General features: G+C 43.0%; 1 protein-coding gene and 1 long non-coding RNA gene across 2 annotated transcripts; one reads left to right on the top strand and one right to left on the bottom strand.

The window, feature by feature from the left end:
* Positions 1-14,136: 14,136 nt before the first annotated feature.
* Positions 14,137-45,204, top strand: LOC132225635 (lysine-specific demethylase 5D-like). Its single transcript, XM_059680702.1, is given in 18 exon segments — positions 14,137-14,148; positions 15,214-15,333; positions 15,452-15,654; positions 16,241-16,365; positions 16,472-16,619; positions 40,293-40,389; positions 41,320-41,520; positions 41,522-41,682; positions 42,088-42,226; positions 42,649-42,825; positions 42,969-43,115; positions 43,268-43,400; positions 43,403-43,795; positions 43,798-43,865; positions 44,348-44,426; positions 44,547-44,746; positions 44,850-44,987; positions 44,989-45,204. Coding segments are annotated over 18 exon segments (2,757 nt in total).
* LOC132225545 (uncharacterized) lies at positions 32,595-33,660 on the bottom strand. The gene is made up of 2 exons (XR_009450966.1): positions 32,900-33,660; positions 32,595-32,717 (listed from the first exon to the last, which is right to left on the bottom strand). It is a non-coding gene; the product is annotated as an uncharacterized LOC132225545 (long non-coding RNA).
* Positions 45,205-72,089: the final 26,885 nt, after the last annotated feature.

Here is a 72,089-nt window from a genome sequence, read left to right as displayed (position 1 = left end):
ATCCTTGAGGTCTAAAACAGTATAGAACCGGTGTTCTGGCTTGAGGAGGCTGAGAAGAGAGTAAGGGTTCGGAACCATGTAATGGATAGTCTCAACCCTCTTGTTTACTTCCCTTAAGTCCCTGGTTTCTGTACTGGCAACAGGGGAGTGTTCCAAGCAGATTGGCAAGGAATCAAGATTCCAGCCTTTTTCAGTCTTTTAATGTGCTTGGCGATTCCCACTCTTGCTTTCTGGTTCATTGGATATTGCTGGACTCTGACTGGGGTGTTACTGCTGGTTAGCTGGACTACAATTGGAGGCCGGTGCTTAGCTAACCCTGGTGGATTGTCCTCTGCCCAAACTCCCAGGATAGCCTGTCTTAGTTGTTGGAGATAGGCATCTGTGGAGACTTCCCAGGCTCCTCATGTAGTAAATATTCCTCCTGTAAGGGCAATGTTAGAAGATAGATCCCCGCAGTCCCTGGGTCTTGCAACTTGACCTCTGGACCTGGCTTTTTAAAAGAGATTGTGGCCTGTAATTTACTCAGCAAGTCCCGGCCTAGCAGAGGGTAAGGGCACTCTGGCATTACTAGGAATGAGTGAGTCATTGAGCTGTTTCCTAGGTCGCTGATCCAACCTTTAGTCTATGGGTAGGATTTCATTTTTCCAGTTGTCTTTTTGATGGTGATTTTGGTCTTAGAGACCGGACCCACTGGCTGTTGCAGGACAGAGAAGGTGGCTCCCATGTCCACAAGGAAGTCCACCTTTTGGCCCCCCACTGTCAGAGTTATTCTGGGCTTTTGGGGGCCAGCTGAGCCCTGACAACTCTAATCTACCTCTTCCATCAGCACGGGAGTCGGTTACCTTGCATGTCTAGGGCATTCCTTTTTCTAGTGTTCTTTCTTTTTGTAAAGTGTGCATTGATTTTTTTCAAGTTTGTGTTGGATTTCTTTTTTTTTATGAGGTTTTTTTTATTTTTATTGTTATTTTGGCCCCTTGGGTCTTTTATTTTATTTAGGGCCAGGAGGACCTTGGCCATCCCGGTGTTTAAACCTGCTATACGGTCCTCCCAATTGTTAAAAATTTTGGGGGCCATTTTAATTAATTTAGAGATTGATTTTTTTAAGTTTTTTAATTTTTGCAATTTTTTTTAATATTTGGGGCCGATTGGGAAACAAATGCTACAATGATAGCCCTTTGACTTTCCGGGGCATTAGGGTCAGGATTGTCTCTGTCACCTTAGCGAGGTTTGTGGGTCTCCGAGCAACAGCTTGGATGCCCCCCAATAGAGTCTGGTGATATCGATCGAGAGTTTTTTTTCTCTTTTATTATTGGGATTTCATTTAGGTCGTTTGGAGGGAAACACAGGCTCTAATCTATCTTGGTCAGAGGTAGGCTGCCCATTCGGACCCAGTATAATTTTTTTTTCTTCTGTCTTGACTCTCTCTCTTTTCTGAAGTGAAAAGAGTTTGCATTGACTGTTGGTAATTATTCCAGGTACATTGATGGGTAAAAAAAAAACACAGACTCTAAAAGAGTGGGTTCTGGGAGAAAGAAGGATTCTGGTTCTTCCAATTGTACAGGTCATTGGTAGAAAAGGGGACATAGACCATGAAAGGTTACCCGTCAGGACCCAAATCTAAAGGGCCTGCCTGCCATAGTGGCAGCATAGGAACTGCAGGACTGGCAGATGCCGCTGGGTCCTGCAGGTTCTCCCCCTCTCCTTCTCTCTCTCCATACGCTATCCCTTTCCTAGTGTGAGGAGGGGAGAACGAAGCCAGGTCCTGGACTGGTGTTTTTGGAAGAAAAGAAACCGGCTGTGGAGGAGGCAGAGGTTCCAGGCCAGGGTTTTTAGCCACTGTCGGGCTGGAGGGTGGGGGAGCATATGGGGGAGGCCTGGCCCTGGGTAGTGCCTCCTCACTTGGACCCTGGAGAACAGGGGGAGTTTTGTCCTTCTGGGCCGAAGCCAAGAGGACTGTCCGTCTCTGTCCCAATTTTCCCCTCTGGAGGCAAGCCCTCATCCACCGGGGTTTCTTGGACAATATGTCAACCCAAACCTGAATATAAGGAATTTGATTAGGATGCCCTGGGCAGCCGTATATGACATAATGGACCAAGTAGGCAGTGGTCAGATCAAAAGACCCTGCATCTGGCCAACTTTCCTGGAAAGTGGGCCACTTTTGTTTATAGAATCGCTGTAAATTAAAAAGCATTAATATTATAATTTTTAAATTTATTTTAGAATTTTAGTTTTTTTAATTTTATATAGATTTTTATATTTATATTTATATATTAGACAGTTTGAGTTTTTATTTTATTAAATGTTTATTTAGAGTTTAAACAATTTAATTAATTCCTGACTAATTGTTTAAGGGAGCTCTATGGCTTCCCGGGAGGTGATTAAGCTCTCCTTCCACTCATTCGGAGTGGGCCTGATTGATAGGGGGTCGACAAAGATGATTGACCCTATCCCATTTGACAAAGACAAAGACAACAAAGAACAAAGACAAAATAAATCAGCCAAATGCAACCTAAGGTTGCCCGGAACCTACAGCTCGCTTCTTGAAGTTTTGAAAATTTTTCAAAAAACATTGTAGCAAGGTGTACACAGAGGTAAACAACTTTTTGACAATAAATATCAAGATAAATACATATCAGACAGACAAACCCAGTGCAGCCTACAGCCACACTAACCAGGGACCCCGGCCACCTTCGTGGCCTCAGGTCAGGACCAGGAGTACCGCTGCATCCAGCCCTCCATATAGGTCCTTCTATGGGATGTTCCAATTCCAGTTTAATGACCGGTCCTTACCTCTCTCAAGAGTTCAGGTGGCTCGGTTTCCGAATTGAAAATTTTGGGTAGACTGGAGGCCTCCTTGGTAATCATTTTCCACAGGTGTGGGGTATCTCACTGGAGCCTCCAAATGTTATGGATTGGCTCAGCAAGATAGACCACCGACTCAGAATTTAAATTTAAAAACCTTTATTAAGCTGGCCAGCTGTCTGCAGTCCCAGCACTCCGCCAAAGCAAAGGCTGAACTGCAGCCATGACTACAAGTGTTACAGCCTATTTATTTACAGAAACTAAAAAGTTACAAAGCCTTGTTTACACAATTTGTTCCCAACACAATATAGCATTATCGCCTTCCTATATATATTTTCCGGGAACAGAGAGCACAGTATATTAAGAAGAGACCACGAAACCATATCTCAAGGCCTGACCTGATGTCAGTACCTTCCTATCTGTCTGTTCCAGGAACAGACAGTAGAGCGGGCCCTGATATGCAGCCCAGTACACAGTGATGTCATTTTTCATTTTTTCTTGGTTTTTCTTCATTTCCTCTTGGTTCCTACACATATTGTTGAATTTGTCTTCCATTCTTTTCATCCACCTATGGCCATTTCTCTGAATTCTTTCTCTGACAGGTTGCTTGCCTCCATTGCCTCCATTTCGTTTACTTCCTTTTCTGATGATGCCTGTTTTTCTTTCATATGTGGGTTGGTTCTTTGTTTCACCATGATCGCTCTTCTCAAGGTGTTTGGTTTTGTAGTTCTCTCTCTGCTGTGTTGATTTAAAGGCACAAAATACAACACAACAAGACGCAATGTACAAGGCACTGAACATAAATGTATTCATGATATTAATAACCCCAAATAAAGGTGACCACCCAAGCGAAGAGAATTAGGGGATAAAGAAGAAAAAAGAGAAAAAGAAACATAAAGGAGTGCCGAAATGAGGTTGGGAAAAGGGAAAGAAGAAAAAAGAAAAAAAAGTAAGTGAGAAAATGAAATAGAGGTGGGGAAGAGGCTATTTGTATGGGGAGAAAACTCTAATGGAACCACAACTAGTCCCAAAGAATTCCAGCAGCAGATCCCTGGAGATTAATGCAAACTACAAACAACCACTAATATCAAGCGAGGCAAGGGGAAACAGAAGCACAAAAATAACCAGAGAAAGAAAAAATAAACAAAACAGAAAAATGAAAATGAAAAACAAAGCAATCTCCCAAATAAACATAAATAAAACCAATATACTCAAAATCAAGCAAACACTAGCAAAACGACAGTGAGAGAGAGAAAAAAAATTGGATAGTGAAGAAAGATAAGAGAGAGGTGTATATGGATTTAGAGCAAGGGATTGGAAATTAGATATATAAGTAGGGTGAAATTTAGACAGTGGGTAAAATGAAGGAATAGGGAAAATCTAAAGCAGGAATAGGGTAAGAGAAACAGGACAACAAAAGGGAAAAAGTGAGGAAGAGAGTTTTGGCTTAAGGGTAAAGGTGAGATAGAGAGAAATAATGCTAAAGGAACGATGGAAATAGAGTGTAGAACACTAATCCCAAAATAAAATAAAATAAGGAAAAATAAGAAAAAAATAAAATGACACTTGAAAAAATGGTAAAATGATAGCAATAATGCCGGTTAAAAAAATGTAGTAATTAAAAAGGTAAAATCAGGTGATAAAAAATAGAAATAATAAAATAGGTTCTTAAAGAAATGGTGAAAAATGAATTTTAAAAAAAGATAAAAATGTGCAGTAGTGAGGGTGCTTCGGATCTTCTACTCTTCTTTTTGTCACGCCTTAGTCCTGCCAGGCATTCAGGAGAGTGTTGAATTTCCCTGCGATACACTGTCCCTCCATGCTGTAAACCATAGTCCTGATTTTAAGGCAGGTTGTATTTGTTTACCAGACTGCCTTTGTGTTTACAGAAGAGACAGTTCGTGGCTCTGCCTCTGGGTGGCAGTGTGTCTGGATTGACCTCCGAGGCTATACGTCCTCTCTATCAGTAGGGGTTATTTTCTCTATGGTATTTGAACCTGGTTTGGGAAAATCCACTGCCCAGAGCCTGTTCTTTAATAGTTACTCCCCGCTCTGTTTCCCAGACTCCCCAAAAAGAACTTTCCCCTACAGGCTCTGCGAATAACCCCAACTGGGGAATCCCATGCACTGGGTTTAATAATCAAACGCATGGATCTAAGGGGAGCTGTAACAACAAGAGCCTGATACATTGTGCGAATTCGCAAGCCTCCACCTTCCAGGTCTGCAAGCCCACTTGCCCCTGGCACCAAGCAGCCGGCACACTGGCAAAATCCAAGTCCGCTTTTTTTACATCCAGTCCAGCTATGGGCTTATTTTTAGTGTTCCCTTCTGCCAGTAGCCCTGTTGGGCCCCTTCCCCACTCGTGGGTCACACTGGTCCCAACGGCTGCGGACTCTGTGGGGCGCAGGTTTCGCCCTGTGCATGCGCACGCGCACGCAGTCCGCTCTCCAACCTGAATTGCAAACCGCACCTTTAGGGGAAGTCTGACCTTTCTGTGAGAAGAAGCAGTGCCCGTCTGAGTTCACGCAGTCAAGCTGCTTGAGATCCCTTGTTTCTAGGATAGTAGCTGATCTCTGGATGCCTGTAACAGCCACTCAAGATGGCACAGGGAGACGTTTCAGCTGCAGTCTCCAACCGTCCTTTTTTTCCTGGGAGTTCTCTGTCTTTCCCAGCTGCAGACTGTCTCTCAGCTGAATATCCTCTGCCTATTCAGGCTGTATGTTACCCGTTTCAGCTGTTCACCCTTATCTGCTTCAGGACAAGGCACAGGACATGTCCGTTTATACCTCCGCCATTTTCCTTCTCCCTCCTCTTTCTTTTCCATTTAACCAGACTGAGCCACAGCAACGTGTGGCCGGGTACAGCTAGTTACAACATATAAATTCTAATTTCATAAAGCCATGGGAGTCTGCGAGTGGTTTCAGACTAGAGAATTTCCAGGATAGACTTATATCAGCCAGTTTTGCAAAAGAGAGCGAATAAGCCCTAATGTCTATAAGAAAACTAACATACACTATGCAACACACTCTACCTTTTCTTTTATGAACTTCTTTAAGGTCTGTGCTAATCTCTGCTCAACTTTTTATCACTTCTATGTCCACTTCCCTTAGATTTTCCATGTGTGCAAATTGGACTTGCATCTGTAAGGCTCCTTTTTGTTTATGAAATTTTATCAGTTTTTACTTGCAATTTTAACTTCTTTCCTTAACACCGTGGGGATATCGCCCTAGCCAGTTTTCTCAGTGGCTAGAGTGTTAGTCCTTGGACCAAAAGGGTTTGAGGTTTGATTCCTGGTGAAGGGCATGCACCTCCATTGTAAGTTCAATCACTGGCATTAGCGGGAGCCAACCAATTAATGTTTCTCTCTCGTGTTGATGTTTCTCTCTTTCCCCCTTGACTTTATTATCTCAATAAAACATAAACTTTTGAATATTGATGATAGTGAAATCATATAAGTACCAAGTTGTACCATTGGTCTTGCCTCATGATTTTTGTTCACAGTTTTTTTCCCCTCACAAATATACTCAACACACAAACATATTCAGGACTCGAATTTGTATATTTTGTCTAGACTACCTAATTTGGTGTTATTCACTGTTCTCTTTATTTATTTTACTACTATCTATATTGTAAAAATCCAGTGGACAGAATGCTGGAACGACCAAGAGACCGGTCACCAGGCAGTGCATGGATGGGTCCTGGGGCAGTGGCAGGACTCTGGGTCCTGTGGCAGTGGTGGTGGGACTCTGGGTCTCATGCAATGTTGTGCCCTGAGCCTCTAGTAAGGTTAATAATAGCCCCACATTTTTTTTGAATCTTCACCATACCAGAGAGGATATTTTTTACCATTGATTTTTTAGAGAGCAGGAGAAGGAGGAGCCAGGGGAATGGAGAGAATCATCAATGTGAGAGAGATAGCAATTGGTTGCCTCCTGCTCATGCTCCTATTGGGACTAAGAATTAAACCTGCAAATAAGGTGTGTGCCCTTAACCAGGTATCAAACCTCAGACCCCTTTGGTCCTCCGGCTGATGCTCTAGCCACTGAGCAAAACTGGCCAGGGCAATATTCCCATCCTATATAATAAAAGCCTAGGTGGCATCATGCCCTCATACTACATCATCACAAGATAGCTGCCACAAGATGGCTGCATCCACAACGGAGGCAGGGCCTGGCCTCTGCTCTGCATGGTAAGGCCTGGGAGTCCCATGGCTCTGTGAAGCATAGAGGAGGCCAGTCCTGGCATCTCTGCCACCTCACATGGAGGAAGTGGGTCACGGCAGGGGTGGGCAGATGTGAGCAATCAGGTCAGCAGTGGAGGGCAGTTGGGGGCGATCAGGCCAACAGGGAAGGGCAGTTGGGGGCAGTCAAGCCAGCAAGGCAGGACAGTTGGGAGCCATCAGGGCAGCAGGGGATCAGTTAGGTATCAATCAGGCCGGCAAAGGAGTGGTTAGGGGACGATCAGGCTGGAGAGCAGAGGAGATTAGGGACAATCAGGCAGGCAGGCCAGGCAAGCGGTTAGGAGCCAGCAGTCTCGGATTGTGAGAGGACTGCCAGTTTAGGCCTGATCCTGCAGTCAAACATCCCCCGAGGGGTCCCAGATTGGAGAGGGTGCAGACAGGGTTGAGGGATACCCCGCACCCCTTGAACAAATTTTGTGCACTGGGCCTCTAGTTTTTATATATTATCTTTATAATTTGAGTGTTTTGTCATTGTTTTACTTAAGTGTTCATCAATTTTTGTTCATTATTATAGGGAGCTAGATTTTGGTTTTTTGCTTGTCTGTTGTTTTACTTTTGTACTTTTCATTTGTCTTCTGCCTGAATTAACCATTTTATCAAAATGTAATACCCTTCTAAATTTCATAATAACTTAATTTAAAACTTAATAACTTAAGTTTTTACTCAAAATAATTGTCCCAGCTGGCTAACTCAGTTGGTTAGAGTATTTTCACGATATGCCTGTCAAGTCGCATGCAAGAATCAACCAATGAATCTATATACTGCATATAGAAGCCTAAGCGACTTGTCAACTGAATGATTGAACAACTGGTCAACTGGTCGCTATGATGCGCACTGAACACCAGGGGCAGACACTCAATGCAGGAGCTGTCCCCTGGTGGTTATTGCACTCCCAAAGCAGGAGCACTGCTCAGCTGACTGACAGGCGCCAGATACTGGGCTTACGGCTGGTGAGCACAGCTGTGGTGGCATGAGCCTCTCCCACCTCCAAGGCTGTGCACTACCAAGCTGCAGCAGGCACAGTGGGGCTGGGATGAGTGGGAGCAGTGCCTGGCCCAGGCTCGGGCTCCTCCCCGACTGCTTGCCATTTCACATACTACGACATCTCTCGGGCCAAAACCGGCAGTCAGACCTTCCCTGAATGGTCCCGGGTTGTGACAGGGAGCAGGATAGGCTGAGGATCCCCACCAGTGCATGTGCACCAGGCCTCAAGTATATAAATAAGCATTCCAACAAATCAAGTTTAATTTTGAAGTTATATAATTGTTAATAAGGAAGAACTTCTTTCATTGTTTTCTGCATGTCATATCTTTTTGTTCTTCAGTTCTTCCATTTTTTCTTTGAGATGAAGTGGGTTATTCTAGTGTTCTGGTTTAATGTTTATCTTTACTATATATTTCATTATTTTCCTAGTTATTCTCATGTTAGAATTACTCTTTTATTTTATAACAATTGAGTTTGAATTAATAACAATTTGCCTTTAATAGTAAGTTTAAAAAACACAAATGATCCTATTTAGCTCTGTACCTCTTCCTTTATATTATTACTAGAGGCTCCATACAAATTTGTGCACCCTGGGGCCCCTCGACCTAGCCTGCGGGATTGGGCCGAAACCGGCTTTCGGACATTCCTTGCGAAGTCCTGAATTGCGAGAGGGCACAAGCCAAGTCAAGGGACCAGTGCATGATCAGGGCCAGAGAGGGACATGGGAGGTTGACCAGCAAGGAGGGATCATGGGAGGACTCCAGGGCATGTCCGGCCTGTCTTGCTCAGTCCCAATCAGCTGGAACCCAGCAAGAGCAACAATCTATCCTATCAGTCAGAATGTCTGCCCCCTGGTGGTCAGTGCATGTCATAGCAAGCAGTTGAGCAGCCTTAGTATGTCATTAGCATATTATTCTTTCATTGGTTGAATGGACAACCACACACTTAGCATTTTAGCCTTTTATTATATAGGATAGGATGTCACAATTACATCTTTATACATTGTTTGCCCACTATCATAGTTTCATAATTACTGTTTGTTTCATGCACTTTTCAATTATGAAGAAAATAAGAAGGTCATAAAATATTCAATTTTGGCGTTTATATTTGGGCATCTTTACTAGTTACCCTCTAGTGTCATTTCAGTCTGAAGGACTTCCTACAGCACTTTTTTTTTGTAATTGACTTTAAAGAAAGAGAGGAAGGGTAAGAGAGAAAGAGAAACACTGATCTGTTGTTCCACTTATTTATGTATTCATTGATAGATTCTTGTATATGCCCTGACCAGAGATCAAACTTGCAACCTTGGAGTATTGGGACTATACTCTAACCAATTAAGCTCTACCTGTACAGTGCCTTTATATAGAACTACAGGCTCAGTGCACAAATTTATGCATAGGTGGGTTTGGGCCTGGATGCTAGTGGCCCTCTGGGCAGGTAGTGGAACACCCTTGCCAGCCCGGGATCCAGACCCATCCCATTGAGGTTCGTGCTGGTTGTCAGGAGCTACTTGGAAGCTGCTTTTATATCCTTTCTTCCTTGTGGAACATCTACGGAGAGGAAGCGGCCACAGTGCCCGAGGCCAACTTCCAGGGGGCCAGCAGCCCTATCAGGATCATGCCAGCAGTACAGGTCCATCAGTGCCTGGCCTGTTCTCCAGAGATTGGACTTACAGGACTACTGAGAGAGTGAGTGGCTGCTGCCAGGCTGATGGCCACGGGTCAGTCAGCTGAACGGCATTCCCACTGGGGGAGCCCATTGAACACCAGGGGCAGCTCCTGCATTGAGCATCTGACCCCTGTGGTCAGTGTGTGTCATAGTGACTGGTCATTCCTATCGTTTGTTCATAATAGTTGCTTAGGCTTTTATATATACAGACTAGAGGCCCGGTGCATGAAAATTGTGCACAAGGGGGTGTACCTCAGCCTGGCCTGCACCCTCTCGCAATCCAGGACAAATGGCTCCTAACCACTTGCCTGGCTGCGTAATGTCCCCAACTGCCCTTCCCTGCTGGCCTGATCTTGCCCCCAACTGCCCTCCCCTGCTGGCCTGATCTCACCCCCCACTGCCCTCCCCTGCAGGCCTGATCTCGCCCCAACTGCCCTCCCCTGATGGCCTGATCTCGCCCCCAACTGCCTCTGCCTTGGCCCCCACCACCATGGCTTTGTCTGGAAGGAAGTTGGACATTCAGAAGATGGCTCGTTGACCTGATCTAATTAGCATATTACTCTTTTAGTAGTATAGATAGATTATATAGGATAGGATTGCTTAAATAAGGGGGAAAGCCTTTTTCAGCAGGAGGAGATGCTCTTGGCAGACAAAAAAAAACACATAACCACTAGGCAGCCATTGGCTCCTCACTGTTGATCCAGATTTGGTTCTGGTTCTGATTGGTCAGTTTCTATGGCAGTCACTGTCCAAAGCTCTGCCTCCTAGGCAGCCATTGGACCCCCTGGGAAATCCAGAATGGCCCGCCATTATGTCAGCCCTTCAGGCACTTCCCCAATCCACTACCAGGTGTATCTCTGTCCTCTCTGAGAAGCAGCACCTCAGGTGTGTGCTGTTGGCAATTTTGAATTCTCATCCCTGACCTAACCTTCTTACAGTGTGAGCTCCATGAAGGCAAGCATTTGCCTTGTTCACTTATAGACTTTACCTGTGTCTATGCATCTATGCTAGCACCGCATGGTGACCGGTTGAACATTCATTTTGATCATCACGGTCACTGCCTCTTTATATATATAAACTAGAGGTCCGAAGTGTGAAATTCTGCAAGAGTATACCTGCCTTTCCCTGGCCACCGGCACTGGCTTCCCTTTGGCACCTGGACTGTAGGGCTTCGCACCAGCTGCAAGCAAATACCTCGGACCAGGGCTTCCTCTGGAAGGACATCTGGAATGAAGTCCAGTCTAATTAGCATATTACCCTTTTATTATTATTATAGACTAAAGTTCCAGTGCATTAATTCATGCACTTTGAAATGTGGGCCACGAGGCTACAGTGGGCACAAGGGCGGGTCTTGTCCCATTCTCCACGACCCCATCCAGGTCCTCCCATCGTGATTCCTAGTCCCCTCTCTGCTGGCAACCCCACTCCTGCTGCTGGCGCTAAAACATGCTGACAGCACTGTCCCTGTTCGCACCCACTGACAGCATGGAGTGATTGGGGCCGGCACCCACAGTGGGTGCAAGTGGGAGCAGATGATGCCCCAATCACTCTTCAGGAGCAGAGGGAGATGGAGAAGCCCTGAGGGGCAATAGGGACCAGCAACCACCGTTTGCACCAGCTGACTACATTGAGCGATCAGGGCAGCAGGTGTGAGTACCAAGCGGTGCACAGGAGCAAAGAATTATCAGTAACCGCCAGAGGCTTACCCCCAATGACAGTGGCCAGCACCCCACCTTGTTCTGGTGCCCCCACTCACCAGTCATTCTGATTGTTTGGTTTTAAAGGTCATTTAGGCATATATATATGTATATATATATATATATATATATATATATATATATATATACATATATATATATATATATATATATATATATATATATATATATACTAGTAGCCCAGTGCACAAAAATTTGTGTACTCAGGGGTGAGGGTGAGGAGTGGGGCCATACCCCTCAGCCTGACCTGCACCCTCTGTCATGTTCCAGGATCCCGGCCACTCCTGGCCTAGGCACAGGCCTACAGGCTTGGGCAGCCTGGCTACCAAGGCCCCATTTTATCAAGAGAACAAAGTTGGCATTAGTTACAGCCCTCACAGAACCCAGTACACTGCATCTGTGCATACAACTGCCTTGTTCATGTGCCTGGTTCGCCCTACTGAATTACTGACATCTTGAGGACATAGCTCTGTCTTATCCTGCTTCAACTTCAGTGCCTGGCCTGGGGCCATGGACCGAGTGGGTTTGCTGAGTGAGTGAATAATAGTGAGTGAATGAGAGAATGAATGAGGAGTAAGTGAATGAGCAAGCAGCTACCAGCGGGGATAGTTCACACTCTGCTCTGAGCTGCCTGACGCCAACCCCGGGAAGTTCCCACCCTGCTCCCAGTGGCCCCACTCCCCTCTCCCGGCTGCATAGTTCATGCAGGGCAAAGGCTGCCCAAGTGTGCATTTTGGCAAATCAGTGCATTAGAACCTGTAGGCTGGGGATCCCCGCTGGAGGGCCATTTGTGGACTTGGCCAGTGGCAGATCAGTGCATTAGCACCTGTCTGGGGATCCCCGCTGGAGGGCCGTTTGTGGGCATGGCCGGTGGCCGATCACTGGGGTTCCATGCCAGCCTGCGTCTGTTCCCATACAGGCCGCCTGCCACCCAGATCACAAATAGCAGGCCCAAATGGCAGTGGGCAGGCGGGATGGAGCTGTCATACCCTGTCTGCAGTATGCAAATTAACCGCCATCTTTGTTGGCGGTTAACCACCATCTTGGCTAGTGGTTAATTTGCATATCTTGCTGATTAGCCAATGGTAAGGGTAGCGAAATTACAGTTAATTGCCATGTTTCTCTATTATTAGATAGGATACAGATATTTACAGCAGACAAAATCCCTAAGGGTTTCTCCTTCCTTTTCACTACTTAAAATATGTTATCCCAATGCCTTCTGCCATCCCTGGTTGCTGAGAAATCTGTGGGTTATCTTATTAAGGACTTACTAATTTGATGAATTGCTTCTCTTTTGCTGTTCTCAATATTCTCTGTCTTTAGTTTTTGACAATTTGATTATACTATCTTTACCTGGATTTGAGGTTTTTAGATGTATAGATTCATTCTTTCCTAAAATTTGGTAATTGTTTAGCCTTTATTTATTTAGGTATTCTTCCTGCCCCTTTATCTCTCTCTTCTTCCTCTTTTAGTCCCATTTTGTATATATTGTTTACTTTATGGTACCCTATAGGTCTTTCAGGGCCTCTTTATTTTCCTATGTTCTCTTTTTGCTCTTCTTCTCAAACTGGATAATGTCAATTGACCTATTTTAAAGCCCACCAGTTCTTTTGTTTTTCCACCTTTATTAAAATTGGCTAGTGAATTTCACTTCAATTGTGGTAGTTTTTAGCTTTCAGAGTACTTTTCTTTGGCCTTTTTCTAATTGTTACATCTTTATTTGAGATTCTCTTCTTGTGGAGCATCATTCTGTTTTTTATTGTTGTTTTCAGGTTTTGAGCCTATTTAAGGGTTTATTTTCTGTTTTTGTTGAAAAAGTCCAATGCTTGGGCTATCAGGGATAGTTGTATTGAATATATCATACACTCTTGTTTCTTTGTATGTCTCCTAGTTTTTTTCTTAAAAACTGAATATTTGAGTATTATGTTATACAACTCATGTCTACCCACAATACCCAGTTCTGGTTGGTGCTGATTTTTGTGTAGTAGTCATAGTTTGTTTAGTTGAAAGATTACCAGAGTGGGGACTTAGGGTCTTCTCATGTCTTTTCCCAACCTTTTCAATTTCCACCAATAAGTGGGAGCTTTTGCAGAACACTTAATAACCCACCTCCAAATATTTCTGTACCCTTCCTTTTTATTCTGAGGCATTTCAGAATTTCTGTTGTTTGCCTAGTCTCTCCTCTTACCACAGGTAGTTGTACTGTGGCTAATACATTTGACTTTATATACTTTCAAAAAACAGAGCCTGTGAATCCACTTGAGTACTGAGGGAACTCTCAGGCAGGTGAAATAATACACATGTCCTCAGTTTTTTGAAACAAGGTCCACATTGTACTCTGACACTGATAAGCTGTATCAGGATCTTACACTGCTGTTGCCATTGTAGCTGCTGAGAATGCATTGGAGGGGTTGTAGACAGGCTGAAATAATTACAGCACAAGATTCTTTTACCAAAATTTAGAGGTTACTTTTTTGCTGTTTTGTTTTTTTATATTAAATGTTCTCCTGGTATTTATAGTTTGTGATTCTACTACACAGTATTGAAAATACTTTTGCTTCTGGTGGGGATAGATCCTCATCCCTACCTGTTGCTTGTTGGAGTGAAATTCTTGCAATATTACAAGAAAAAGAATTTTTTGGTGCAAGTAGGAGTGATTTTGTGTGGAATTAAACCCTGGATTTCAAAGGTCCCCCTTTCCTCAGTCCTGCCATAGGTGTAGCTATGGCTTTAATTGTAAGGCTAGAATTGGAGACAGTGTCCAAAGTCTCTGTTCCATGTCGGAGTATAGTCCAGTCCAACATTGGGCTTGTTTAGTTTGTTTTTTCTGCTGCAGTTCATCAGTCCATTGCATGTTGCATCTGCCTGGCCCTCAGCCACACAGGCAAATACAAGAGAGCCAAGAGTCACAAGAACAACAGAGAGAACTCCTTTGTTTATGGGACTATGTATTCCCAAATTTTCATGGGTTTACAGTGGCTACATCCACTCTGGCCAGTGATATCTGTCCCCAGATATAGCTGTCTAATACTTTCCATATGTCACCACAGCTTTCCTGGGTATGCAACTATCTCCTTTTTGTTGGACCCTTTCCCCTGTGATCTGTAGGGCATAAGTTGGTGATCCCTGAGGAGTGTGAAGGTGAAGCTTCCTGGCCAAATTGCATAAATCACCATGCTTATAATGTTTGGCCTTCTCTTTGCTCCTTTCCTTTATTAATAACTAGCTAATTACAAAGGTATCACGTTGATGTTTTCTTCCAATTTAACCATTGGTTTAGTACAGGGATGGAATTTTGGAGTTTACCTTTCATTATTTCGGGTGGCAGTTTCTAACTTTTTGAATTTATATTTCTCAATTAACTGAAGAAATTGAAATTTTTTTCTCATATTTATGGTTCACTTATATTTAGTTCTTGTATTGCACATTCTTTTTCTTTGTACTTTTCTCTAAGTATTGCTTTTAAAAAAATCCTCTCCCAAAGAAATGTTTATTGATTTTAGAGAGAGATGAAGGGGGAGAGGGAGAAACATAAATTGGTTGTTTCCCATTTTTGTTCTGAGTGAGAATTGAACCCACAAACTTTTTGGTATACGGGACAGTGTTCTAACCACCTGAATCACCAGGCCATGGCTTGTAATATTACTTTTAACCTCACGTTCTCATTTTCTCTTTTAAAGCACGTACATGAATATAGAGCTTATGTCTCTTCCTTTCCCTTCACCTGTAAGAAGACTCAGAGGCAATCTTAAGCCTACATGCCATTAGTCCTGACTCAAACCACTTTCTCTCTTTTCTTAGGTTGTTCACACAAACCAGTGTGCAGGAGAATTTGTTATTATTTTCACATGGGCTTACCACAGTGGTTTTAACCAAGGCTACAACTTGGCTGAGGCTGTCAACTTTTGCATTGCTGACTGGGTGAGTTAAGGATATGGTGGGCTTAGAGATGGACAGACACAAGGATTAAAGGTAGAGGTCATTGTGGAGCATCTAAGCACTGACTCCCAGATAACACAGTGTCTTAAATTACTTACAGCTACCAGCTGGACGCCAATGTATTGAACACTACTGCCAGCTCCATCGCTACTGTGTTTTCTCCTATGAGAAGCTCATCTGCAAGATGGCTGCCTTTCCAGAGAAGTTGGATCTGAATCTGGCTAGGTCTGTGCACAAGGAGATGTTCATAATGGTGCAGGAGGAGCGACATTTACGAAAAGCTTTGTTGGAGAAGGTGGGTGGGTAGTGGGTACAGGGCTCAGAAATTCATATGGAAGAGAGACAAAGAAAAAAATTGAATAAGCACTTTATGCTGCATCTCTAAGTCAGACATTTTAAATGGAAACAGAGACCATGTGTTTATATTTTTTCCTTCTAATTTCCCTTCAGCTATCCTAACAAGGCTGAGCCCACAAAAGGGCTTAGTGTTGGCTGAAGGGGGTGTCCATAATCCTGCTCCTGGTCTTTACAGTGTACTAGGGGCCCAGTGCATGAATTTGTGCACTTTGAAAGAAACTGGGCAGTGAAGCTGTGGTGGGCACAGGGGAGGTCTCCGCCCATCCTCCAGACTCCCGCTCAGCCCCTCCCACTGTGGGGCTAGGTCCCTTGGCTGCAGGTGCTAACATTGGGGGCGCTAACAGGTGCAAGAGGTGGCTGCTGTCCCAGTCGCCTTGTAAAAAACAAAACGTTCCTTGCCTTTCCCCCCCTCCAGATATTGGTACACCTTGGATGAGCTACTCATTATCTTACATAATCATTTTAGAGGATACAGAGGAAGTATCAGAGCTGTGTCAGATGTCTTTTTTCTTGCCGTTTTCCCCCCCTCCAGATATCGGTACACCTTGGATGATCTACTCATTATCTTACATAATCTGAAGATTCGAGCTGAGTCCTGTGACTCCTGAGCAAACAAAGTACGAATGGCCTTGGAGGTAGAGAATGGCCAGAAGTGCAGTAAGTTGGTGAGAAATGGAAAGACACATGGGCAAGCTGTTTTGTTTCAGCATTCACAGTCTTTTTCTTCCTCCTTTTTCTCTTTGAAACTTTTCTCTGTCTGCAGGCTTTGAAGAGCTAAGGGCATTGGAGTCTGAGGCCCATGAGAAATGCTTTTCTAACAGTGAGCTGTTTCAACACCTGAAGAACTGCCTGGATGAAGCAGAAGCTTGTATTACCCAAGTCCTGGGGCTGATCAGTGGCCAAGAGACTAGGTAAGTTAAAGAAAAGGGTGAAAAAGGATGGAATTCTGTGAAATGGATAACAAAAATGGATAGCCCACAAATAATATAGCAAAAGTTAATAAGTAATATGTGGCCATATTAGTGATAAAAACTTACATATAACCTATTTGAAGAATCATGGATTCAGCACTAAATTCTAGAGACAATGGCTAGATAAGACATGAAACAATGTAATATGAACTAGAAATCATTGAAAAAGACAGTTTCAAATATAGGATGTATAGGCATAGCTCACTTTATTGTGCTTCATGAATGTTTTATTTTTTACAAGTTGAAAGCAAGATCCTCCATCAGCAACAAGATTATGACTTTTTTTTATCAAGATACTGCAGTGGTCGGAACTGAATCTGTAATAATTTTGAGGAATACTTATATTTCTTCTACTGTGAATAACAATGAGAATGAAGATGGGAAAGAAGAATTGTAGTCCTACCATACTTATGTAATTTCATAAATGTGTTTGGGTATCAAGATTTAAACAAAAGTCATTCTTGGCTTTGTGGGTTAAAGTGAAATTTTTAAATTATATTTATGTAATGGTCATCAAAAGTATATGATACTTTCTGGCTGAGAAATCAAGTTAATGGTTATATACACACTAGTGGCCTGGTGCACAAATTCGTGCACAGGGTGGGAGGGTGTCCCTCAGCATGGCCTGCACAATCTCCAATCTGGGACCCCTGTGGGATCGGACCTAAACCAGCAGTTGGACATCCCTCTCGAAATCTGGGACTGCTGGCTCCTAACCACTGCCTGCCTGATTGCCCCTAACCGCTCTGCCTGCCTGCCTGCTCATCCCCAACTGCCCCCTCTGCTGGCCTGCTCATTCCCAACTGCGCCCCTCCTGCCAGCCTTATTGCCCCCAATTGTCCTCTACTGACAGCCTACTTGCCCCCAACTGGCTTCCCCTTCCAACCTGCTCCCCCCCTCTTTCCCCCTACCAGCCTGATCACCCCCAATGCGCCTCTCCTGTCCCCAAAGCTTGATCACCACAACTGCCATCCCATTCTGGCCTGATCACTCACAACTGCTGGCCCCTAACTGCCTCTACCTCGACCCTGCCACCATGGCTTTGTCCAGAAGAATGTTGGAAGGTCTCCTGGAAGGTCTCCCAGTCTGCCATATTACCTTTTTATTAGTATAGATAGAGGCCTGGTGCACGGGTGGGGGCTGGCTGATTTGCCCTGAAGCATGTCCTGGATCAGGGTGGGGTTTCCCTTGTGAGGTGGGGTGGCTTGGGCAAGGGGACTGTGGTGGTTTGGATGCCAGCCACACCCCCATGGGGGGAGGGTCCCCACTGAGGATGGTGCCAGCCTTGGCTAGAGGCTGGGGCAGTTTGCAGGCCAGCCATGCCCACATGGGGTGAGGTTCCCTGGGGGTGCATTGCCAGCCTGGGTGAGGGGCTGATGGCCATTTGCAGGCTGACCACACCCCTCAGCAGGGACCTTCACCCCACAAGTCATGTCCAGCCCGGGTAAGGGGCTAAGGACTGTTTTCAGGCTGGCCACGCCTCCCAGCAGGACACTTACCTCGGTTGTGGCATGGCCAGCTTGGGTGAAGGGCTGAGGGCCATTTGCAGTCCCCTTCTTAGGCAGCCAGCCGGGCGACCCAAGCTTCCCGTATGCTCAGGCCAGCTCCGTGGCCACTGCCCACAGGCCCCTTCTTCAGTGGCCAGCCCAGGTGAGCAGGAAGCTTGGCTTCCTCAGTCACTGGGGGTGACCCAAGACTGCTGCCTGCTCCAGCTGGCTCCATGGCCACCACCATCTTTGTCCTAATTTGTATATTCCCTCCTGATTGGATGTGGGGAATCACAGAGGTATGGCCAATTTACATATTTCTCTATTGTTGGTGCCGGAGTCCATTCATTGTCTTCACTAGCTGAGTTTAGACAGAGACCCCCAAAAGCTAGTAACCTTTGAAGTCCTAGCAAAGGTCAGAACTGTGCACCACCCAGTTAATCTAGGAACCACCCAGGTAATTTAGGAAATAATAGTTGAAGCATCCCCACCTTAGTTCACTTAATTCCTTAGATACTTATGTAGATCCTTGTTGATTATTGTTAATCAGATACTCTGCCTATTCCTGGAAATCTATTGATGAGCTAATCAGATATTTTGTCTATTACTGGAAATTGTCTGCTGATCTGTGTGTCATTGAAACCTCCTTACCCTAAGGGCTACTCCAGATCAATAAAAGATTGGAGTGGCCTGAGCATCAGTGGAAGTCCTTCGGGACTTGTCCACCTGGTCCCCCAATATTGCAAAATTATCTCGTGTCTTTTTCTCTCATTTGTTGTGCGGCTCCTCTTTCAGATACCGAACCCTACTTCATGCAGAATGTGGAGGGAGTCTTACTCGACATCTGGTGCCCAACAGGTAATCTGGAAGTGCAGGCCTTGCTGGAGCGAGAAAAGGAAGTTTTCACTGAAAAGGTGTGGAAAACTCACTGAAAAAAGGTGAGGGGAAGTCCACCGCACGCAACGCCCAGGATCAACTACAGAAGCCAGGGTCTATAAGTACACTGGGAACGTTTTCTTAACCAGGCTAACAAACGGGGCAGGATTTGGCTTTAAAAAAGGAGATTCGGCTTTAAAAAAGTAGATTCAGCTTTAAAAAGGTATATTTGGCTTTTAAAAACTAAGAAACTTATTATAGGCTTTTGATTTGCATGTTTAAAGTGTTAAAATTTTAGAAAGTAATCTTTTATAGTTATTGCTTGTTATTCTAGAATATAACCTTTGTTTTTCTTGAAAAAGGTACTCTTTTAGATCAGGCTGCAAAAATAGTGCCATGGTCATCTTAATGTGTTTTCTTATCCAAATTAAAGTCTTAATTTGTATTTGGAATCTATCTGTAATAAGAAATGAAACCCCGCTGCCGAATCTCTCTCTCTGGTTCAGAGAGATTCAAAGGTGGCAGGAGAGCACAGAGCAATAAGCTCTCCCACAATAAGATTACTTAATGTACTGTTTAAAAACTACCTGAGAACATGTCGGGAAGTGCAAAGTCTAGCCAAGGTCACCTTGGGTGCTAGCTATTACTTTGGAAAGTGAAAAAGGAAAAAAATGTAAAATCTGTTTTTCTATTAAGCATGACTTTGGGAACAAATACACCATCTGAGTCATTTTCTGAAACTTCCCCAAAAGCAGGATGTGGGGGAAAGGAAGGAAAGATACTCACGTGGTCATCCAATATGGACGTCACTCCCCAAGAAAGCCACTTTTTCGCCTCATCTTCACCATCTTTATCCTTTTTTTCCAGCTAATGACTTAAAGCTTTTACAAATTCATAAATGCATCCGGGATTTCTGTGCACATGTAAAGGGAAAAGGCCAGTTTAAAAATGAGTGCGCATAGTTTTGAGCTGAACTTGACCTTTTTCTGTGTACAGAATAAAAACCCGACATTGTTTTGGCCTTAAAAATGGTGGAGATGAACCTGAGAAAGAAATACAGGCTGGTTTCCCAAGCCAATTTAAAGTAGCTCTTTTGAAATTTCCCGCCCCTGAGGCAAGTACCACCAGGAAGTTGATAGTCAAGTTTACATGTGAATAGCTATGGGTTTGCTTCTTGACTTCCCCAGCAGGAAAATTGTGACCATTTTGAAATTTAGCAGTTATGCCAGGCTTATTGACTGGAAACTTAAAACTTTTAAGCTCAAATCATCTAAAATTATTGAGATTTATAATACTGAAATGTTGATCTGAGTATGCCTAGTATGAAGTCTAGATGATAGAAGTTAATCTATTAATTGAAAATGCCTTATATTTTATTTGAAATGTATCCTTAAATGTAAAAGTATTGATTTGAAAAATGCTAAGTATTTAATTTGCTACCTAAGATTTAAAGCTCTGAAAGTTTAAGGTCTCTTTTCTTGCCATTAAAAAGTTTAAAGCTACACCCTTTTTTAATGGAGGGAGGGGTAGACACGCCCTTCCCCTAGCAAGCAGGTAGCCCAATTCCTGCCAGCAGCGATCTTTAGGAATGTTAATTTGCATTTCAGTGGCTACACCTTTTGCTAAGCAACCTTCCCAGAAAAGGTCAAGTGGCCAAAAGGTGGCTCCTTTGAAATCAGCTTTCCCGCCAGTAGTCATTTTTTAATACCTACAAGTTTGCTTCTCAGTTTCCCCAGGCAGAAAAAACATAGTTTAAAGTTAATTATTAGATTTTAAAATTTATTCTTAAAAATATAAAAGTGTAGTTAATCAAAGAACTGCTAATATTTGACTTGTAAGCTCTGAAAGTTTAAAGTGCAAATTGAATCAGAAGAAATTAATTAAATATCTAATGTATAACTTGTTTTTGAAAAAATAAAATGTGTTTTCTCTTAAATGATTAGGAATTCAAAATATGTTGCTTATTGATCTGATAAAAAGAGGATTAATTTTGTGATCTCAACTGAAATTTTTAATACAAAAACCAGTTTAAACTTAATTGATATTCTTTAAAATAATTATAAAAGGTGTAAACAGCTAATTTGATTTCTGCTTGTCTGAATATAATGTTGGCCATCTACCTTTTAGGGGTTTTGGTTTGCTCTGTCAAAGAACAGTGTAGACAGCCACCCCTTTGAGCTGCCTGACTTGGCAGCCGCCATGTTGGCCACATGGCTTACCACGTCCCTGGGGGCAGTCATCTTGAAACAGCAAAGGCTGCTCCCTCTGACTTAGCCAATCACAAAAGGAATGTCTTCTCACTGAGGCAGGATGGAATTTCAGGGGTGGAGCTTTAAGGTGGAATTTCACTACAGAAATGCAGATGGTGCAGAAAGTGTTTCTAATCTCTTAAATCTAGAAAACCCTGCTTTCCTTAAACTAAGGACAATTAAAGGTTATATGTCCCCTCCCTAAACAAAAGTTAAATAGCTTATGTCAAAGCATTAAAAGGGACTGATAACAGTAATCCAATTTCTGTGACCCCAGCCAAAATTTTAAAACCAATTTAAATTTAATTGATATCTCTTAATAATTATAATAAGTGAAAGATCAGACAGAGGCCTAAAAAAAGGACTACAGGCTTTATTAGAGGAGAAGCACCTGCAGGGCTGTCTTGCAAGGGGAGAGCAGTAACACGTGCAGGGGTGGGCACACCTTTTGAGGGGCGGAATGGGAAGAGGTGGGGGGCCTAGTGTACTCAGCGCATGAAAGGGCGAGGATTACGCCCTCCACCTTGCCCCAGGGTAAGGGCTACGCCCTCTACCTTGCCCCAGGGTAAGGGCTATGCCCTCCATCTTACCTTGGCCATGTGCTCAGCAAGGCTTCTTCCTGGAAGCCAAGCCGCTGCTGGCCACGCCCAGGATTTCTCTGGACTGGCCAATGATAGTCCAGGGAAGTGCACGCCATTACTATGACCACATCCTGTGTAATGAGACACCGACTGGCGCCTGGCCAATCGGCAGGGCCCACAGTCCTTTCTCCTCCCCTTACCCCAGCCCCCTATAAAGCCTCTCTCCACACAGAGTTCTCTCTCTCGGCCACTGGAGCTTACCGTTGCATCGGTGAGTGTGGCAGGGGAGCCAAACCCGGGTTTGAAATGAATGACTCTTTGCTTTTGCATCGGACTGACGGGCTCCCTGGGGGTCTTGGGAACTTTGAAATCTGGGCACAACACGCACACTGATTGGAGGCTTACTGCATTGTCCATATAGGACAAGGGCTTAGGGTATTTGGCAGGTGTGGATTGGTGGTTCAATGTATAGTCCATATAAAGTACCTGGTTAGTCACTCAGGTATTTCTGGGCTGCAGGTTACATCATACCCTGCCCACCAGTTGGGAGAAGGGAGGATTTATCATTCCAGGCTTTTGGTAATATTAAAAAAAAAATTGAGTCCGGGCAAGGTCAGGGGGTGAAGGTCTGTTTTCCATAGCTACTTCCTGCTGAGAGGGGACGTCGTCAGGAGCATCTACCCGGGGTCTCAAAGATTCCGGTGACATAGGTGTCTCTAGGTTCTGAATTCAAGGCCAGATAGATTTCTCTCACCTTCTGGTTGGCGAACGCCTGCATTCTGTTCTGCAAAAAACTAGTGAAACAGCACATAAGACAGGGGTCAAAGAGCAAAATTAAAAGAATAAATACCAGTGGGCCTAATAGTGGGAGGAGCCATGGTATAAGTGAGCCAAAGATGGCATATCCCCCTTCTAGCTGGTTACGTCGTCCTGTCCTGGAGGGATTTAATGTGATCTTTGACAATTCCTGTTTCATTTACAAAGTAGCAGCATTCTTCCCCAAGAAAGACACAGGTACCTCCTTTTTCTGCTGTCAAGAGATCTAAAGCATGCCGGTTCTGTAGGGCTACCGCTGCTAAGGAGTCTACCTGCCTTTGCAGGGATTCATTGGAATTGCTAATGATGGAGATATCTTTTGAAAATTTAGCAATTTGTGGTAGAAATGAACAGAAGAGGAAATGCCTCCTATGCCTGTCCCTACTGCAGTGAGAACTCCCGTACCCGCTAAGAGAGGAACAAGGGCCGCCCTTTTGTGGTGAGACCTGAGAAGACCAAGAGAGGATTTGAGTTCTCCCTCTGTTCTGATTGAAAGATTGGGGGTTAGGAAGACATAAAGGCAGAGCGAGTGTGACAGGTCCCGGGGGACACAGGTGTAGCCTGTAGTCTCACAGAGGAGAAAAATACCCGGTGGAGGACAGGCTAAGGGAGGGGGTAAATTTATAGATGCCAGTGACAGACAAATCAAGCAGGATGTAGAGAAGGAGGGATTGGTGTTAGAGAGTAGATGGAAAGTTGTGTTGATGAGGGTGGGCAAAGGAGTAGGTCCAAGGTTTGCAGGGCAAGAGAGAATGTCCTTTAGTGAGGGAGGGATAGGTCGGGATTAATAAAGACAATTACAGTAGAATTGATGACTCCCTCAACATCCCAAGTCCGTTTCATCTGAAAATATTAAAAACCTTCATTGGTGAACTCATTGTTAGCTGCCTGTAGGAGGATTATGGTGAGGAGATGAGACATATAGAAGGCATTTGAAAACCTGAGCTTCTTCCAGAGTAAAAATTGGAGCCTGTGAGGAATGATGGGTCATCAGGTCCTGGATGGTGCCGCTGAGTCTTCTTCGGGGCTGGTGGGAGGCATTTGGTGAGCCTGAGAGAGGTAGGTATTGAAGTGAAAGTGGGAGGGAATGTTAGAATGGGCTGTATCGAAGGGAAAAGAAAATAGGAAGGAAAGGAGCAGTGGAAGCCGGGGACCTGGATGGTTGGATAAGAAGTAAGACACTGTGCTGGTTTAACTTCTTATTTTTACTGAACCTTAATCCTTGCTGTTTTTCTGAATATTCTGGTTTAGCTTAAGAAGTATCCAGCAACCTTGTCCTGCCAGGCTTGGAGACTGAAACCTCACTTTCTTGCTCAGAGTAAAATGGCCCATTTACAATTCTTGTAAATAGTTAATTTAGAACCTTTCTTTCTTTCTTTCTTTCTTTCTTTCTTTCTTTCTTTCTTTCTTTCTTTCTTCCTTCTTTCTTTAACATTTCTCTTTTCCTTCTCATCACATACACAACCTTCACAAATTTCACACTTTCAAATTAGCCTTCAAACCTTCTTTCTATGTCCTTCAAAAATGCATAACCATGCCTCAGACCTTCCATTAAGTATTTCTCTTACTTTCAAGAAAGTATACATACTAAGAGCAGGTGAATTAAAACATGTCATTTAACTCAGCAACGCTCCAAAGTCTTTAAGTTAATAAAGACTTTGGAAAATTATGTATAGGTACATGAGGCTGGAGAAAATTCAAGAGGAGAAGGGAGTAGGCCCTGCAATCTGTTCTCAGGCCTCTAGCCTCTTGGATTTTAAAACTGCTGCATTTTTCCTAGAGATAACGATCTCAGTTTCTGATAGGAGCCAAACTGTTGAGTAAACCTGCCCAGTCAAGGAAGCTGTTTTTTTGGGAAGTGTGGAGTAGGTGAGGGGAGCAGGGTGAGAAGACGCTAAGGTCTGAGTAGTTTTCAGAGCATTAAAGGGGTGAGAATGTTGGCCTTGGGATCTAAAGGCTCAGTGAGGGGGGGTCCCTTCGCCATGTCACATCATAGAGGAGCTTTGCAAGAAGAACCTGGAGGCGAGAGTACCCAATAAGCCTGAGAAAGGAGAAAATTTCTTCTTCAGAGGAGGGGACAGTCTTAAATGAGATAAGGAGATAAGGCATTTACAGTCCCAGGAATGGTGAGGCCTTGTGGGGCAAGACAGTGAAATTGAGGTAGGTGACTGTGGTTTGGGACAACTGGGCTTTATGAGGGGATACATGGTAGCCCTGGCTGGGCACTGAGGTAGAACTGGAAAAGAGTGAATGAGGGAGTTTAGTAAGATGCAGTATATTGGTGAGGTGGCTAATGGCTGTGAGACTAATCCGTGAACCCCCATAATAGAGACTAAGGAGTGGACAAGGGTCCCAGCGAATTCAGAGAGGGCAAAATAAGTGGCCCGAGTGTCAATTTAAAAGGAGATCAGCTTACCTGTCTCCACAGTCCTTACCTGAGGCTCTGTCCTGGTGGTGTAAGTCTGTGGGGCCCTGTTGGGGCCTGGGCAGCTTCTTCAGTGGCCAGTCCCAGGAGGTCTGGGGGCTCCAGACCAGATCCAGATGGCAGCCTTGCTGGACTGGCTGAGGCCTGGACCTGAGGGGCCAGACTACAGTCTGCTTTCCAGTGGCCTTTCCTTCCACACCTTGGGCAGGGCCCAGGCGGGGGTCTCGGGTTTGAGCAGGACTTGGCTCACTGTCTTCCCTTGCTGCATTTGAAGCATGGGGCCCGGAGGAGGCTTAGCCCCTGACTTACCCGCAGTTGGAGGACTGGCACTTCGTTTGGGGTTTGAAAGCGGTGGCTAGGAGCTGGAAGGCTCCTAATGGGCCTCAGCCTTGGCCTGATCTCGTCTTTGATTTTGGATATGGGTTTCCTCGTCTCTATTATTAAAGACCTTAAAGATCAGATTAATGAGGTCTTCTTGAGGGGTTTGTGGAAGTTTGCTGCGCATGTCGGGGGGGAGTAAAGATGGTCAGGTCAGTGGAAAAAGAAACCTGAGATGCCTCTCAATCTGTGTGAGGCCTGACATAGAGAATGGGGCATGTACTCAGACTATGCCCTCAGTTCCTGCTGCCTCCCTCGGGTAGAATGGACGTGGGAATAGAAGAGGCTGTTGAGGAAGGCAGTCTTTGGGTGGCCTGAGAGTGAGTGTTAGTGGGAAAAGCTGTTTTAGAGCTCATGTTCTCAGGATTTGGGCTCTCAGGGACTGGGGAGAAGGCGGCTGCTGGTTAGGAGGATTTGAAGAGAAAGATCTGAAGTGTTTCTCGATTTGAGAAAGATCAGAGACTGAGAGGGGATGGCTACCCAGGTAATACCCTCCCCGCTGCGACTTGAGCAAAGGGAACTTGCCAGCCACCTGAATTCGGTTGCTGGCGGTCAGTGGGCGGATATTCGGCAGAGAGCGCACAGGGGAAGACTGGGGGTTAGAGATCTCAGAAAGTAGAGGATGCAGGTTTCTACGGCAGGGTTGTAAGAGTCAGAAGACAGAGAAAGGAGCTGAGAATCAGTTTGAGAGGGCAAAAAGGACTTTGCTAGAAGGATCTGATGAATGGAACATGAGAAGTAAAGCAAGGAGCGAGAGCAGAGGGAAAAAGAAGCCTATTTGTAGGGATTTCGAAAGCTTTCCCTGTCCAGTGGCAAAATAATCTAGACCTCAGAAGATACTGGAAGAAAGTGCCATTTTCAGGCCACTGAGCAACATTGTCGAGTTTATATTGTGGCCAGGCAGTGTTAGAGAAAAACAAAAAACAAAAAACAAAACAAAAAAAACAAAAACAAACACGAGCTTCTTTGGTTTGATGTAGCCAGAAAGACCAAGGGTAGAGAGATTGGCAAGGAGACACCCTAAGGGTATGTTTCAAGGCGGTTTGGACTGAGAGGTCCCTATGACCAGAGGGAAGGGTGATTGGAAGTTGGAGAAAGAACAAGGAGTGTCCTCCTTTTCCCTCTGCCAACCTGTAGTGAGAGAGAGTCAAGAAAAGGTTCTAAGGTCATCACCCCGAGACCTTTCCCGCGGAGTAGAACAGAATTCCCGGCCAGGTACCTGGGCTTTTGTAGAACGCACAAAACGTGTAGCCGAGTAGACGGGAAACTCTGTAGGCCCTAATGCCCCTCCAGGTCACAGGGAGTGAGAGAAAAACAAAAAGTAGGGGGGTTGGGAAAGTCCCTGAAGCCTACCGAAGAAGGGAAGCGACTAGATCCCCACGTGTCCTGGTGAGGCAGGGTTCGAGAGGTGTCCGGTGTTGGGAGCCATGGCACAAGCAACTCCATCTTAGAAACTAGAAGTCTCTAGTTCCCAGTTGCTAGAAACTAAACGTTAGAAGTCTGTAGTTCCCAGTTGCTAGAAACTAAAAGTTCCAGTTCCCAGTTGCTGGAAGCCATGCGTGTCCTGTAGCTAACAATAAAGAATAACTGTCACACACCATTTGTCACATCACAAGCAAATAGCTGCCACTTGCTGATAGGCTATTACTATAAGCTTCGCTACCCACCCCTGCTACCCACCCCCGTCCCTGGAACAATATATTCTGCCGCTGTAAAATAAAAATTTTGAGGCTTGATCAGATTCTTGTCTTGCCTCCATTCTCTCGTGTCCCTTGTTTGTCTCATTCTCCTAGGGTGTCTCTTCGTTCCCCCATTGTTGTCCCGTGGGTCGGGACAGTCCGGAGCGGGCCAATCAACTCAGAACCGTACCACTGAGCAGAGCCAGAGCAGGAATCAGAAGCTTGGGCCTAGGTTCGAGGATCATCCACGCTCCCGTTCACCTCTCCCGGGTTTTCAGCACCAAAATGAAAGATCAGACAGAGGCCTAAAACCAGGACTACAGGCTTTATTAGAGGAGAAGCACCTGTCAGGCTGTCTCACAAGGGGAGAGCAGCAACAAGTGCAGGGGTGGGCACGCCTTTTGAGGGGCGGAATGGGAAGGGGAGGAGGGCTTAGTGTACTCGGCACACACTGATTGGTGGCTTACTGTCCCGACCCGCGGGACAACAACGGGGGAACGAAGAGACACCCTAGGAGAATGAGACAAACAAGGGACATGAGAGAATGGAGGCAAGACAAGAAACTGATCAAGCCTCAAAATTTTTATTTTACAGCAGCAGAATATATATTGTTCCAGGGACGGGGGTGGGTAGCAGGGGTGGGTAGCAAAGCTTATAGTAATAGCCTATCAGCAAGTGGCAGCTATTTGCTTGTGATGTGACAAATGGTGTGTGACAGTTATTCTTTATTGTTAGCTACAGGACACGCGTGGCTTCTAGCAACTGGGAACTGGAACTTTTAGTTTCTAGCAACTGGGAACTACAGACTTCTAACGTTTAGTTTCTAGCAACTGGGAACTAGAGACTTCTAGTTTCTAAGATGGAGTTGCTTGTGCCATGGCTCCCGACATTTCCTCCCGTTTTCTTTAATTAGGGGTGGGCTTTAACCGACTGGGGGAGTAGGGACCTGGTTCCTCCCGTGGGATTGTGGGATCCCACCGCCAATGGCTCTTGGTATCTTTTGGGGAGGAGAGGCAGAGCCGATAGTTATGTATGGATACCAACCTCTATGCAAACCAGGTGTGTTCACAGGGAAATCCAGAGGAGGTCGAAGAAATTTTTTTGTGACCTTCCCTTGCAGTGCTTTGCCGTGCACCCAGATCGGTGCCCATTCCTTTCTCCTACTATGGGGAGTAGGCAAGCATCCCTCTGGCTTCATGCTGTCCCCGCAGGGAGGGAGTTTTGGCAGTCATTATAATCACATTCACGGTCTAACATGGCTAGACGGTGGTAGTGTACCTGAATAGGTTTGGCCAGAATGCTATCAACTTGTTGTTTTATAAAGTTTGTTAATTTTCTAAAGGCCCAGGGGCCAAAGGTTAGGAATAGGAAAAAGCTGACAAGGAGGAAATCTCTTAGGCCTGTCTAAAAGTCCATGCAACTGCTTCAGAACTTCCAACCCTGTATGCTGATACCACTTCCCAGTCACATTCACAGGTATTATTACAAAGGCAGGTTGGTGCAAGAGCATAACATCAAATGGTCCCACCTCAGTGGAGATACAGTTAGTAAGGTTACAACCTGAACAGGTGATCTCAAACCCTTGATCCCCATGCACAATAGATCCCAATGGGTTAATATGAATAATATCAATAAGCAAAAGGTAAGGAAGAGGAACAGGATTAGTCCAAGTCTGCAGAGTGAAGGTTGGTGGATTAATCATATGAGTCCACTGAACCTCAGCCAAAGTTACTGGCAAGAGTCCTGTCAAGGCGATTAAAGCCAAAATTAACTCCTAGGAAGAGTTCTGAGTGAATGCTTTGAGCTTCCGCATCCAGCCTCTTCAAAGAGCCCCAGGTGAGGAGGGGCCATCTCCGTCTGAAGGGTCGGCCAAGGACGCCTACACTGGAGCGTGTTCTGCCTCTTCCTCAGAGCTCCGATTGCAAACTCGGTCACTGGGGTCTGCATCTGGAACTTAAGCACAAGTATACCCTCTTCCCCAAGTTAGCAACTCCATACTGTTAGGATCTTTCTATTTTACTAAGGCAGCCCGATGGGCTCCCATGGTCCATTGTCGATCTGCAGCAGACAAACCCTGCGCGTCCAGATTTAAAAAATTTAAAGTAAATAGTGAATGTTGTAATATTTGGTGAGGAGAGTACGGACCCCTTAGCTCCCCCTTCTTTGTTTTTTAGATCTGAGTTTTCACGGAACGATGTGCCCTTTTAACTATGCTTTGTCCTTGGGGAATATAGGGGATTCTAGTAATATGAGTGAAGAATTTATTTTACTAGGATTTAATTGCTTATAAAGATATTGGCTTCTTATGGTAGGTATCTTTATTAATAAAGTTAGCAAATTTAGTAAAGTTTTATGTCTGATTTACGAGGTGTAAATACTGTCTATCTTTAGCCTAATTTAAAATGTAGTAGTAAAGAGCTTTTGTTATTTCAAATTATATCTCAAAATTTATTGCTATATTTTAAGAAATTTTAAATAAAATAACTTGTTTTGCCCTTTCTTAGAGGCAAAAACTTAAAATATATATTTATTAATTTTTTATTTAATAAAGCTTTTTATGTGATTTTAAGTATATTAAATTGGCTTTATTAAAAAATTCTTTAAGAGAATAGACTTTTGAAAACATTTCAGGGCCCATGAAATGTCCCAAAGTCATTTCTTGGTTATAGTTTTGAAATCTAACTTGAGAGACCATTAAATATATATATATAATTTAAAAATTATATACTTCTTATAATTATTAAGAGATATCAATTAAATTTAAACTGGTTTTTGCATTGAAAATTTCAGTTGAGATCACAAAATTAGTCCTCTTTTTATCAGAGCAATAAGCAACATATTTTGAATTCTAATTATTTCAGAGGAAACCTCAATCAGTAACATTAAGACTAAACTTTAAAAATGCAGGACATAACCAACAGATTTAATATGATTTAATACTGTCCTCTAGATTTTGTATGAGGCATACTTAGATTTCATTTAATTTAGTATTATGTCATTTCAAGATATCTAGGTATAAACTCCAAGTTCTTAAATTTTACAACAGCTTTGGAAAGTCACACTTGAGCCTGGCAAGGCAGGCTTGGACTTTGATTTTAAAATGACCATAATTTTTTCCTCTGGAGAAGGTCCAGAAACAAGCTTGTAGCTATTGTTTTCTGCCCCTTGCTTGCCGGTGGGAAGTTTCAAAATTGGCCTGGGGGAGGAAGGGGGCGGCTGTTTTCCCTGGAAGAACAGGTTTAGCCTACCCTGGACCAATCAGATGTAAACTGACCACAATCTTTAAGAATTTTCTACAGGAGGGAAGCAGCCCCTTTCTCCATCAGAAAGGCTTGGCTAGCCTTTTTAATTAACAAAGGGCTGGTTTTTTACCAGGCCAGGTTTTCTTTTTACACATGAACAGAAATCCCAGATGCATTTTTTAAATTTTGTAAAACTTTTCAATTACAAGAAGGAGACTTTAAATTAGAATACTGGGGAGGGGGCGTCCATATTAGATGGCCATGTGCTCCCTTTTTCTTTCCACCACATCCTGCTTTAGGGGAAGTTTCAGCACGCGTGGGTTTCTCAGGGATATCAACAGATATTGAAGGGCAGGCAGAGGGTGGCCGGGAACTATCTCTAAGGGCTGTTTCCACTGTTTTTATAACGTCTTGGATGTCAGGGTCTTTAGGGTGGACCTTAAGGATATCTTGAATAAGATTCCAATATGAGAAGGTGGAGACAGGGATTTTTTCAGGGCCAAAGGTTTGATAGAAATCTTGAAGAGCATCGTCTACTCTTTTCCATCGTTTATAATTAATAGTGCCTTCTAGGGGAAACCATGGACAAGTTTCATGAATAAAGGAGAAGAATCGCCTAAGATCTTTTTTCTTAACCCTTACTCCCCGTGTCCTGAGGGACTCCCTGAGCCCACCTAGAAATACCTCATGAGAGTTCAATGAGTTGCCCATTATTTTTGGCTGGGTAGTTCTCAAGATCTCCTCCTCCACGTAAGCCTCTGGGACGTATAAACCCCGTGCCAGGACAGCTCGGAATTTTATAAATCTCTGGTGATCCTTATGTAACCGCTCTCCTTTTACCTTACGGCCTCTGCTCGTGTGTCATAGGTCGGGATGTATAACCCCCATACCAGGATATCGACCACTAAGACATAGCGAGCTCAGAGTTTGCCAGAGAGGGAGACACAGGTCGGGCCAGAGAAAAATTACTTTTCCGAGTGATTCAGAGGTTTCACTGCCGGTCTCGGGTACCTTTCATTCTTCTCCGAACGGCGAGGTGAAGCGCTTATTAGTGGACTGGAGGGAGATCAAAGAAAATTAAAAGGCCAGTTAAAGAGGGTGCCAAAAAGGGTGAAAGCTCTCAAGAGGTATTTTGAAAATCTTGTTTGACAAGGTTCGGCTGCTTACCTCTCCAATGATCCATCTCACGGTCAGGCGAAACTGCGGCGATCTGAATGCTGAGTCTTCACTCGCGAGTCAATACTGCGCAGCGACTCAAAGGGGTGCCTGGCCAGGCGCTTTCAAGCAGCCGTTCTCGCAGGGGGTCCCCAAGCCGCACGTTGGGCGCCAGAGTGTCCCGACCCGCGGGACAACAATGTGGGAACGAAGAGACACCCTAGGAGAATGAGACAAACAAGGGACACGAGAGAATGGAGGCAAGACAAGAATCTGATCAAGCCTCAAAATTTTTATTTTACAGCGGCAGAATATATATTGATCCAGGGACGGGGGTGGGTAGCAGGGGTGGGTAGCAAAGCTTATAGTAATAGCCTATCAGCAAGTGGCAGCTATTTGCTTGTGATGTGACAAATGGTGTGTGACAGTTATTCTTTATTGTTAGCTACAGGACACGCGTGGCTTCTAGCAACTGGGAACTGGAACTTTTAGTTTCTAGCAAGTGGGAACTAGAGACTTCTAGTTTCTAAGATGGAGTTTCTTGTGCCATGGCTCCCGACAGCTTACTGCATTGTCCATATAGGACAAGGGCTTAGGGTATTTGGCAGGTGTGGATTGGTGGTCCAATGTATAGTCCATATAAGGTACCTGGTTAGTCACTCAGGTATTTCTGGGCTGCAGGTTATGTCATACCCTGCCCACCAGTTGGGGGAAGGGAGGATCTATCAATAAGTATATAATTCTTAAATCATATATATATATATTTGATGGTTTTTCTAGTTGGATTTCAAAATTATAACAAAGGAATGACTTTGAGAAATTTCACGGGCCCTGAAATGTTTTTCAAAAGTTTATTCTCTCTTTTTAAAGGATTTTTTAATTTAGCTAAATTTAATATACTTGAAATCACATGGATAGCTTTATCAAATAAAAATTAATAAATATATTTTAAGTTTTTGCCTTTGAGAAAGGGCAAAACAAGTTATTTTGTTTAATATTTCTTAGAATACAGCAGTGAAATTTTAAGATGTAATTTTAAATAGCAAAAGCTCCTCACTACTGCATTTTAAATTAGGCTGGAAGTGGTGCAGTGTTTACCCCTAGTAAATCAAAAGTTTACTAAATACTAAATTTACTTGCTTCGCTTTGCCTATTAATATCCTTGTAAGCAATTGAATCCTAGTAAAGTAAAATTCTTCTGAAAAGGTTACTGAAGGCTTCCCATGATTCCTCTGTATATGCAAATAAGCCAAAGTGTATACTCTTTAAAAATATAATTGCTAACATTTACAGATTGTTGTTAAAATACTAAATCTGACAATAATTAATCACCATAAATGAAAAATCACTTGAAATATATAGCTTTGCGACAGTGTTTGTTAAAATCTCAAAAGGCAACCATGTTCCTTACATTTGTTGCTTGTGTGAGAAAGAAAGCTGTCTGGAAGGAAATAAAAAGAGGTTTCCTTGAGATGTCTAACTAAAATTAAAAATCAATATATTGGGCCTCATAAGTTAAATTAAATAATTTGTGTTTTGCCTCCTTAAACAAAGTTTATGTAAATTTACCCAAAGACTAATATCAGAAATTTAATTAATGTCATTTACTGTCCATAACTTAGGACAAGTAAAGTTAAAAGAATAAATGTTATTTCAAACTGACTTAAAATTGGCAATTGGGCTAAGTGGATATTCAGGGGAACTTAGCTGTCACCTATTAAAATATAAACTACTAAAATTTTTATATAAGACCTCCATCATTATACCAAAAAACACTAGGCAGGAACCAATTCCTGGAGCCTTAACTGTTTTTACTGATGGGTTATCAAATGGGAAAGCTGCCTGTCATACTATAAATTCTGACCGAGTCATACTGACCAGTCACACCTCTGTGCAAAGAATTGAATTAAAAGCTATTAAGGCTGCGTTGCAAGATTTCCAACAGCCTGTTAACATAATTTCTGATTCCTCTTATGCTTCAGGCCTAGTAAGTACAATTGAAACTGCCCGGTTGAAATGGTTTAGTGACCAAAGTTTATTCTTACTATTTAAGCAAGTTCAACAGATTGTGCAGCAGAGAAAATACCCTTTTTATATCATCCACATCAGGGCTCACAGCATATTACCTAGCCCGTTAACTAAGGGAAATGCACATGCTGATCAATTGGTTGCTTTATTAAAATTCCAACTTGAAAAACAAAAAGGGGGGATGATGGAGAAATCACCTCGGGTAGGCTGCACCTAGCTTTAATTATTCTAAAATTTTTCACTTGTGATGCTAATGGAAAGACACCTATGGAGCTACATTGGTGTCAGAATAAAAGGAACAGCCCAGAGACCACTGGGGCACAGTAAAGTGAAGTATGGTAACAATCATTTCAGGTAAAAACTATAGTTTCATACTGATCTTAAAAGGCACATTTTTCCTTTACCTGGGAAGGACAGCACAGCTATCCCAAGGTCAGAGGGCTCCAGTTAACTTGTCAACTCAGTTTTCTGGAGACCCAAAGCTTAATTTAGATAAAGTGCCTAAGTTTAACCCAGGTCACTCAAGGGTTCTAGACCCAAAACTGTAATTTAGATAACATGCCTAAGTTTAACCTAGGTTACCAAGGACTCTAGATAATGTGTTTACCTAGAACTGTATTTAGATAGCATACTGTCTGTGCTTCTGTAATTTATTTTTTGAAAACTAGGTTCCTCATTCCAAACCTTGAGTTTAAAATTTAAGTTGTCATGACCTAGAACAAAGAATATTCTTACATGGTATTATTCTACAAAGTTTTATTAATTTTTGATGCTTTACAACAGTATATTGTGCATTTATCCCAAACAAACTTACAAATTAATTCTTTAAATATTTTGAGACTGTGAAGGGATTTATTCCCTCCTGGGAAGGCATTTAAGCATTCTGTATTGACCTCTCTTGGCCTTTTTTGCCAAAAGGATTCCAATTGTCTACAGCTATTATCTGAGCTCTCTGTTCAAGCTGAGATCATGAAAAGCTGGTACCATGGATCTGACTCTTGCCCAATGGCATAAGCTGGGCCCTCTCTGGAGAAGAAAACTGAGTTCCCCAATGATCAATGCCGGGACCCCGCCAGCAGGCGAGGGGATCCAAAGGCAGTTGCTGGGCATGGAGGCCAGAGGGACATAGGCTACCAAGGAGACAAAACTGAACCTCAAATCACCCTACTTGGCCCAGAGATGGCTGGTAGTCAAAGACGGGTAAGACCCCACAGGGTAGGGCAACCTAAGACAGGCACAGTCGGGGGCCAGTAGGAGAAAACTTGGGGATCAACAGAGGTGGGGCACAGATCCTCACCCCCCCAATTGTGCAAGGGCTTGAACACTCGGCCCTTCTGAGGAAGGTCTCCTGTTCCCATGGCTGCTTCTTGCTTCCCATGCCCAGCCCAGATCAGGAACCAAATAACAAAAGAGATTTGGTCCAGCTGAAATCAGAATCCAGATAAACGGAGGCTTTGCTAACAGACCGTATGTCTAAATCTAGCCTAACAACAGGAATGCTTGGGCCTTCACAAGGATGTAAAGTGATACTTTTCATTAATATTTACAGTGTAAATTAAGATTATTGTTAAAATATTAAATTTGACAGCAAAATAGTTTTCAAATTAATTAAAGTCAAGTTTTCAAATTAATTAAATTTGGCTAATTTGAGATAAGTAATTATTCAAAAAGTATTAACCAAAATTTTCATTTTGTGGTAAACTTGCTATGAAATTAAAGCATGTTCAGGTTCATTTTTTTGTGTGCAAAAAAATAATATTTAAAGCTATCTAGACTGCATTATACAATTTCCAAAAAGACTTCTAATTAAATCAAAAAAAGGGGGGATAGTGGAAAAAATATAGTGGAAAAATGCCATGTAAGAAAATAGATCTTATTACTAAATTAAAATTTTTTTGTTAGCGAGAAACCCAGAAAAAACACACATTATGCCAGGGTAAGCCAGGGAAGATCATTTTAAAGAAAAGACCCCAAGTAAGGTTTTTTCCTTTAACCTTTGGTCAAGAATATGTTTGTATACTTTCAGAGAACAGCTACAATTCCATGTGGATTCCTGTAACAACGGATCCCAGAAAGCCAGCCACAAAGACAGAAGAGACAGTTCAGAGATGGAGATGGTGAAGATGCCTTGCCATGCTAGCAGTCAGCAGCCGTGGGTCACTGCAGGTTGCCCAGGACCAGACCAGAAAGGAACGGACCTGCATTTTGCACAATCCAGAACCAACATTTCATTGCTGGCATGTACACACAAACTGTCGGACATTGAAACTTGGACTCAGAACTGTTGGACATTGAAATTGGGACTTGTTCTTATATTTCTAGTCTACAGATACTTGATTTTTTTAAAGAAAAAATAAGGGGGAGATGCCAGAGTCCATTCATTGTCTTCACTAGCTGAGTTTAGACAGACACCCCCAAAAGCTAGTAACCTTTGAAGTCCTAGCAAAGGTCAGAACTGTGCACCACCCAGTTAATCTAGGAACCACCCAGGTAATTTAGGAAATAATAGTTGAAGCATCCCCACCTTAGTTCACTTAATTCCTTAGATACTTATGTAGATCCTTGTTGATTATTGTTAATCAGATACTCTGCCTATTCCTGGAAATCTATTGATGAGCTAATCAGATATTTTGTCTATTACTGGAAATTGTCTGCTGATCTGTGTGTCATTGAAACCTCCTTACCCTAAGGGCTACTCCAGATCAATAAAAGATTGGAGTGGCCTGAGCATCGGTGGAAGTCCTTCGGGACTTGTCCACCTGGTCCCCCAATATTGCAAAATTATCTCGTGTCTTTTTCTCTCATTTGTTGTGTGGCTCCTCTTTCAGATACCGAACCCTACTCCACGCAGAATGTTGATAGATGCATGTTTGTTGTTCATAATTTGTATCTTTACCTTTTTCTTCTTCTTCCTCTTCTTAAAGAATACCCTTCAGCATTTCATACAATACTGGTTTGGTGGTGATGAACTCCTTTAGCTTTTCCTTATCTGTGAAGCTCTTTATCTATCCTTCAATTCTGAATGATAGCTTTGCTGGATAAAGTAATCTTGGTTGTAGGTTCTTGCTATTCATCACTTTGAATATTTCTTGCCACTCCCTTCTGGCCTGCATAGTTTCTGTTGAGAAATAAGCTGACAATCGTATGGGTACTCCCTTGTAGGTAACTAACTGTTTTTCTCTTGCTACTTTTAAGATTCTCTCTTTGCTTTTGCTCTTGGCATTTTAACCCTTTGAGTGCCAACCAATATCCTAGGACAGGGGTGGGCAACCCCTGGCACACGTGCCAAACATGGCATGCCAGTAAGTAACTTTTACTGGCATGTGAAACCCTCTCTTATAATTTTCCATTTACAATTTTTTTCTAAATATTGACTTTTTTATTTTTCAGATAAATTCAGGGTACGTGCATCTTAGATAAATAAATAATTTTACATAACAAGTTATCTTAAAGACCATAGACATGGATGGATGAGAGAGGGAAAGAGTAATTTCTATGCCTCTGCCTTAACTCTCCCTGCCTTCCTAGAACCGACCAGTGTTTTGGTTTCATCCACATATGCTTGTGAGTCTTTGTTCTCAGTGATGAATTTTATTAAGTCTCATAATAGGAGTAGCCTGACAGATGAAAGTAGTAGCTAATGCATATCTCTGATGGTCACAAAAATATAAACCTGATGTAAAATCTCTGTCATCAGTGATGCAGCAGCAAAAGTCCCACTGATAATATCAAATGGAGTGATAAAGTTTTCTGTTGGACTATCAATGTACATGTATACATTAAAAAATAAATGTATTTTTCATCATCATATACTGTGTTTTTGTCGCTCGAATGAATTTCATTATTTCTTCAAGGTTCTTCACATACATACACCTTAAGAAATAATCAAGTAGGCGTAACATATTCTCAAAAAATTTGGGTAGTCACGCAGAAGAATTTTGAGTCAGAGATTTTGCTGGTTTTGGCATGCACTCACAAAAAGGTTGCCCACCCCTGTCCTAGGAACTATGCTAAAATTGCCAAGGTAAAAAATAAATAAATAACATAAAATAAAATAAAATAAAATTGCCAAGGTATTTTTGCTGATTTTACAGAAGTTTAGGAACAAAATTATTAATCCCAAGTAAATGAAGTTACATATTCAAAACTTAAGGAAAACTTTACTACATTGACATATTTAGCAATATCATCATGACTAATAAAAGCAGATCTAGAACTGGACACCATTTCAAAGCTTTGATAGCGCTCCTGGCACTCTAGGGGTTAATTATGATGTATTTTGGTGTGGTCCTCTTTGGATTCCTTTTATTTGGGGTTCTCTGCACTTCCTGGACTTGTAAGTCTATTTCTTTTACCAGGTAGGGGAAGTTTTCTGTCATTATTTCTTCAAATAGGTTTTCAATATCTTTCTCTCTCTCTTCTTCTGGCACCCCCATAATTCAGATGTTGGCATGCTTGAAGTTGTCCCAGTGGCTCCTTACACTATCTTCATATTTTTGGATTCTTTTTTCTTTTTCCTTTTCTGGTTGGGTGTTTTTTGCTTCTTCATATTTCAAATCTTTGACTTGATTCTTCCAATTCTCTAGTCTGCTGTTTAATCTCTGTATAATATTCTTTATTTCAGTCAGTGTATGCTTAATTTCTAGTTGGTCCTTTTTCATATCCTTGAGGATCTCACTAGATTTATCAAGGGTCTCACTAAATTTATCAGCACTTTCTAGAAAATTCTTGAAAAACCTATAACTGTGGTTTTGAACTCTATATCCAGTAGTTCGCTTTCCTCCATTTCTGTAATCTGTGACCTGTTTCTTTGTCTATGAATTTTGGTTGCTTCCTTGTGTTGATAGAGTGGCTTTGTGTGCTAGGTGTCCTATAGGGCCCAGTGGCTCAGCCTCCATAGTTACCTGAGTTGGACACTCTTGGTGCACCCCTTTGTGGGCTGTGTGCACAGTCTTGTTGTAGGTAAGCCTTGATTGCTGTTGGTATCAGTGGGAAGAATTGACCTCCAGGCCAATTGGCTGTGAGAATCAGCTGTCTACTTATGGGGCAAGTCTGGCTTCAGTGGGGCTTTGGTGCTCTCTGAGTCTGCCCCCTGAGTGTATCCCTTATGGATCTGAGGGGTTGTAATCTGGATGGTCCCACTCTGACCACTGGGGACACTGGCTCTTGGATCTCTAAGGAGGTGCTAATTTAGCCTCTGCAAGATTCTATGGGGCCTTGGGCCTTCTTTTGGATGTTCTGGGTCTCTCCAGCTGCAGTTTGTTAGGTAATTTTAGATTGCAAAGGGCCAGGCCATTCATATGCAAAAGCCTCTGCACACAGCTTAGGTGGAGCAAGGTCTCCGCGAATCAACAGCATGGAGCAAACCACAATTGCTGATCCTCAGCCCTGCCCTAAGAGGCCCTGGGTCTCAGTGTCCCTCGGTAATAGCTGCAAGCACCTCTGAGAGAAAGCCACCCTCGAGTTTCGCCTGATGACAGACAGTCCAGTTTCTCCCCATATGAATCTGGGTCCCCAGAGACTCGCCCAGAACTGGACTTCAGAGCAATCAGGAGCTTGTGACTCCCTCCGGATTGAAAAAGACAACCACATCCTCAGTTGCCAGCCCTTTCTGCACAGGCCCTCCGTACCTCAGCACTTTACTTCCGCACCTCCTCAGAGTATCAGTGTGCTTTTCTCTTTCCTTCTAGTTGTAGAATTTCCAATCAGCCGTCTTCCTGTGGTTCTGGATGATGTCTGTTTTGTCTTTTAGTTGTATTTTTGAAGTGGTTGTGTGAGGCAGCAATTTCAGGTGTTTACCTATGTTTCCATCTTGGTTTCTCCTTTTCTTAAATTTTTAAAATATACTTATGAATGCTTCATTTATCTTATATTAGTAAAAAACAACTAAAACTACTTTATATTAGCTTATTAAGGGATTTTTACCTTATTAACAGTCTATTATGTACCTTTGTGTTGTTTTTCATCAACTTGTAGTGTAAATTTTCATAAAAATTTTTCATAAAAATTATGGCATATTTTTTATGTTTTCTTTTGGCTTCTTTAGAGTTTTTAGACTTCAATTTTACTATTAAAATGTACTTGGAATCTTTTCTTTAATGCAGAGGGTAATTTTTTTTTAATCCTTACACAAGGATACTATTTTTGTCCCATTGATTTTTTAGAGAGAGTGGAAGGGAGAAATGAAGAGGAGAGTGAGAGAGAGAAACATCAATATGAGAGATACATCAATTGCTTGCCTCCTTCAAGCTCATGAAAGGGTACAGGGATTGAACCTAAAACCCTTGTACATACCCTTGACCAGGAACAAACCCTCAACCCTCCAGTGGTAGGCTGATGTTGTAACCACTGAGCCATACCGACCAATGCTTTATTTTTTTGTGGGGGTGACATTGGTTAATAAAATTATGTAGATTTCTTGTGTAAACTTCTACAGTACATCACTGGTATATTGTAGTGTGTCCACTTATGTTTTTTAAAAAGTAAAGATAGCAATATTAATGAATTCATGTTTCATATAGAACATTTTTAACTTCTGTATTTGAAAGAAATACAAATGTATTGGGTGATGGTCCCTGAATGTAGAGGATAACCTTCAAAGATATTACTGTGACATGGAGGAGAAATAAGGATGTTGGATTCATGAAGTATAGCCCTGGAAGGTTCACTTAGTGAGTTCTTTCTTTCTGACTCATAGGATTGAAACTCCACAGCTGACCCTGACAAAGCTCCACATCCTTCTTGAGCAAATGGGCAGCCTGCCCTGTGCTATGGATGAGATTAGGGCTGTCAAGGTGAGGATGGGCCTGACAAGCTGGAATTCTGGTTAAAAATAAATACCAGTAAAGTCTCAGATAGCAGGGAAAATTGAGAACCTGATTATTCTATGTAGCTCTTTATAAATACATCTCTTTGAGAAGCTATGGATATGGGCAGTCCAATACTCTCTCAGGCCTGTTAGCTTATAATAAGGGATGGCCTTCCAAACAAAATGGTAAGCAGAAAAAGTCTCGAGAACTTTTCAGATAATTACAGGAAAGCAGGTTGTTGTGCAGTAAATACCGGACCTATCAAGCACATGTCTCAGGGCATGGTTGAAGATAAGTGTAAATCAATATATGTCTACTAGAGGCCCAATGCACAAATTTGTGCATGGGTGGGGTCTGGGCAGCCCGACCCCAATCCGGGAGGATTGGGGCTGGGCCTATCAGGAGGAGGAGATAGCAGGAGGTTGGCCAGCCAGCCTGCCACAATCCGACCCTATCAGAGCTGGGTTGACTGGGGGGAGGGGTGCTCCACCCCCGAATGGGGTGGGTGGTGCCAACCAGGGGCCAGCGGCCTGGGGGAGGGATCATGGGTGATTGGGGTGGGGGGCCAATCTGGGTGGGGCTGGGCAGGGAGAGGGGCTGCAGGAGGTTGGACGACCGGCCCCTCCCCATATTGAGGTGGGGGTGGGATGATCAGGGGTGAGGCCAGCTGGGGGGAGGGGCTGCAGACCTATTGTGGTGGAGCAGGCTGATCAGGGATAAGGCTGGCCCGTGGGGGAGGATGGAGTGGGGGTAGTTTGGCTGGCTGGGTCCCGCCCTTGATCGGGGTGGGAGAATCCAATCAGGGGTGGACCAGGCAGGGTAAGAGGCCACTGGAGGTTGGTGAGTAGCAGACCAGGTCCAGGTGGTTCATTTTTCCAGGTGACTTAATTTTTTCTTTATCCTATATCTCTGCAGGATATCCTAGAACAAGTGGAGGTCTATCAAGTGGAGGCCAGGAAGGCCCTAGCTAGCCTCACAGCTCCCCGTCTAGGGCTATTGCAGTCACTGTTAGAGAGGGGGCAACAGCTGGGTGTTAAGGTGCCTGAAGCCCATCAGCTCCAGCAGCAGGTGGAACAGGCAGGATGGCTAGATGAAGTGAAGCAAGCAGTGGCCCCTTTTAGCTCAAAGGGGCTCTCTGGTTATCATGCAGGGGTTGTTGGTTAGGGGTACCAAGGTAGCCTCCAGCCCTTCTGTGGACAAGACTCAGGCTGAGCTTCAGGAGCTGCTGACCATTGCGGAGCACTGGGAAGAAAAAGCTCATTTTTGCCTGGAAGCCAGGTGGGACTTAGCCTTTCTCCCATATGTACCCTGACTCTAGTCTTCAGAGTTTGTGTGTGATCCTACATATGGGTTCAGTGGCACCAGACTCTCTTTAGGCATGTGGTAAACTGTAAAGATTTGGCATCCAGTTACATAAATGTTCCTACTGTGTCAAAACAGTAATTAAAGGAAATATTCCTAGACTGAGTTAGTTCTTAGATCACAGATGTGGCACCTGACTTATAAAATACTCACATGTCTGCCTCACTATTTAGAGAGTTCCTCATACTTCAGCAATTATTGGTCTGTTACCCTGTTCAATTTTTCCCAGCTTATGCTTTTGGCAAGGAAATAGGACCAAAAATATGCCCTGTATACCTGTGACTTTTAAAGATGTATTTCTCTTTTCTCCATTACATTTAGCCAGAAATATCGACCAGCTACACTAGAAACCATAATTCATGAGGCAGAAAACATCCCTGTTCACCTACCTAACATTGAGGCACTCAAACAAGTGCTGACTAAGGCACAGGCATGGATAGCTGATGTGGATGAGATCCAAGTGAGGACCTTGTTTCATATCTTTCTATTGGTGTTCAGGCAAAAAAAGATAGTTTGACTTTTTAACTCCATTGGGTTTGGTTAGAAAAAGGAGGTAGCCTGTTGAGGGAGGCCTAAAGGAACTGTAGTTGTTAGGATAACAGTGAAAGAAGAGAAATATATATGGGTCTAGGCGGACACTGTCAATAAGAATCAAAGCATAACAAATAACTGGCCTGTTAAGTGGGTATTGTTGTTTTTTGAGGCAGTGAAACTAGGAATTCTGGGAGAAAGGCATATCAGAATATATGCTCTTTCAGAATAGTGTAGGTTTTCCTTAATGACATATTACTGCACAGGAAAATATTCAAGATTTCTCAGTGCAGTCAAGATATACTTGTTGGTGACATAATTTTAATGAGCTTTCTAATGCCCCTGTGTCAGAATGGTGACCACTATCCTTGCCTGGATGACTTGGGGGTGGGGGGGCTAGTGGCTATTGGCCGGGACTTACCTGTGTGTCTTGAGAAGCTGAGACAGCTAGAGCAGCAGGTACTGATAGCACACTACTGGAGAAAGAAGGCCTCCAAGACCTTCCTGAAGAATACAAGTTATATATTGCTGTAGATAAGACCTCAGGCCTTGACCCATCCATTCTCCTCCTGGCCTGGCTGGTTTGAGATGACTCATGATTACATAGGTGAGTGTTGTGTGCTGAGTAGAGAAAGAGGTTGGGGGACCCTGGTCATTTCTTCTCTGTTTTCCTGCTTCAGGTGATTTGCCCATGTGCAAATTTGAGCTCAGATAGTACCAGGTACAACCGGTGGACAGACAAAGAACTTGGATTATGTCAATCTGACACAGAGCTGCTGGGATTGTCTGCACAGGACCTCAGGGATCCAGGCCTTGTGGTAAGGGATTTGGGCCCAAATGGGTAATTAAGTTTATGACCTGAGTGACCACTTGTTCCCTGGGCCTCAGTTCTCCTAGTTTGGAAGTAGGGTGTTAATAGTACCAAAGAAGGGAGGACTACTGACTTCTTCCCCTATCTTGGGCATGACAGACTGTGGTTTTCAAGATGGGGGAACAGAAGGAGAAGGAGGGTATCCTGCAGCTGCGACACACCAACTCCACCAAGCCTGGCCGACTAGCATCATCAACCACAGCATCCTTTGCAACCTCCATCTGTCTGTGTGGTCTGTGCCAGCTGGGGTGGGAACTATACAATGTGACCTGTGTCAGGACTGATTCCATGGGCAATGTGTTCCAGTACCCCACCTCCTCAGCTCCCTGAGGGCCAGTTCCACCTCATCCCCACTGCTGGCCTGGTGGGAATGGAACATCAAATTTTTGTGTCCATTGTGCATGTGCTCACAGCACCCATGCCTGGAGACTGTCCTGGCACTGCTAGTAGGTCTGAAGAGACTGCCTGTGTGGCTGCCTGAGGGTGAGGCCCTTCAGTGCCTCACAGAAAGAGCCATTGTCTGGCAAGGCCATGGCAGACAGGCTCTGGCTTCTGAAAATGTGATGACTCTGTTGGAAAGACTCTCTGAAGTTCATCAACAGCTACAGGCTGAACACAGGTTCAAGGAGACCCCACCCATCCTTCAGTCCCCACCTCTGGGCCTGTCAAAGAAGTCAGTAGCAAGAATATACCTAAGGTAAATTGTGCAACCCAGCCGTTGAACTTCTATCGCCTAGCATTACCCCTATTTTGGGTCAAGTCCTATCACTATTATCTCATTTTTTATCTTCATTCATCCTTCCACTTTGCATCCCTGCCTTCTCTCAGTTTGTGTCTGCCTTTCTCCTCCAGGAGGTGGACAGGTCCCTTGGTTAGTGCTATAACAGCAGTTCTCAACCTGTGGGTCGCGACCCTTTTGGGGGGGTCGAATGACCCTTTCACAGGGGTCGCCTAAATACATACTGCATATCATATATTTACATTATGGTTCATAACAGTAGCAAAATTACAGTTATGAAGTAGCAACAAAAATAATTTTATGGTTGGGGGTCACCACAACATGAGGAACTGTATTAAAGGGTCGTGGCATTAGGAAGGTTGAGAACCACTGCACTAGAGGATGAAGAATAATGCCTAATTCTTCTAGTACTGTTAATCCATTCTTGCTCTCCTTGGCAGGTTCAAAGGTTGCCAGAGAATAGAGATATCTTGACCAGTCCTGAGAAGGTAGCATTAGCACAGGGCTTAAGGAAAACAGGTAGGTCTGGGCTGTGGATAGGCTGTTGACTGGATATTACTACTGAATATATGGTCTTTTGGCTTTACGGATATAGCCAGAGGCAAATATCTAAATTATCTTGTCCCATAATCCACCCAAACCTGGGGCTACTATCCTCACTATTGCCACAGTTCACTGGCCCCATATTGGAGCTGCCTGAGGAGACCCAGGACTCACTGGAGGAGCTCATGCTGGAGGGGGATCTTCTTGAGGTGAGACTGGATGAACACAATAGCATCTGGCAATTGTTGCAGGCTGGGCAGCCTCCAGACCTTAAACAGATTCATACACTTTTAGAGGTAAGACAGCAGTTCATAGCCAAGAAGTTACACCAAGTAGGTAGAGAGTGCAAGCCTGACTACTGGCCTACAACTTATTTTTCTTCTCTGTATATGATTCTAGGTGGAGAAGCTTGAGCATCAAGGAAGTTTGACAAGGGTCCAGACATTACAGAAGCTACAACAGCAGCAGCAGAAAGTAAATCTGGGTAGAAAGAGTCAGGATCTTGTTCAAGAAGAGGTAGAGCCAAAAAAAGCCCTGGTGCTCAAGAATTAAACCTGAGGAGGTTCAAGAGGAGAAAGGGTATGAAGAGGAAGAAGATCATGATAATATACTCCTGACACATTCTACAGTCCATAGTCACATAATGAACGGGAACCAAAATAACTTAGGACAAAAGGATTCAGGTCTCACAACCTCTTTTCCTTCTGTAACTCTTTTGCTATTCTTGTCCTACCCTCAGCAGCAAGAGTTGTGACAACAGCACAAAAGTGTTTGTGGATTTTTTAAAATTTTGCTGCCTGCTAGTCCTATTTGTTACCTGGACTTTATTTCCTATTGAGAATTTGTCCCTTCAGAGTTTCTAATAACCTAACTAGTAAAGGCAGTGTTTTAGGCTCAAGTCCTAAACATAGTATCTAGTATTCTTCTTCCCGGAAGTCTTATGTGTGGACAAAAGGGGCTACATGCTGACCTGACAAGCTCAGGAGAGGCCTGCATGGCAGTCTTGCAAACTCGGAGACCTAAAGTAATCACAAAGGATGGTCTGAAATTAAACTTTAACTAAAAGCAGTTATGGTGGGCAGTTTCGTCCTAGGCCAGTATCTTCACTGACAAGGTCCACCTTTACCGTAACTGAGCCTATCTGTCTTTTTGCATCTATGATAACATGTCCTTGGGATGTCTGGGTAACTTGTGATTTCCCTTTTTATGGAGCCCCAAGGGCACAGCCAGGTGTGCTGGGCCCAGGACAGATACCACAGATTCCTTCATTTATCATGTTAACTGTTCCTGTCCATCATTTTACTTTTTGTCCAATCCCGGAGGTTTCCCCACTTTACTTTATCCCTCCTCCTTAATCTATCACCAATGAATTTCATGTAACTCACCTATGTCCCTCCTTTGGTTGCAATGTATAAATACAATTGTAACCCCGCCATTCTTCGGAGCACTATCTCAGTTCGTTGAGGTTCTGCTTCCCAGCATATGTTGACAGTTTGGCTCAAATAAACTCACCAAAAATTCTTTACAGGTTTCAATGTTTTTTTTTTTACGTTAACATATGCCAGAGGCATTACTGGGACCAGAATACAGTGATTGATTTATTAAGCCAGTTTCATTCTAGACTGGGGCAAATAAAACTTCACAAAGACAAATGTACCTCATCTCTCAACCCCTTCCTATAGTCCTTCCTTTTTCTCCTTATATATTAAAATATTTTGAGAAAAGATTCCAGTACCTTTATACTTCCTCCTTTTCTACTGTACATTGATTTTTCTCTCCTTTTTTTTTCTTTCAAAATCTTCTTATTGTCCCTTTTCTCATATTCTTTTTATTTTTTATTTTACTATTCCTATTAACTTTTCCTCTCTTTTTGTTTATTATTCTTGTTATCTTTTCTCTTTCCTATTTCTCTTTCTTTTATGGTTGTTTCTGCTGTTGTTGTTGGGATCTTTAATATGTTTTTGTTTGTTTCCCACTTTTTTAGCTTGGTTTTGTTTTACCCTGTCAGTACATGTACAATAGCTATCACAATGTTATTGTGGCTAAGCCTTACAGTTTGCTACCCTGAGAGGAGAGATCACACACTAGTGGGGCAATAGTAATAAAGACTCAATTACCACAGGAGACCCCAAGTAATCCACAAAAGTGTCATTTCTAGAACATCCAGCTCAGGAGATTGTAGAAATTGCACTACTGAGTCCCACAGGACATATACTAAAAAAGCCAATACCATGAAGTCTGGGAGGCATATCAAGTATATTGATATATAGATAGAAACACAAAGACAACTAAAATTGGGAAACAACCCCAAAATTAAAGAAGAGCAGGAATCACCAGTAAAAGACCTAAATGAGATGGAGGTAAGAAAGTTACCAGACCTAGAGTTCAAAGTAATGGTTATAAAGATGTTTAAGAAACTTAAAACTATAAGGAACTTACCGAAGGACTTGTATGTATGCATATAAGCATAACCAATGGACATAAGACACTGGGGGGAAGGGGAGGCCAGGGGATTGTCAAGGGTGGGGACAAAAAAAAGGACACATATGTAATACCCTTTGTAATACTTTAAGCAATAAAAATAAAAAAGAAACTTAGTGTGGACTATATCATCATGAAAACAATACAGAAAACATGAATAAGAACCAGGCATAAATGAAGAATATTATATCTGATATCAAGAATATACTGGAGCCTAGCTAGAGTAGTTCAGTCTATGAACCAAGGGGTCATGGGCTCCTCCCAGTTGGGAAACGTTCCCAGGTTGCAGGCTTGATCCTCAGTAGGGGGTGTGGAGGAGGCAGCCAATCAATGACTCTTATCATTGGTGCTTCTGTCACTCCCTCACTTCCTCTCTAAAATCCATAAAATATATATTTAAATATATATATATATATATATATATATATATATATATATATATATATATTTAATGCAAATAAAAGGATCAATGAAGAAGAGGATTGAATAAGTGAATTAGAAGATAAGGTAGGAAAAAACAAATAGCAGCAAAAAGAAAAAATACTTAAAAGCATGATGATAGTTCAAGGAAACATCGGGATAACATGAAATGGAACAACACTACTATCATTGAGGAACAGAGGGAGAAGAAAGTGAGCAAGGAATAGAGAATCTGTTTGAAGAAATAATCACAGAAAACTTCCTTTAAGCTGATGAAGGAAAAAGATACAAGTTCAGAAGCACAGTGTACCAATCAAAATGAACCCAAAGACAACCACACATAGACACATCATAATTAAAATAGCAAACATTAAGACTAAGAATATTAATAGCCAGTTACTTGAAACAAAGCTTCATAAGGCTGTAAGCTGAAGTCATCGTAGCAAACATTATCAGCCAGAAGTAAATGGCATGAAGTATTTAAAGTAATGAAAATAAGGATTTGAAACCAAGACTACTCTATCTAGCAAGGCTATCATTCAGAATTGAAGGCAAAATAAAGAGCTTCCCTGATGAAAAAGGCTAAATGAGTTTATCGCCACCAAACCTACAATGCAAGAAATGTTACAGGTACTGCTATAAAAATAAGAAATATAGAGAAAGGAACATAGGTATAAATAATAAAACTGGCACCCTAGCCAGTTTTGTTCAATGGATAGAGTATTGGCCTGTAGGTCTAAAGGTCCTGGGTTCCATTTCAGTCAAAGGCACATACTTATGTTGCAGGCTCCTCCCAGCCCCAGGACCTGGTCTGGGGGTGTGCAGGAGGGAAACAATTGATGTTTCTCTCACATTGATATTTCTATCTTTCCCTCTCTCTTCCACTCTATCTAAAGATCAGTGGAAAAATATCCTTGGATGAGAATTAAGAAAAGAACAAATTAAGAATAAAGAATAAAACTGGCAATAAACAAGTAATGATATTAACAAGTAAAGAAGTTGATATGATTACAGGACTATCTCAAGAAATAAAATCTTTACATGTAAATTAATAAAATACTCCAAAAGACATAGGGTAACTGAATGAATAAGAAAACATGATCTATATATCTCTATCAATATTCAATCTATCAGAGATCAACCTTAGAACGAAAGACAAAAAGGATAAAAGTGAAGGTATGGGAAAAAAATTTAAATGGGAAAAAAAATAAGCTAGAGTAGCAATACTCATATCTGGTAAAATAGATTTCAAATGAAGGCCATAACAAAAGTCACTGAATAATACTAAAGATATCAATCGAACAAGGATATGAAACCCTGGTAAACATTTGTACCCAATATAGGAACACCTATATATAAAAAATGAATATTATATCTGATATCAAGGAATTTATGGGAGAGATCCACAGCAATACAGCCATGGTAAGGGACTTACTGACATAACTGGATATATCCCCTAGACAAAAAAAAGAAAATCAAGGAATCCAGCGACCAACAACACATGAGATGCAATGGATTTCATTGATATTTACAGAACATTCCACCCCTAAGCTGCAGAATATACATTCTTCTCAAGTGTACATGAGACATTCTCTTTTATTACACAAAATAAGTCTCTATAAGTTCAAGAGGATTTAAATCATCAAGCATCTCAGATCACAATGGAATGAAACTAGAAATCTATAGGAAAAACAAAATCTTCAAACTAATGAGGTTAAATAGTGTGTTATTAAACAACTAAAGGCCCAGTGCACGAATTTGTGCACATTGAAAGGAAATTAATTAGAAGAAATATTTTAGAGGCTGGGGAGGGACCACGTGAGGTTGGCTCCAGGGCATGCCCATTCCATCTTGCCCAGTCCCAATTAGCCAGACCCCAACAGCAATCTAACCTACTGTCAGAGCATCTGCCTCCTGGTGGCCAGTATGCATCATATCAACTTTTCAAGAGGTCAACCAAATGGTCAACCAATTGGTCAGACACTTAGCATATTAGATTATATATATATGAATGGGTTATATATATGTGTGTGTATATATATATATATATATATATATATATATATATATATATATATATATAAATGGGTTATATATGTACATATGTGTATATATATATGTACATGTGTATCTATATCTATATCTATATCTATATCTATATCTATATCTATATCTCTCTCTATATATATGAATGGGTTATTGATGAGATCAAGAAAAAAAAACAAATGAAAATGAACATACAGCAAACCCAATCTCCAGGACAAAGCAAACAGACCTGAGAGAGAAGTTGATATCATTACAGGCCTATCTCAAGAAATAAGAAAAAACTCAAACTATGTAATTCTACAACTAAAAGATTTAGGAGAACAACAATAAAAGATCAAGAGTAAGTAGAATGAAGAAAATAAAAAAATCAGATAGAAATGAAATGGTGTAGAGACTAAAATAAGAGCAATACAAATGATCAATAAAACCAAGATCTGCTTCTATGAAAATATAGATAGTATTGATGAGCCTTTAGCCAGACTCTTCAAGAAACAGAGTACTCAAATTGATAAATGAAAGAGCTGAAGTAACTGACACCACAGAAAAACAAAGGTTTGTAAGAAAATACTATGAACAAAATTATGCCAACAAAATGGACAACATGGGCAAAACAGACAAATTCCTAGAAACATATAATCTTCCAAATCTCAGTCAGAATCAGAAAACCTGGGTAAACCAATAACTAATGAAAATTAAGTCATAGTAAAATAAAACAAACTCTAGCAAATAAAAGCCATGGAACAGGTGAGTTTACTGGCCAATTTTACCAACATGCAGAGAAGAACAAACTCCTATACTTCTCAAACTATTCAAAGGATGTCAGGGTCAGTGTCATCCAAATTCCACCACCAAATAAGAACATTACAAAGCAACAAACTTATATGACAAAACCCTTGAATAACATAGATGCTAAAATCTTCAATGAAATAATAAGCAAATTAGATGCAACAATACATTAAAAGGAATAAATCCCCCAGACCCAAGTGGGATTTATTTTGAGGATTCAAGACTCAAATGGTATTTTCAAATCAATAAATGTGATGCATCACATAAACAAAATGAAGGATGAAAATCAATTGATCATATTAATAAATACCAAAAACAGCATTCAACAAATAGAGCACACTTTGATAAAAATTGTCAAAACTGCAAAGAGGGATCATACCTCAACAAAAAGGGTATATACGAAAAACATAATGAACATCATACTCAATTGGCAAACCTAAAAGAGTTCCTATGGGCAAATCTTAAGAACAGGAACAAGACAGGGATGCTCACTTTAACCACTCTTATTCAACACTAGGGGACTGGTGCATGAATTCGTGCACCAATGGGGTCCCTTGGCCTGGCCTGTGGGATCAGGCTGAACTCGGCTCTCTGACATCCTCCAAGGGGTCCCTGATTGTGAGAGGGCTCAGATCAGGCTGAGTACCCCACTAGTGCACGATCGGGGCCAGGGAAGGACACAGGAGGTTAGCCAGCTATGGGAGGGCTCCATGGCATGTCTGGCCCATCTCCCTCAATCTAGATTGGCTGGACCCTAGCTGTAAGCTAATGGAGTATCTGTCCCCTGGTGGTCCATGCACATCATAGGAACTGGTCTAGCAGTTGACTTCCCCCTGGTGGTCAGTGTGCATCATAGCAAGCAGTTGAGTAGCTTTAGCATATCATTAGCATATCATGCTTTGATTGGTTGAACAGACAACTGGCAGACTGGACACTTAGCATATTAGGCTTTTATTATATAAAACTAGGGGCCTGGTGCACGAAATTTGTGCACTGTGTGTGTGTGGGGGGGGGAGTGTCCCTCAGCCCAGCCTGCCCCCTCTCACATACTGGGAGCCCTCAGGCGTTGACCCCCATCACCCTCCAATCGCAGGATCAGCCCCTTGCCCAGGCCTGACGCCTCTGGCCTAGGCGTCCGGCCCGGGCAGCGGGGACCCACAGCTGCAGCGGCCCCGCAATCGTGGGCTTCGCTTTAGGCCCAGGCAAGGGGCCCCTAGCTCCTGGGACTGCCAGCTTCGACCGTGCCCAGCTCCCATCGCTGGCTCCACCCCTACTTCCTGCTATCACTGGCCAGGGCAGAAAAGGCACCTGATTCTCCGATCATGGCAGGGGGGCAGGGCAAAGGCGGCCGCAGGGCCGCCTTTGCCCTGCCCTCCAGCTCTTAGCTCCCCCCTGGGTTTCGGATCACTGTCAGTGGTAGGGGGCTTCTTCCTGCTTTCCCTTTCGCCTCCCTGCATTGTGCCTACATATGCAAATTAACCGCCATCTTGTTGACAGTTAACTGCCAATCTTAGTTGGCAGTTAATTTGCATATAGCCCTGATTAGCCAATGAAAAGGGTATCGTCGTACGCCAATTACCATTTTTCTCTTTTATTAGTGTTGATAGTGCTGGAAGTCCTAGCCCCAGCAATCAGACAAGAAGAAAAACTAAAAGTTGTTCATATAGGGACAGAGGAAGTAAACTGCCATTATTTGCAGAGACATAATATTATACATAGAAAAACCTAAAGATTACATTTTAAAAAACTAAGAGATTTAATAAACGAATATGGCAACATAAGATACAAAATTAACTGAGAAATGCATGGCATTTTTATACACCAATAATGAAATCTCAAAAAGAGAAATTAAACAATCCCATTTGCCATTGCAAAAAATAAGATTCTTAGGAGTAAACTTAATCAAGGAGGTAAAAAGACCTGTACTTGGAAAACTACAGGACATTGAAAAAAGACATAAAGAAATGGAAGAATCAACCATGTTCATAGATTGGTAGAATCAATACCATTAAAATGTCCATACTACCCAAAGTAATCTATAAATCCAATGTAATTCCTATTAAAATACCAATGGCATATTTCACAAATCTAAAATTTACATGGAACTAAAAAAGACCCCAAATAGCTGCAGCAATCTTGAGAAAGAAGAATAAAATTGGAGAGGTTAGAATACCAGATATTAAGTTATACTACAAAGCCACTGTTCTCAAAACAGCCTGGTACTGGTACAAGAACAGACATATAGAAAAATGGAACAGAATAAAGAACCCAGAAATTGACCCAAGCCATTATGCTCAATTAATCTTTGACAAAGAAGGTAAGAGCATACAGTGGAGTTAAGTATCTATATAATAGGTATCTACACTAATAAACAAGCAAATTAACCATCACTCCACCACTCTGCTACACCTGCAAAGATGGTGGTTAATTTGCATATGCAGGCACAGAGTAAAGACTGAAGATGGCGGTGGCCATGGAGCTGGAGCCAGCAGGAGGCTTGGGTTGCTCCCAGCAAAGGAGAAAGCCAAGCTTTCTGCCAGCCCTGGACTCCACTCAAGGAGTGACTGGGGGCAGGCTTCCAGTCCACCCTGGGCTCTGCTCAAGGAGTGGCTGGGGGCCTGGGTCACAGGGGCAACCCAGGCTTCCATTCTTCCCTGAGCTCCCCTCAAGGAGGAGCTGGGGTCCTGGTTCATCAGGGGCAACAAAGGCTTCCAGTCTGCACTGGTCTCTGCTCAAGGAGGGGCTGGGGTCCTGGGCTCTGCTCAAGGAGTTTCTTGGGGCCTAGGTCACCAGGGACAACCCAGGCTTCCAGTCCTTCCTCAGCTCTGCTGGAGGAGCTGGGGGAAAAAAGGAGGGGCTGGGAGCAGCCAAAGCAGAGAAGCCAAGCCTTGCTGCAGCGGCCAGACCAAAGGCCTGGGTCCCAGATGCCGGAGGAAAACCGGTGCCGGCAGCCAGGGGAAGGAAGGCCTATTGCCCAAATCTTCATGCAACGAGCCACTAGTCAATATACAAGTGACCATTATGGCGGAACATCCAGAACAACTGATCGCTATGATGAGAACTGACCACCAGGGGGCAGATGCTCAATGCAGGAGCTTCCCTTTGGTGGTCAGTGCACTTCATGGGGAGTGCCACTCAGCCAGAAGCCAGGCTTAGAGCTGGCAAGTGCAGCAGTGGTGGCAGGAAACTCTCCTGCCTTTGTGACAGCACTAAGGAGCAGCAAGCCGAGCAGTAAGGAGCAGCGAACAGGCGGGTGGTAAGGAGTGAGGGGTCCTGGACTGCGAGAGGCATGTCTGACTGTTGGCTTAGGTCCGATCCCCAAAGGTGCACATCCCCCAAGGGGTCCCGGACTGCAAGAGGGCACAGGCCAAGCTGAGGGACCCCCACCAGTGTATGAATTTTGTGCACTAGGCCTTTAATATTCAATAAATGGTGTTGGGAATATTAGACAAGGTACATGCAAAAAAATGAAACCAGACCTCTAACTTACTCCATATACCAGAATAAACTCAAAATGGATAAAAAGACAAATGTAATTGGCGAATCTATAAAAATCTTACTAGAAAACATTGGGAGTAAAATCTAGACATCCCACGTAGCAGAATTTTCACTGATACATCTCCTAGGGCAAGAGAAACTGGAAAAATAAATGGGACCTCATCAAAATAAAAAGCTCCTGCACAGCAAAAGATACCATCCTCAAAATTCTAAAGGAACCCATTCTATGGAGGAACATATTCATTAATGATACATCTAATAAGGGGTAATTAAAATCCTATATAATAAAAGCCCAATGACCAAATGGCACAACAATCAGAAAGACGGTTAGACCAATGCTCAAAGTAGGAGCTTCCCCCTGGTGGTCAGTGTGCAGTGCTCTCACAGAGAGACCAACTGCTCAGAGGGCAGGTCCACAGCTGCTTGGCTGACCAGGATGAGCAGCACTCCAACAGCAGGCTGATCTCTATAGGCCAGCCCCCACCAGTGCACAAATCACAGCACTAAAAGCTGATGGTTACTAAGCACCATCCTTGTGGCGGGTGAATACCATATACTCTCCACAGAATCTCAGATAATCCCAGAACCCACCTCACAGGGTTAATCTAAGGGTTTCCATTCACAGCTGTAATAATGAAATGAGGTCATCAGCTTTTAAGTAGTTGAGGGAAAACACACCCTGATCCTTTTTCATTCTCTTTATACCACCTTCTTTCAAGAAAAGGAACAACTGGCTCCCACAACCTGCCCTGAGTGCTGTGCCAAGAGCTGATAGCCCTCAACTCCCAGTGAGTCTGCCTTCCAATGCCCTTTACACCTCGCGCCACTGCCTGAGCATCTTACTCAACCCATATCACTGACTGAGCACCCACTGTGTCCCATGAGATGCCTGGGTGCTCACAGAGCAGCAGGGAGCCAGCCACTCTGTCCTATGGAGCATGCATTCTGCCAGGAGAGAATGCGGTGTGGGAGGAAACAGCCTTGTATAGATGTGAGGTGCAGTCATTAGAGGGTACAGGCACCAGAAAAGCATGAGAATGATGCCACATAGCACCTCCATGAGGGAGGGGCAAAGGGAGGCTCACTGAGGGAAAGTGGACGAATGGAGGAGAGCATGCAGATACCCGGAGAAGGGCATTGGGCAGAGGGACAGCCCATAGAGGGGCAGCAGGATGAGAAGAGGCTGAGTGGAAGGAGGTTAAGTCTGGGTCTGGGGGCACATTCTGCAGGGATCTAGGGCCTGTGAGAACCTGGCATCCCCTGAGTGCAGAGGGCGGCACCAGGGATATAGATGAGGACCCTCTGGCTTCTGTGTCAGGAGCAGAAGATGAGGAAGAGGAAGCAGGGAGACAGCAGGAGGCAACAGCACTCTCCCCAGGGGCAATGTGGAGACAGTGGAAACTGTGGCAACCGAGGTGGAGGCTTTGTGGTGTTCTGGAGGGAAGCCAGAGCGTGAGGAACAATGTGGAGGGGAGTAGGGGGAAGGAGGTCCCATGCTTGGCTTGGCCCTGGGAAGGCAGGGTCTCTGGGAGGGGGCCTTGGGTCGGATCCTATCTGTTTTGAGGATGTGACTATAAAACCCAGACCTTAGTTTGAGCTCCACACGAGGGATGTGGAATGTTCATGACCAGCTTCCCACCATGACATCCAGGAGGTAAGTCATTCCTGTCTGCCTGCCCTAATCCCTCCATGCACCCCTGCCCCCTACCAAGCTCTTTTTAATGTTGACAAGTACTTATTGGAAACAATTTTATTTTTGGTACAAAAAACCCCAACACAGCAGAATGTACAGTATTATGGTAAGCAAACATTGAAAACTAGGAAAATGAAGCCCCCTTGTGGACCCACAGATCAGCTGTGCCCAGAACTGGGTCACACGAGACACAAAAGCCTCGGGGTCCAATGCAAAGGGCTTGCCCAGGTGGTCAGACTCCATCCCCAACTCCAGTTTCCAGGGCAGAGAGGATCCCGCACCACAGAACAGAATGGCTGGCCAAGACCAGCTTCAAGTCCCCTGGCCTAAGGCAATGCTTGCAGTGCTTCCAGAGAAAGAAATGCTTCTGAGATGGTGGGACAGGGAGGTCAGCATCCAGATCACTGCATGCAACTCCCAATAGGGGTCTGTGGTGCTCCCATCTCTGCCCCACCCTCCTCCTCCCATGTTCCCTACCAGGTGAACCACGGATGGCCCTTTCCATCCTCCACCCACCTCAGCTCTGATGACAGATAGGGAGGGTGGGGGTCATGCAGGGAATCTGAGTACCACAAAAAAGTGCTGCTTGAAGAGCCAGAGTCAGTGTTTGTCCACCCATCGTCCCCTGGATGAACCGATTAACACAGAGGCCTCATGAGTGTGTGTTTAGAACTAATCCCCTTCCCTCTCCCTGTCTCTGCCACAGCATAACTTGGCTGTTTTGGGCAAGTTGACTCCTGGAGTGTTAATTCTCTCGACTTTAAAATAAAAACAAGAGCCCAGCAGGCGTGGCTTAGTGGTTGAACATTAACTTATGACTCAGGAGGTCAAGGTTGTGGTCTCAATCCCCAGTGTGGGGTGTGCAGAAGGCAGCCGATCCATGATCCTCTCTCATCATTGGTGTTTCTATCTCTGTCTCCCTCTTCCTTCCTCTGAAATCAATGGAAGATATCCTATCTTACTAATAAAAGCCTAGTTGGTCCTCAGGCCATCATGCCGTGATGCCCTCATGCCATCACAAGATGGCTGCGCACACGCAGGTGGGCAGGTCTGGGCTTGACGCTGCATGCATGAGGGCGCTGGAGGAAAGTTGACCAGGAGGTGCATCAGGGGAATCCCACAGCCCCATGGGGTTGGCGCAGAGCTGCAGGATTCTGGGATGCGGGGGAGTCACCCCACGGGACTGGGGGACTCCAAGACTTGGGAATCCAACAGCCCCGCCAAGCGCCAATCCATGGGCTAAACATTAGGGCAAAGGGCATCATCACCACTCCACCTCCATCCGGGGGAAATGAGATTCAGCTCCAGTGTTGGGATAAACCTGGGGTAGCAGAATCTGCCCACACTCCACATTCACCCCCCAGCCTTGACCTAGGCTATGAACATGACAGAAAACCTCCCTGGTCACTGCCTGGCCCCTTACCCTGAGCTTCTCCCCACACAAGAGGAATGATTTCATTTTCTAACAAGAGCAGTGACCTCACTTCCTGACAATGGAGCCCAACAGAACATGGAACCCTGGTAGTCAGGCAGCCATGTTCTAAAACAGCCCCTCCCAGCTCATTTGATAGAGACATTCCCATTAAGGCATGTTCTGCTGTTTGCCGCAATCCATCTGCCATGATAGAGGAAGCCAGGACAGCTTCTTCCACTGTTGCCATCTCTGGCTCCGCACTCAGCCCTGACACCTCTGGCCCTTTTCACGGGGGAACCCAGAGGTAACCCAGGGAGGGCCAGGGCAGTTTCCTTAGAGCCAGGCCACCACTCTCATCCTCCTCACCAGCCCTGTGTCCCCTACGGTGCTGGCCCCATGGGGCTGCAGGACTCCGGAACTCGGGAGAGTCCTGCAGCCCCTCAGGGGACTAGCTTTCACACTGCAACCCTATGGGCGCCATTACAGACTCTGACAGGAGGGAGGAGGAAGCCAGATACCTGCACCCAGGACTTGGCAAATAGTGATATTAAAATATTCCTTCTAATTAATTCCCTTTCAATGTGCACAAATTTGTGCATCAGGCCACTAGCACATAATGTAAAGAGCTATTATGCAAAGGGCTGTCATGCCCTCATGCCTTCACGCCTCAGACACTCAACACTGGGGAGAGAGGAATGGGGACAAGCCAGGCTGTGGCCTGGGAGAGGGACAAGCCGCATGCCCACTGTCCCAGGTGCCAGCAGGTGGGGCTATGGCCCAGGAGAGGGACAAGCCACCCTCCCCATGGTCCTGAGCACCAGTGGCTGCACCTGCACCTGCACCTGCAACCTGGAAGAGGAACAAGCCACCCACCCCACAGTGCTGAGTGCCTGAGGCTTAAGCCCAGGTGAAGCCACCCATCCATGGTCCCCTGCGTCTTCGGCCAGCCCGGAAGAAGCCAGCCCAGGCCCTGGGTGCCTGCAGCTGACCAGAAGGAGGGAAACCGGGTTCCAGGTGCCTGCAACTGGCTGGAGGAAGAAATCCTGGGTCCCAGGTGCAGAGCAAGGCAGAGGCGGTTAGGGGTGAATAGGCTACTAGGAGAGCAGTTAGGGACGATCAGGCAGGCAGAGGTGGTTAGGGATGATCAGGCAGACAGGCAGCGGTGGTTGGGGGTGATCAGGCAGGCAGGCAGATGAGCGGTTAGGAGCCAGCGGTCTTGGATTGTGAAAAGCAGTCAGACATCCCCTGAATGGTCCCAGATTGGAGAGGGTGCAGGCCGGACTTAGGGAGTCCCTTCCCTGTGCACAAATTTTGTGTACCAGGCCTCTAGTCCTATATAATAAAAGTCTAATATGCAAATTGTCCCCTTGACCAGGAGTTCGACTGGGAGGTCGACCACTCGCTATTATGTATACTGACCACCAGGGAGCAGCATGGAACATGATGGTCATTGGTGATGGGGCACTGGCAGCGGGTGGCAGTGCAGGTGCTGCTGGCCCAATGGGCTTCTGGGTGAGCTGGGCTGCAGCTTCTGGGACTGCAGGGACCAATCAGGCTCATCATGGGTTTGCTCAGGAGCCGGTCTGCTGAGAAAGCATGCTGGGAGAGAGCACACTGCTCGCCCGACTGGCTTTCATGTGGTATCACTGGGCAGCCCAGAGGCCCACGCTGTGCCCTGGCCCACACTGTCTGGACCTGCTTACTGCATCTCTGCATGGGGACTCAGGTGCCATGACTCAGGCAGAGGAAGGGTGTGGGGGCTCAAGGGATTGGGGACCCAGGTGCTGCCCAGGGCCCAGAAGTCAGCTGGACCTGCCCTTCCATGCAGGATGCTCGTGCTTTGATAGCCGGCCAGGCCTAGGGACTGCACCCGTGCAGAATTTCATGCACTGGGCCTCTAGTATATATATATAAATACCTCCTACAACTCAAAAGGAGAACAATTAAAAAATGGTCAAAGGACCTAATGCTCAAAATAAACTGATGAACAAGATAGAAACAGGCATGGATTACATGGAACAGACTGACAGAAGTTAACAGGAGGGTGAAGGGAGGAATTGATGAAAGAATAAAACAAAGAACATATATGCATGACACATAGACATAGACAACAGTGTGGTAATCTCAAGAGTGAAGAGGGGGCAAAGTCTGCATGTAGGTGGATAAATGGGAGGAAAAGGTGGACATCTGTCATTGTGTAGATAGTGAGAAAGGGCAAATAATAAGAATAGAGCCATGGATTTTTCATAATTATTTATCTTACCAACTACAGATAAGAGGTTTTCTCTCAGACCCTGGAAACTGGAAGATAAAACAAGGCTGTGAAGATAAGAAGTCTCAATGGGTCCATGACTCAGAAAAGAAATACATTTTGAGAACAGATCAAGGACCAGGCTATGACCCCCAGTGGGTGTTTGCCTCAGGATTGCTGACCATTCTCCAGGGTCAGGAACATGCTGAGCTTTTTTAAAACATCTTAGAAGATTAGCCAGTGGTTATCAGACTTTAAGCTCCTGAAGCTGGACTGCAGACCCTCTCCTCCCCTTTACATGTTATACTTGTAGCTGCATGAAGTTATCTTCTCCCTGGAAAGGGGGCTTATAGCAGAATTTCCAGGGTGACTGGCTACTTTCCCCAGATTGCCAACCTTATTGGAATAAACACTCATATATGGTTCAACTCTGTTTAATTTGGCTTAAGTAGTGACAGGTGGCCTCGGATCAATTGTATCTAGTTTCAGTCTCAGCAATAAAGTTAACAATAAAAATTAAAAAATAATATATTTTCACCCCTATGTGCATAGCATCATTCACCATGATGAAGCATGGAAAGATCCAAAGTTTCCTGTAATAGAAAACTGAATAAAGAAGATATGATACTTATATACTAAAAGACAAAATACTGCCATTTGTAACAGCATGCATGGACCTGAGGCTATGCTAAGCGAAATAAGACAAATAGGAAAATATAAGAATCATATAATCTCATTCATATGTGAATATAAAACAGAAGCAACAAAAAAACACACAAGAGAAACAAACAAAATCTCATAGACAGACATAAGGATAATTGTTACAAGAAATAGGTGATGTGGAGATCTTAAAGGGTAGAGGAGATCAAATATATAGTGATGGAAGATGATTTGACTTTGGTTGGTGATACACAATGAAATACACATATCATGTATGGTAGAAATGTATACTGAAACTAGATAATCATATTAACCAATTGTTCCTAATAAATTTAATATAATTTTTTAAATAGGAATTTCAAGTATAGTATAGAAAATGTCTCTAATATATATATATATAAAAGCCTAAACAACCGAATGATCAGAATGACAAATTGACCAGTCGCTATGACATGCAGTGACCACCAGGGGTCAGACGCTCAATAAAGGAGCTGCCCCCTGGTGGGTGCTCTCCCACAGTGGGAACGCCACTCAGCTGACTGACTGGACCCGGCAGCCCACCACCAGTCAGGCAGCAGCCACTCACTCCCTCAGTAGTCCTGCAGGTCCAATCTCCAGAGAATGGGCCAAGAACTGATGGACATGAGCTTCCAGCACCCCGACAGCTCTGCCGACCTCCTGGAAGTCAGCCTCAGGCACCACGGCTGCTTCTCTTCTTAGATGCTCTGCAAGGATGAAACAATGTAAAAATCAGGTGGCCCCTGACAACTGGCATGAACATCAGTGGAACAGATCTGGAACCAAGGTCAGCAAGAGCATTCCACTGCCTGCCTGGAGGTCCACTTGTGTCCTGCCCCCACCAATCCCCCTTGGGACCAGATGCAGGGCTCTTGGCTGGCAAGCACTGCAATGGAGGCACAAGCCTCTCCCCATCGGAACTGACTGTGCACAAGCCCGCGGCAGGCCCATTGGGGCCAGGATGAATACGAGCAAGAGGTAGGAGTGGCAGGCAGCTTTAGACTACAGGTTTCCACCCAATCCCCGCAAGGCAAACCAAAGGACCCCACCCATGCATGAATTCATGCACTGGGCTTCTAGTACTGTAATAACTTTTTTTCTTTTTTTTATTCTTTTTTTTAATTTTTGTTTATTTTTTTATTTTTTATTTTTTTTATTGCTTAAAGTATTACAAAGGGTATTACATATGTGTCCATTTTTTCCCACGCCCTAGACAGTCCCCTAGCCTCCCATATCCCCCAGTGTCTTATGTCCATTGGTTATGCTTATATGCATGCATTCAAGTCCTTTGGTTGATCTCTTACCCCCCTACCTCCTGCCCCCCAACCCTCCCCAGCCTTCCCACTGCAGTTTGACAATCTATTTGAGGAAGCTCTGCCCCTGTATCTATTATTGTTCAAAAGTTTATAATGGTCTCTATTACCCATGAATGAGTGAGATCATGTGGTATTTTTCCTTCATTGACTGGCTTATTTCACTTAGCATAATGCTCTACAGTTCCATACATGCCGTTGTAAATGGTAAGAGTTCCTTCCTTTTTAGAGCAGCATAGTATTCCATCGTGTAGATGTACCAGTTTTCTAATCCATTCATCTACTGATGGGCACTTAGGCTGTTTCCAGATCTTAGCTATGGTGAATTGTGCTGCTATGAACATAGGGGTGCATATATCCTTTCTGATTGGTGTTTCTGGTTTCTTGGGATATATTCCTAGAAGTGGGATCACAGGGTCAAATGAGAGTTCCATTTTCAGTTTTTTGAGGAAACTCCATACTGTCTTCCATAGTGGCTGCACCAGTCTGCATTCCCACCAGCAGTGCACAAGTGTTCCTTTTTCTCCACATCCTCTCCAGCACTTGTCGTTTGTTGATTTGTTGATGATAACCAGTCTGACAGGTGTGAGATGGTACCTCATTGTTGTTTTGATTTGCATCTCTTGGATGATTAGTGACTTTGAGCATGTTTTCATATGTCTCTTGGCTTTCTGAATGTCCTCTTTTGAAAGGTGTCTATTTAGGTCCTTTGCCCATTTTTTTATTGGATTGTTTATCTTCCTTTTGTTGAGTTGTATGAGTTCCCTATAAATTTTGGAGATTAGGCCCTTATCAGATATGACATTGGCAAATATGTTTTCCCACACAGTGGGTTTTCTTGTTGTTTTGTTGATGGTTTCTTTTGCTGTGCAGTAGCTTTTTATTTTGATGTAGTCCCATTTGTTCATTTTCTCTTTAGTTTCAAGTGCCCTAGGAGCTGTATCAGTGAAGAAATTGCTTCGGCATATGTCTGAGATTTTGTTGCCTTTGGATTCTTCTAGTATTTCTATGGTTTCCCGTCGTATATTTAAGTCCTTTATCCATTTTGAGTTTATTTTTGTGTATGGTGTAAGTTGGTGGTCTAGTTTCATTTTCTTGCATATATCTGTCTAATTTTTCCAACACCACTTATTGAAGAGACTATCTTGGCTTCATTGTATGTTCTTGCCTCCTTTGACAAGTATTAACTGAGCATATTGGTTCGGGCCGATTTCTGGGCTCTCTATTCTATTCCATTGATCTATATGCCTATACTTGTGCCAGTACCAGGCAGTTTTGAGAACAGTGGCTTTGCAATACAGCTTGATATCTGGTATTGAGATCCCAGCTACTTTATTCTTTTTCAGGATTGCTGCAGCTATTCGGGGTCTTTTTTTATTCCAGATGAATTTTTGGAGAGTTCGTTCTAGATCTATGAAGTATGTCATTGGTATTTTAATGGGAAGTGCGTTGAATTTATAGATTGCTTTGAGTAGTGTGGACATTTTAATGATGTTGATCCTACCAATCCATGAACACGGTATGTTCTTCCATCTGTTTATGTCTTCCTCTATATCTTTTTTCAACGTCCTGTAGTTTTCTGAATAGAGGTCTTTTACCTCTTTAATTAAGTTTATTCCTACGTAGCTTAATTTTTTTGGTGCGATGGTGAATGGAATTGTTTTTATAATCTCTCTTTCTGAAAGTTCACTATTGGTGTATAGAAATGCCTCAGACTTCTTGGGGTTAATTTTGTATCCTGCTACATTGCCAAATTCATGTATTAAGTCTAGTAGCTTTTTGATGGAGTCTCTAGGGTTTTGTATGTATAATATCATGTCATCTGCAAATAAGGACAGTTTTACTTCCTCTTTTCCAATTTGGATGCCTTTTATTTCTTCTTCTTGCCTAATTGCAATGGCTAACACTTCCAGTACTATGTTGAACAGGAGTGGTGAGAGTGGGCATCCCTGTCTTGTTCCTGTTCTTAGGGGAAATGGTGTTAGTATTTGTCCATTGAGTGTGATGTTGGCTGTGGGCCTGTCATATATGGCTTTTTTTATGTTGAGGTATGATCCTTCTACTCCCACCTTGCTGAGAGTTTTTATCAAAAATGGGTGTTGAATTTTGTCAAATGCTTTTTCTGCATCAATTGATATGACCATGTGGTTTTTTTCTTTCAATTTGTTTATGTGATGTATCACGTTTATTGATTTGCGGATATTGTACCATCCTTGCATCCCTGGGATAAATCCTACTTGGTCATGGTGTATGATCTTTTTGATGTACTGCTGGATCCGATTTGCTAAGATTTTGTTGAGGATTTTGGCATCTATGTTTATGAGGGATATTGGCCTGTAATTCTCTTTCATTGTGTTGTCTTTACCTGGTTTTCGTATTAGGGTTATGCTGGCTTCATAGAATGAGCTTGGAAGTGTTCCTTCCTCTTGAATTTTTTGTAGTAGTCTGAGAAGGATAGATTTTAGTTCTTCTTTGAATGTTTGGTAAAACTCCCCTGTGACGCCTTCTGGTCCTTGGCTTTTGTTTGATGGAAGCTTTTTGATGACTGCTTCAATTTCTTCCATAGTTAGTGGCCTGTTGAGATTTTTAGATTCTTCCTGATTGAGTTTTGGAATGTTGTATTTTTCTAGGAATTTGTCCATTTCCTCCAGGTTGTCTAGCTTGTTGGAGTAGAGCTGTCCATAGTATTTTTTAACAATCATTTGTATTTCTGTAGGGTCTGTTGTTATTTCACCTCTATCATTTCTGATTTTGTTTATTTGGGTCCTCTCTCTTTGCTTCTTGGTGAGTCTGGCTAGAGGTTTGTCAATCTTGTTTATTCTTTCAAAGAACCAGCTGTTTGTTTCATTGATTTTCTGTATTGTTTTTTTTGGTCTCTATGTCATTTATTTCTGCTCTAATCTTTATTATCTCCTTCCTTCTGCTCACTCTGGGCTTTTCTTATTGCTCCCTTTCCAATTCTTTGAGCTGTAGAGTTAGATGATTTACTACCATTTTTTCTTGTTTGTTGAGTTAGGCCTGTAGAGCTATAAACTTCCCTCTCAGGGCTGCTTTCATTGTGTCCCATAGGTTTTGGATTGTTGTGTTTTCATTGTCATTAGTTTCCAGGATGTTTTTAATTTCTTCTTTGATCTCATTGGTAACCCAATCAATATTTAATAGCATACTATTCAGCTTCCAGGTGTTTGAGTATTTTGGGTTGTTTTTATTGTAGTTTATTTCTAATATTATGCCATCGTTGTCTGCGAAGATGCTTTTTATGATTTCAATCTTCTTGAATTTGGGGATACTTTGCTTGTGACCCAATATGTGGTCTATTTTTGAATATGTCCCATGAGCACCTGAGAAGAACGTATATTCTCTGGCTTTGGGGTGAAGTGTTTTGAAGATGTCCATTAAGACCATCTGATCTAGAGAGTCATTTAGGATTGCTGTATCTTTGCTGATTGTATGTCTATAGGATTTATCCAGTGCTGTTAGTGGTGTATTAAAGTCCCCTACTATGATTGTATTGTTGTCGATCTCTCCTTTGATATCTTCTAGGAGTTTTTTTTATGAATTTGGGTGCTCCTGCATTGGGTGCATATGTGTTTACCAGGGTTATATCTTCTTGTTGTATTGATCCCTTTAGTATTATGAAGTGGCCTTCCTTATCTCTTGTTATGGCCTTCACTTTAAGCTCTATTTTGTCCGATATAAGTATTGCTACCCCAGCTTTCTTTTCCTTTCCATTTGCCTAAAAGATATTTTTCCATCCTTTCACTTTCAGTCTGTGTGAATCCCTTCTAATGAGGTGGGTTTCTTGTAGACCGCAGATGTATGGGTCATGTTTTTTTTATCCATTCAGCTACTCGATGTCTTTGGGTTGGAGTATTTAGTTCGTTTACATTTAAAGTTATTATTGAAAGGTACGTGTTTGTAGCCATTTCTTTTTTTGTGTGGCTGTTTTCTTTCTGAGCTTTTTATTTCTTCTTTTTATACCAGACCCTTTAGCATTACTTGCAATGCTGGCTTGGTGGTGATAAACTCCCTTAGCCTTTTTTGGTCTGTGAAGCTTCTTATTTCCCCTTCAAGTTTGAATGATAGCCTTGCTGGATAGAGTATTCTTGGATTCAGTCCTTTGCTTTTCATCACTTTGTAGATTTCCATCCATTCTTTTCTGGTCTGATGTGTTTCTGTTGAGAAATCATTTGATAACCTAATGGGAGATACCTTGTATGTGACTTTCCGTCTCTCCCTTGGGCCTGTAAGATTTTCTCTTAGTCCTGAACATTTGCCATGGTAATTATGATGTGTCTTGGTGTGGGTCTTTTCGGGTTCACCTTGTTTGGGACTCTCTGGGCTTGTGTGACTTTTTTCTTCCCCACCTCAGGGAAGTTTTCTGATATTATTTCTTCTAATAGGTTTTCTAATCCTTCTTCATCTTTCTGTTGTTCTGGTACCCCTATTATTCATATGTTGTTTCGTTTCATGTTGTCCCAAAGCTCCCTTAGGCTCTCCTCCTGTCTTTTAATTTTTTTCTCTAATTGCAGTACATTTTGGGTGTGTTTTGCTTCCTTGTCTTCTAAATCACTAATTCGGTCCTCTGCTTCTCCTAGTCTACTGTTGATACTTTCAATGGTGTTTTTTATTGCAGCTATATCACTCTTCATTTCTTCTTGGGTCTTACTTAAGTTGTTGATTTTTTCATCTGTTTCTACTAGCTTCTTCCATATGTTATTGATTTTTTCTTCTGTTTCTTCTAACTTCTTGTAGAGGTTGTCGATTATTTCCTCCATCCGGTTTATGCACCCTAGGACCCTTATTCTGAATTCTTTTTCTGTCATGTTGCATGCCTCTGTATTACTTAGCTGCTTTTCTGGAGAGTCCTCCTTCTCTTTCCTTTGGGGGTTTCTTTGTCTACCCATGTTTGATCTCACTGACATATCTAGATGTTGAGTCATTCAGTGGCTGCTCCCAGGGTGGCAGTTATTCCTTGGTCTGTGGTTGCTCTTCGGGCGGTTGCGGTATCAGCTGCTCTTCATTTGGCAGCAGCTTCTCTTGTGGGTGCTGTTCACAGCTGTGGTGGCTCTTCTGGCTGGTGGGGGCCGGTTTCACGTACAGCTGCTGTTCCTTAGCAGAGGGTGTGGTGCTCAGGAGGCTGCTGTTGCTTGGATCTGCTGCGTTGATTAAAGGGCACAAAATACAACACAACAAGGCACCACGTACCAGGCACTATACACAAATATATTCACGATCTTAATAACCCCAAATAAAGGTGACCACCCGAATTAAGAGAATTAGGGGATAAGGAAGAAGAAAGAGAAAAGAGAAAAAAGAAAAGAAAAGTAGGGACCAAAAAAAGGAGTGCAAAAATGAAATTGGGAAAAAGGAGGTGTGGAAATAAAAGCAAGAAAAGAAAAGAAAAAAATAAAGAGCGAAAAGAGAGAATGAAGTGGAAGAGGGGAAGAGACTTTTTATATGAAGAGAATAATCCTATAGAAGCGCCACTAATCCCAGCAAATTCCAGCAACAGCTCCCTGTAGATGGATGCAAACTAGAAACAACCAATAATATAACGATGAAAATAGAATGGAGAACACTAATCCCAAAATAAAATAAAGGGAAAATAAAGTGGCACTTTAAAAGATGGTAAAATGGTAGCAGTAATAATACTGGTTAAAAATAAGAAGATAGTAATTAAAAGGGTAAAATCAGGTGATGGAAAAAGAAGGAAAAAAAAGAAGAAAAAAAAGGAAATAAAAAATTGGTTTCTTAGTTAAAAGGTGAAAAAAGAAAAAAAAATTGAAGTAGTGAAGGTCCTTCGGTTCTTCTATTCTTCAGTCTGGCTCGCCTTTAGTCCTGCCAGGTATTCAGGAGAGTGTTGAGTTTCCCTGCGATACACTGTTCCTCTGTGTTGTAAACCACAGTTCTTATTTTAAAGCAGGCCGTATGTATTTCCCAGGCTGCCTTATTTTGTGTTTAGCAAAGAGTCAGTTTGTGGCTCAGCCTCCTGGTGGCAGTGTTCTGGGGTTGGCCTCTGAGGCTATATGGTATTGAAAATCCCTCTATAGGCCAGACCCTGTTAACTCCCAGGGACTGATCAGATTATTTTAATCCTTGATCTTGTTCAGGGTGGAATCTGGGTGTGGCTGTGCTCCTTGCCTGGGGGGTGGGGGGAGGAGTCTCACTCTCCGGAGAGAATGGCTGCCCCAGTCCTGGGCTAAGGGGTGTCTCAGCACTCAACACTCAATTTGCTGCCACCTCTCCTGGCCCCCCTTCTCTCCTCAGTCTCTCCCCAGATTCCACTCCTCCTCACCCTCTCCCTCTCTTCAGCACAGGTGAGTGTCTGTATCCGAACTGTCCCATGAACAGGATTCGGTGAGAACAAACAAACAAATGCCGGCTGCGGAAACGGGGAAGGCTTGGTTTCTGTAAACTCTTCTTTTACGGGCACTGCATGGTCAGGTCAGTTCTTCAGGCTGCCCCCCTTAGGCTCAGTCCTCCGCGATCACAGAACCCAGCTCTCAAATCCCCCACCGGCGCCAGGAATCCTGCAGATCTCCTTTCCCCCCACCACCCCCCCGCGTCAGGGGCTGTGCCTGTCCCAATGGACGCGGCTGTCTACCACGCGGTCTCCCTCCGACCCTCTGGGCTCAGAGGTCTGGCAAACTTTCTTGCCCAAATCCCTGGGTTTTTTTTGTTTTGTTTTGTTTTTTTTTTTACCTTTCCAGGGGAGTTCTGCCCTTCCCGGCTGCAAATCGTCTCACCAGCTGAGCAATTTCGCCAATTCGGGTGGGTGTTATTAGTTTCAGCTGCTCACTCCATTTGCTCCGGGACACGACCTGGGACGCGTCTGCCTATATCGCCTCAATCTTCCTTCTCCACTGTAATAACTTTTTTTGTTCAATGGGTACTAGAGTATTAGGGTAATAAGTTTATACGGTATATTAATGTCTAATGGCTATAGAATTCACCTGTAACTAATATAAATAATTTTTTAATTAAATCTTTATTGTTCAGATTACTACATTTGTTGTCTTTTTCCCCCCATAACTCCCCTCCTCCCAGTTCCCGCCCCACCCTCCGCCCTCACTCCCCACCCACTGTCCTCATCCATAGATGCACGATTTTTGTCCAGTCTCTTCCCGCATCTTCCACACCCCTTTCCCCCCCCAAGAATAGTCAGTCCATTCCCTTTCTATGTCCCTGATTCTATTATGATCACCAGATTATTTATGCACTTGGTTCTTAGATTCACTTGTTGATAGATGCATGTTTGTTGTTAATAATTTGTATCTTTATCTTTTTCTTCTTCTTCCTCTTCTTAAAGGATACCTTTCAGCATTTCATATAATACTGGTTTGGTGGTGATGAACTCCTTTAGCTTTTCCTTATCTGTGAAGCTCTTTATCTGACCTTCAGTTCTGAATGATAGCTTTGCTGGATAAAGTAATCTTGGTTGTAGGTTCTTGGTATTCATCACTTTGAATATTTCTTGCCATTCCCTTCTGGCCTGCAAAGTTTCTGTTGAGAAATCAGCTGACAGTCGTATGGGTATTCCCTTGTAGGTAACTGACTGTCTTTCTCTTGCTGCTCTTAAGATTCTCTCTTTGTCTTTTGCTCTTGGCATTTTAATTATGATGTGTCTTGGTGTGGTCCTTTTTGGATTCCTTTTGTTTGGAGTTCTCTGCACTTCCTGGACCTGTAAGTCTATTTCTTTCACCAGGTAGGGGAAGTTTTCTGTCATTATTTCTTCAAATAGGTTTTCAATATCTTCCTCTCTCTCATCTTCTGGCACCCCTATAATTCTGATGTTGGTACGCTTGAAGCTGTCCCAGAGGCTCCTTACACTATCTTCGTATTTTCAGATTCTTTTTTCATTTTGCTTTTCCAGTTGGGTGTTTTTTGCTTCTTCGCATTTCGAATCTTTGACTTGATTCTTGCAATCCTCTGGTCTGCTTTTGGGTGTCTGTATAGTATTCTTTATTTCAGTCAGTGTATGCTTAATTTCTAGTTGGTTCTTTATCACGACATCGAGGGTCTCATTAGATTTCTTGTAGATCTTATTAAGTTTATTGGCAGTTTCTAGAAACTTATTGAAAGACCTTAAAAGTGTGGTTTTGAGCTCTGTATCCTCCATTTCTATCATGTTTCTTTGTCTCCGCATTTTTTATGCTTTCTTGGTGCACCCCCTTGTGGTCTTTGTGCGCAGTCTTGTAGTTAAGCCTTGGTTGTTGTAGGTAATACTGGCGGGGATTTGACCTCCAGGCCAACTGGCTATGAGAATCAGCTGTGTCTGCAGTGGGAGAACTTCTGTGCTGGATCTCTAGGGCGGTGCTAATCTAGCCTTTGCCTGAGGCTATCCTGCAATGCCTCTGTGCACGGCTTTGGCTGAGCGGGTCCCAAGGGGTCTAAAGGGCGGGTGGAGGGAGCAGTTATGGCTGCTCTCAGTTCTGTCCCTAGGGGCTTTGCCTCACAGAGTCCCAGCAACCACTGCAAACCTCGGAGAGAAAGCTGCCTTCGAGTTCTGACCAAAGCCAGACAGTCCCGCTTCTCCCGTTTGAGTCTGGGTCCCTAGAGACTTGCCCGGCTCTGGAGCTCAGAGTCTGAAGCTCCCTCCTGATTTAAACAGACAACCGCGCCCTCCGCCGCCAGCCCGCTCCGCGTTCGCACTCCGCACCTGAGTATTTCACTTCAGCACTGCACCTCCTCTAAGTCTGGGTATGATATTCTCTTTCCTCCTAGTTGTAGAATTTCCACTCAGCCAGCCTTCCTGTGGTTCTGGATGATGTCCGTTCCGTCTTTTAGGTGTAATTTGAATTGGTTGTTCAAGGCAGCAATCTCTGGCATTAACCTATGCCTCCATCTTGGTTTCTCTCCACTCTAAATAATTTTTTTAAAAAAATATTGGTGCTAAGATTGTCAAGGATTTTATTTGTTTGTACAGTTTTGGGGTTAATACACTTTTTCTCTTTCAAGTGTATAAATAAGTCCTTTCACTTCAAAGATACAGTCAAATAAACCTAAATTAACCCAAGTGAATGAATCCAAATCGTTTAATTCACTGTTACTGGAATTAAATTTCTGGTATAAAGAATCTTTCAGTGTAAGTTAAATTTGCTATTCTATACATTTTAGTATGCCTTTAAATCTAAATATAGAGGAAGGTGGAATTGATTCATATAAAACATATAGTTCCCAAGCAATTAGCATACTAAACAGAAGTGATATGGAAATGAATTGTGTAACTACAAATAAATAATCCAAGTTTAAGCTACAAATTATAAGATGTGATGAGAATTTACAGCTAATAATTAGATATAATTCACAAGACTAATATATGATTCTTTAAGATTTATCTCTCTTTTCTTTCTCCATTCTCACCTCATGACATAAGGCTATATTTTTACATCTCATAATTATTAAAAGTAGAACTCCTAATTGGCTAAAAGAGGGAAATAATAAAGTCAGGAATAAAAAGAACACAAGAAAAACTTTGTGTTTCTCTTTGTATAATTCAAACCTTACACTGTCTTAAAATTGATTACAACATTATACCAAAAGTTTCAAGTTATAAAATCTAAACAAAACTAAAAAGAAAAAAAAGAAACACTAATTATTATAACTTTAACTTAATATTCTATACATTATTTTGTTGCTCTTTGAAATAGTAAATAAATTAATATCATTTAACTCACTACAGGTCCTAAAAGAAAAATGTGCCCCAAAAGTAATGGAAACTTATTTCTGGTCATTTTTTTGTGGAACAACATAAGGGTAACTTGATCTAAAAGAGCTTGATAATAATAAAGCCTATAATAAATTACATACATAAGTTATCATTATCCTTTTGAAAAATATCAAACATAAATCAGACAGAGGCAGCCTCACCACAGTAGAGAATAGTTGAGAAGAAAATGCTAAATAGCTAAGATTTGGAAACAGCCTACGTGCCCATCAGCAGATGAATGGATTAGAAAACTGTGGTACATCTACACAATGGAATACTATGCTGCTATAAAAAAGAAGGAATTCTTACCATTTGCAACAGCATGGATGGAGCTGGAGAGCATTATGCTAAGTGAAATAAGCCAGTTAGTGAAAGATAAATACCACATGATCTCACTCATTTATGGATAATAAAGAATATTACAAACTGTTGAACAAAAATAGAGGCAAAGAGGTACTGAACAGACTGTCAAACTATGGCAGGAAGGTAGGGGAAAGTTGGGGGGGCAGGTAAGCGATCAACCTAAGGACTCATATGTGCGCATATAAGCACAACCAACAGACACAAGACACTGGGGGTGAGGGGAGGAGGGCAAGTGCCAGGGGTAGGGGAGGCCAGGGGGAGGTCAGTGGGAGGAAAAAATGAGACATACGTACTACTATTTGTAATACCTTAATAAAATAAAAAAAAATAAAAAAGGAAGTTTATGTGGGATCTGTGGTCAAGGCTACTCCTTCTTCCAAAGATGAAACTTCACCCTCAATTTCTTCATCAGGCTCTTCAAATACTGTCGGCATTCTTGAGGTGGTAGCAATCAAACTTCCTTCTCTTAAATACGTACAGTAATGGTTAACATCCAATCCAAATAGAAGAAAACAAGATCCTGTACAATTTAACATTCATTGAAAATGCAAATATAGGCAGCAAAATATAGACCACAGATTATGATATAATCCCACATTTGGTTTAGAGAATATTGAAATACAATATCTAACTCTACCTATTCTTTAGAAAATATTGTTATAAACAAATTGATATTTTAGAAAATTTAAAGGTCAGGATAGACTTCATTAAGTTGGAATGTCTTTTTATTTTGAAGGTGTGTTTGCTCAAATATACTAGTATATAAGCTTACCCTGAGCACCTGCATGTATTCCAACTTATAATTCCTATCCTTTAAAACTTTCACTAACAATTGGCAATATTTTACACTAAACATAAAATACAAACCCCATAAATACATGAATTCATGTCTGTTTAATATTAGAATTAACCAAAAACTAATACCTGATATCTTATAATACCTTAATAATTATGTGCTGAGTTAATTAAGGAAAAATAAAAATG

The sequence above is a fragment of the Myotis daubentonii genome, chromosome Y, assembly GCF_963259705.1.
Source record: "Myotis daubentonii chromosome Y, mMyoDau2.1, whole genome shotgun sequence".
Taxonomy (NCBI): Eukaryota; Metazoa; Chordata; class Mammalia; order Chiroptera; family Vespertilionidae; genus Myotis; species Myotis daubentonii.
This window is presented reverse-complemented; position numbering and strand designations above follow the sequence as displayed.